The 72,089-nt window shown below is 43.2% G+C and overlaps 1 long non-coding RNA gene across 12 annotated transcripts; it reads right to left on the bottom strand.

The window, feature by feature from the left end:
• Positions 1–16,545: 16,545 nt before the first annotated feature.
• LOC127323401 (uncharacterized) lies at positions 16,546–23,291 on the bottom strand. 12 transcript variants are annotated; one of them, XR_007865675.1, is made up of 6 exons: positions 22,975–23,291; positions 22,180–22,873; positions 21,967–22,043; positions 20,099–21,819; positions 18,943–19,588; positions 16,546–18,506 (listed from the first exon to the last, which is right to left on the bottom strand). It is a non-coding gene; the product is annotated as an uncharacterized lncRNA (long non-coding RNA). The 12 variants fall into 12 exon arrangements; XR_007865677.1 differs by having other exon boundaries at positions 16,546–17,929; positions 18,334–18,506; positions 22,180–23,290; XR_007865682.1 differs by having other exon boundaries at positions 18,943–19,363; positions 19,434–19,588; positions 22,180–23,290.
• Positions 23,292–72,089: the final 48,798 nt, after the last annotated feature.

Below are 72,089 nucleotides of genomic sequence, written 5' to 3'. Positions count from 1 at the left end.
ATTGAGTGGGACATGCACCTGCCGTAAAATTTAAAGGGAGTCAGTAAAGGCCATTGGAAGCTAGGTTGATAGGACCGATGAGATGAAATGTTTCATCTTGTATGTGATAAAAAATAAGGAATCAGGAGATGTATTTGACGAGGTATAAACTCATCAATGCCTACAGATTGTAGACTTGGGATTTCATGGAAATAGAGGGAAAGTAGAACTCGAAGGTGGTCAGACAAACAAAGGAGTCTAACTAGAAATACTACGGTGGCTAGGGTTTACAATGATCGATCCTCTTTTCGCCCTCGGCTTTGGCCTTATAAAGGAGGCGAAACCGAGGCTTTCCGTGTCATACAAGTATACAAACATCGGGCCGTGTTGGGCCTTGCCATATATTATTACAAGTTTCCATATATCGACTCTACTCTCCTGGGCCCCGTATCACCGACTTCGCGGGCCTCCAAATCTTTGGGTCCGTAGTCCTTCGACTCTTCAGATGCTTGAAAACATAAGCAGGGGTATACTTGTTGTATGCCCATTAGGCATACCCATGTCAGTAGCCCCCGAGATTTTATATGAGTCCTAGGATTAAGTAAATTCTCCATCCTTCATCTCCATCGCTAATACTTTGAGTCCTTTAAGACGCTATTTTTATTTGACATCTATATTGTGCAGGAATATTGGTAAATGAGGTTGGTTCATCTGATGGATCAGGTATCAGTTAATTGCTCTTGTGGCAAATCCGCATAAACCTACTTCAAATTCGAGTTCCCGAACTCGAACTTGGGATACTGGCGTAATTCAGGACGTGTCGCTTTAGGACTTATCGAAAACTGAATTCCAGCTAAGTTATCGGGTAACCAACACATCCGCTGGGATTTTCTTCACATCTGTTGACGTGGATAAAGTGGGAGAGCGCATTCGGGTTCCTTGCCACGCCACATAGGACGGATCCTGGGTTCTTACCTTCGTGACCTTTTTACAAGTCACAACATTCAGAGTTTTTATCGCGATGGACTCGCTCTGAGAATATATTGTTGACTGCCTTTGTTCGGCTGATAGAATGCTCCATTTATTCGGGCTGATATATTTTATTGAATAATATCTTGACACTCCCGTTGGGAGTAAATGACGAGTTTATAAAACTCGAATATGTCTACCCACAGCCGAAATTTTCGAGTTCATCTAAATTGACTTGTTGTATTTCTCTTTCTTTATTAATAAATTTCATCGGCTGCGCGACCAGCGCTCCCGATGGGAGTACCCCGAGGCTACATCCGAGTGTTTGCACTTGGGTGTAGGCTCAACTTGCCTTTTCATCAACTCTATACCTTTTCAATATTTTGCATCTTATCGGGAGCATGAACAATGCTGCCGATAAGAGTAGCCCCCGAGCCTATGATCAGGTGCTTGCAGCTGGACATAGGCTCCAAAATTTAATGTTGCGCATCTCATGTTGTCTCGTTCACTCAAAGATTTTCTTGCCCTTGACGTCAATGCTAACGTAAGTAATGCGATGTTCACTCGTTAGACTGTAACTGTTGGTCGACCACTATTTTGTGGGTCCAGTATAACTGCCCTTCCACCATGTTGCACTTAGTGGGGCTCGGACGTTCTCCGAAGCGCCCGACACGCCCGCGGTAACTCCATTACTTTCATGTGAAACTTAAAAAGTTTTTACTTCTCTGCCACGTGTAGGGTTAAGATTATTTTGTTTCCATTGAACGGCTGATCTGCTTTGCCTTCCAGGTTAAACGGTAAATCCTGGTCCTCACTTTTCCCCTTCTCACTCTGCCGCACAACTCCATCACTTTGCCATTGCCCATGCTCTCTGCTCCTTGCTCTCGCCTCGCACCCTAGCCCTTTCTCTTCACCACCATGGCTCGGTCCAAGTGCGCGAAGAACACCTCTGCCGGTGCCGCCACCGCTGACCGATCGAAATAAGAAAGTGTCCAGTTGGTTAAAATCAAATTTAACCCAACAGAGCACCGGAAGCTGGAGAAGTTCGGGCATCTCACTAATGAGGGGAAGATGAAGATTCCCAGGGATGAAATGACCCCCAATACGCCCGCAGGATATCGGGTAATTTTATCAGATTTCCTCCTTTGCGGCCTTTCCGTGCATGTTCATGAGTTCCTTCGGGGAATCCTCTTCATTTACGGGATTCGGCTGTACCAGCTGACTTCCAACTCCATCCTCCACATTTATATTTTCATCACTCTCTGCGAGTGTTTCCTTAGCATCCACCACCATTGGGGCTTGTCGAAATGCATCTTCTACCTCCTCCGCAACAACTCGAGGGATGCCATCTATGACGTAGGTGGTGTCCGCATCTGCGTACGACCTGAAGCTAGATATTTTGACCTAAAATTCGTCAACTCGGTTCAAGGCTAGCGCAAGAAGTGGCTTTATGTGAAGGATGAGACCACTGGAAATTATCAATACGGCCTCGCTCCTTTCGACATGTCGCAAGAAATCTTGAGGCGTCAGTCTTGGGATAACGAAGCTACTCCAGAAGAGGTTGCTGCTATAGAGCATCTGCTGGAGCAGATCAAGAAATCGCAGACTACCCGAGGAAAAGAACTTTCGGGTGTTCAAATAATGGCACATTTCCCGGGAATTCACGTACAACCTATCCAAGCTCGCTCGGGTCCTCTCTGGCTTTACTCTGGAGCTGGTGATGCTGCGAAGATATCTGAAGATCTTCCTGTCAAGGACTTGGAAATATTGGTCCGCCGCTTCACCTCGCTTAGTAAGAAAGTTGAAGTTCCTGCATTTTTCCGCGTGAAGCCATTCAGTGGCACACACGCCCTTCCAGTTGTAAGTTTCCTTCTCGAATTTTTACTTATTTTTCCTGCCTATCTTACCTTTCACAATTTAACACGCAACTTATTTGTGTCGGGACACCACTCAATATCATCCCTTGCCCCTGTTCCCGAAAATGGGGAAGCGCCCAAATGGATGATTGTTTCTGATGATTCCCAGAAAGCTTCGGTTCACAATTGTGAACCCGTGGAATCTGAAAAAAGCGCGGGCTCATCTGAAAAGAGTGCAGGTTTGATGCACATCTCTGACTCATCCCACATGCATTCTATTCCTCCTGCGACTTCCCCATAAGGCCAAAAAGGGAAAAGGAAAACTGAGGAAGAAGATTCGGGTACTTCAAAGCTAGGTGAACCTACAACAGAAGAGTCTTACCACGAACAGCCTCTAGCCTTTGATCCATTCGAGAAAGTTGTTGACTTAAGCTCGTAAGTTTGCTTCTCCTTCGCCGCACCATTTATACTTGACTTCATCCTTATACCAAAACCCTGCTTGTTCCTAAGTCAGGGATGATGAGGTGCACTCCGAACATGATGTTTCTGGGCCAGCAAACAAAAGTGCAACGCAAACGCTGGTCGTCTGCGAGGACCCAAACCCCCCTGAAACCACAGACCCGCCGAAGAACCCCCGGGCGTTAAAGAAAAAACCAATGACGGGTGCTGTTGGCAAAGGGGTTATAACCGCCGGAAATCCGTCGACTCCCCATCTTGATGATGTAAGCTTGCTTCTCTCTTTCATTTGTTTCCTTCTTGTTCAACAACTACCATCTTCTTATACTTTTTTCCTCTTATGCATTTCGACTGTTTTGTAGCCTGCTTGACATGGCCACTCATTTTATTAGATTCCGTGATGAAGCTGACACATTGCGAAGTGAGTTTCGTGCATTTGTTTTAATATCCTATAATCGATTGCTGTGATGTAACTCTTTATTTTTCCAGGAGCTTTACGTGTCGCACAAGAGCATGCCAAGGAGTTCGAAAGAAGCTTGAGGCTAGCGAAAAAGCCCGCGGAGATGCCGAAGCAAAAGCTGCAAGTGCTAAGGATCTTCAAACTAGGCTTGACGCCGCAGAACTGGCCTTGAATGACAAGGATGAGCAGATTGCCTAGCTAGAAGCCAACATAACTGCGCGACTCGACAAACAATCTGATAGATTCTCGAGTACTGTTTTCTTATCCCTTCGTTCAATTTTTGCTTATGTCGCTGCCATGCTTGTACTGAAAATTACCCTCTTTCCAGCAGAGTGTATTGGTGAGATTTAAAAAACACCAAGAACAAGGAGCAAGAGGAAGACGAACTCCTGGATTCCCTCACCACGCTAGAGATGAACTGCACCCTTGCACGTGACTGCTTGAATGAAGGTCGAGCTGCTTTCGAACGTTTGTTCCCGCACTTCTTCCCAAAGGATCTTGTGCCAGACAAGTCCGAACATCTCGCCAAGTGCTTCACGGGCAAAGATGGCCCTTTTCTAGCGCATCGCCAGACTGCTTTGAAGATTGGCGTTGAAGGTATCATTGCGCTATCAATAGCCGGTAGTGAAAATGTTGATTGGGCAAACGTGGCGACTGTTCAAGGCGTGACCAAAGAAAAGTGGACTGGTCACTTGAAGAACGTGAAAGCCTTCTCGAAGAAACTGATTGCCATAATCGACCCTTCGGCTTCCTCCTCCGCTAGTGCCACTCAGACTGAGGTCAAGTAGATAACTTTGTGCCTTTGCTTTTGTAGAAGTTTATCCTTTTGCTCTTTTTAGCTACTTTGTAAGTAACTTATCGGCTGCGACCTTTTGGACTATCCCTTGTAATATATTTTGATGATGAATGAAAAATCAGCTTGCCAAGAAATTGATGTTGAACATTTTACACTTTTTCTAGTTATTTTTTGATCACTATACTGAGACTGGGTGTCTCGATACTTCTCACGATGCACGAAAGTCCACAGAGACTCTTGAGGTTGCTGGCTCAAGTGTACGTGTGGTACCGGACTCGATAAAAGGGGAGATGGAAGATCTGAGGCAACAACTATAGCTACTGAGGAAACAAGATATGACTACCCTCGATCAAGCAAGGAAATATTCTGAACGCGAACGGCACTTCTTCAAGCACAAATATCCGCCAAACTGGAAGAAACTGCTATTTCGAAGGCCACTCATGTTGCTGAATGATACGTTCCCCACCTTACTTCCCCTTGCGACACGTGGCAAGCAGGGAGACCACTTCCCAGGAATTTTCTGGCACCACAGCGCGCCACTTGTCGCGTGCGGAGCGAGTTGCCTTCCCTTCGCGAAGGTCAGCCTTTTTTTAATGATTTCGGGCGAAGTCAGTTTTGTCTTTCCGTAAGCCAATCAACTTTAGTGAATTTCATAGCTTGTCGTTTTTGTAATCACTCCCAGGCTCCCATCCAACGCACAGAACTCCACCTAGGCGACGCCGCTTAGCTCATCCCCTGCTCCTGCCTCCAGCGAATCCAGAGCGCGCCTTATGTGCACTAGATTTAGATGTGCGCCTTGGCGCACGATCCCGTGAAACTCGTGCCAATGCAAACTCTATATAATAACGCTAAAATTAGGTGATATAATGATAATATATTTTTAGGTTTTGCAAAACAAAACTGATAGTACAAACTTTGGATAAAGCACACTGAAATTACAAACATTACGAATAGAGCGTCAAAAGTTCATATACAACCAGGAAACATGGTATATCAAGAGAAACAAAAGAAGAAATACTAAACTATAAAAACACTAGCAAAAATGCCCGTGCGTTGCAACGGGATAAAAAGTTATGTCACACGAAAGTACAAGGGAACAAATTAAGTCTTCAATATTATTGATTGTATCTTAATCTTTTTACCACACTGTTTTAGATAGTTGTATCCAATACCATTTATATATGTAGTCTGACCCAATGTTTCAGGCAACTTGTACCATTAGCAATATCATTTTTTTAATGAGGCAAGACTTGCCATTTCATTAATAGAGAAGAATAGGTGGTCGGTTTGTTAACGAAACCCAGCCAAAAAGCAGTACAAACACACATGCTGACCGTGTTCAAAACACGACCGTCGCATGGGCACACACAACCACCCTGGCAACCCAGCAAAGCTGCACAAACACCACCGAGGCGAAGATCGTTGTCGAGGTTGCTCACCGACGTCATCGTCATCACTCTGCACCCGCAGCGACTCCGACTTCCCCGAAGAAGCAATCACCAAAGAATACCTTGCCAAAGCGGCACCGCGAGGCTCAAGCCGGCCTCCGCCAAACAGGTGGCTCCTCGTGAAGGGGAAAGTAGCTCTGACTCGGATGACGGGCTCCAGAGAGGGGATGCGCAAGACCCGCGCCAAAGGAGAACTTCACCTTGACCGCCCCTTGCAGGTCATTGTAAGCTGCCCAATAGATGACCACGAAGAACATGGTAGCTTTGACTCCGCAGCAACGGAATACCAATATGAAGGAATATCGGACACGCCGGCCAGCAAACTAACAAGGTCTTGCCGCAACCAAACCAACACTCTTTTGAACACCATCGTTGCCACACAAGCCACCACACGGAACACACGCATCGCCGACCAACTGTGAACCGCGATGTTGTGCAAGTCCAGCCTCGGGGAAGCACAAAGAGAATCACGAACTCCAAAAATGACGCCCTCGGGAGGGGAAGCGGCGCGGAACAACGCCGTCGTCCAACCCTGCACCGCAGGGTCAAGGCTTTCACCTGGAGAGATGACCTAAGGTTGAGGGGAAAGGGGAGCTCCACGACGACCCCCCAAAGATGCCCAGACCCTTCAACCCCATGCAATCAGACTGAGGCGAGGAAGACCCGCAATGCCACCGACCTGCAATCCCATTGATCCAAACACCTCCGAACGCGGTGGCGTCGCCACCAACGCGTAGGAGCCACCAACCTCACCACCGACAGAAGCCGGCGGACCAGATCAAGGCGTCGACCAGGTCCGGCGCGCCAAGCCGCAGCAACACGACGGACCACACAACCCACATCGTAGAAGAAGAAGAAGAAGGGGGCTGGCACCCCATCCCGAAGTACCGAGCAAGATTGCAGACGTCGCCGCACCGTCCACTCGCCGGAGAAGACTGCCAGCTGGGCGCCGCAGAGGCCGAGGGCGTCGGACAAGCGCCGCCCGTGGAGCTTGGGGCCGAGCATCCCCCAGCGAGATCCCGCGCCGCCAGGGACGCTGCGCGAGCGAGACGACACCTCCGAACGCGGCGGCAGCGCCAACACGCATGAGCCACCAACCTTACCACCGACGGAAGCCGGCAGACCAGACCAAGGCGTCGACCAGGTCCAGCACGCCAAGCCGCAGCAACACGACGGACCACACAACCCACGACGTAGAAGTAGAAGGGGGCTGCAACCCCACCCTGAAGCGCTAATCAAGATTGTAGGCGCCGCCGCGCCAGCCACTCGCCAGAGAAGACCGCAGCAGGGCACTGCAGAGGCCCAGGGCGTCGGAGAAGCGTCGCCCGCGGAGCTTTGGGCCGAGCCTCCCCAACCGAGATCCTGCGCCACCGGGGACGCTGCGCGCGAGACGAAATCCCCACCGTCCACCGTGAGGGCTTCGCCCGGTGGTTTCCTCCGGTGGAGGCGGAGCGGCGGGCGTGCGCGGAGTGGGGTGGTGGCGCAGCGGGCTAGGGTTCCCCCGATCCACCCCTAAGAGACGACGCTGGGTCGGGGGTATGCTAGTATCATGCCTTTTTTGGGCAACTTCTTCCTCTGAAACATAGGAGTTGCATTGTAAACGGGCAACAGTCTCTAAAATCATGAATCAAGTAGGCTCCCAATTAACCATCCCTTTTTCTAAATAATCATGCGTAATACAAAAATTGCAGCCTGCTAGCATAGGTGAAGTTAGCACTCAATAAAAATAAAACATAAAAGAGGTGAGGGTGGCTTCAAACAGAAGGCTCAGCTAGCTAGTGAACTTGGAACAGCCAGGCTCTAGATCGATTCGGTCGTACTCCTAATAGTTTTGAGCTCATGTGATTAAACAACACAGTAGAACCACGGAACCAGACTGGAATTAGTCTCCCTTGCAAGCTCTGTTTGTTTTTGCCACAAAGCATTAGAGACTGGAGAGAGACAGCACAACTGAATTTGCAATAGATGTAAATATGCTGTTCAAGTTGGCCGCCGCATCACGTGTTGGAGCTCCCGGATGCGATCCTTTTTTTTTTTTTTTGAGAATCGGATGCGATCCTAGTACCTGGCCGTCTCGCTTGGTGCTGCACGCGCTAGGTGGACTATCCGGCAGAGTTGCGAATATGGGCCAGGCCGCTGAATTGATCGATTGTTTTTTTTTCTGTTGTTATATGGGCCACAGGCGCTGCAACACGGCCGCTGGAATCGATCGATTGATCGTGCGAACCCAGCGACGTACCACGGTCGTTTTGGCATTTAATAGTAAAGATTATCACTGTATGGTCTTTATAGGCTACGAAGGAGGAAACGTAAACCTGCTACAAATGAAAAGTTAAAATTAGCTAACGGCTAAATGCAAGGCACATTAAAAAAACCCAAGAGTAGAGAATTAACTCATGGTTGATACTTAGTCGTCCGCTGCAAGGCAAATAAAAAATAATACTTAGTCGTTCCAAAGGATTTGGAACCACATACTTTGGGGCGTAGTTTGCCCTCACGGCTCCGACCTTTCACATGGTAAATGATTGTTAACACACTATGTTAAGCAATCATATAAATAAGTGTTAATTAGCCAAGATTAGCATAGAGAATGTAGTGTAAGATATTACACCTATCAGTAATAGTTTAGGTTTAGATCAAAACACACTACTCTTTCAATTCATAGTTTCATACATAAGGATGCATGCGAACCTTCAAGTTCCGTCACTATGATATATCCAAACCAAACCATCAGAAAGCTCAGTTGCTAGTAATGTCTCCTGCGCGCAGCAATTTGCCCAGCCTTCTCATTCAGCTATCCTAGGAGACATTCAAGCATGTAATAGTTGTCCCTCGGTACCTTCCTCTGAAATGATTGCATTGGTTTGTCCTGTGCTTGTGAAACACATGTCCAGAAAAAACTTGGTTGCACTCTGCACGTATATAAGTGAAGATTCAAATGAAAAAAAGGCTATAGAACACACCTTGTATCAATAAATGCATGTGCACACACCATGGGCGCCATGGAACATGAGGTCTTTGTCGTCTTGACCTTGCATAACCAACCAAAGTTGTTAACATAACATCTTTGTAGCGTGCCACAAGCTCGTTTTTGCTGCGCAGGTTAGCAGATAAATTCGTCCGAGTCTTACTCTTGGTGTTATGAGAAGCCACTGGCTCTCCCAAGTGCCCAGCAAAGGTGACCTTCTCCGCCATGGCCACAGATTTTGGAGGCTCAACCAGGTCAACCTGAATTTCAAAAGGCAGTTTTCACAAATCAGAGTGAGTGCTATTACAAAAATCTGAACTCATCAGAACATGAAAGAAGGCATCGAGGGTGGGGATTGAACAGAAAATACCAGAGCAACCGTGGCGGGATGTTCGAGGCACAAATGTGGCGAGCTACAACACCATGTGATGGTGCTCCACCTCTACTGCTTACTTATCCTATTCATCTCCTCAGTAGCCACGACACAGGAGGTGCTGCACGATCCCAAGTTCCAAAAAATCTGAAATTGAACCTACATGTAGGCAACCGTTGTATTCTACAAATGTATAAAATTTCAACTCTAAATACCTTATATTCGGGGCTGCACAAAAATGAAAAAATCTTCAAATTTTGTACGTTTGTAGAATACAACATTGTCTACCTCTACTCTTGACGCTCTCACATAAAACCGGCTATAAGAGTTTTGGCAGGTAAACACCTACCGTGTCGAGCATTTGGCAATGGCTTTTGTTTACCGTCATAACATAGCACATGCGTATGGCGACGCGGTAGTATAAAAGGCGAGCTACAACACCATGTGATGGTGCTCCACCTCTTCTGCTGACTCATCCTATTCATCTCCTCAGCAGCCACGACACAGAAGGTGCTGCACGATCTCAAATTCCAAAACATCTGAAATTGAACCTACATGTAGGCAACGTTGTATTCTACCAATGTATAAAATTTCAACTCTAAATATCTTATATTCGGGGCTGCACAAAAATAACAAAATCTACAAATTGTGTACGTTTGTAGAATACAACATTGTCTACCTCTACTCTTGACACTGCCACATAAAACCGGCTATAAGAGTTTTGGCAGGTAAACACCTACCGTGTCGAGCATTTGGCAATGGCTTTTGCTTACCGTCAAGCACATGCGTATGGCGATGCGGTAGTACGAAAGGCTAGCTTGTCGACGAAATAATACATACATAAATGAGTTTTCAAGCATGATAAATGAACCAAAAAGAAACTTTTTGCTCTGATGAAAAATGTGTGTCTGGCAACAATGTTACTTGTCTCATCATTTGTGCAAGAAAGCGATGTTCTTGTGGTTAATTTCAAAAACAAAACAGTTAACAAACAATTATAGTAGAAATTTAAGCAAGCGATGGAAAATTAGAGAATTGAAGGGACAAGTAAACACAAAAATTGAACTGGATGTCTGACTATCATTTTCCGACATCAGCATTTCATGTCATTTCGTCCCACTCCCAAATTGTCCAAAGTTGCAAACTAAGCCAGTGAAAAATAGAAATTGAGTGAGTTGAAACCAGAGAACCATGTAGCTTGAGTTCAAAAGGCTGCATTTTAGAGTAAACCAGTATTCTTAAGATACATATAGATCATATTCGTCAATCTATTGCTTGTCTAAAGTGCTTGGAAACACACATTGGTATTTCAATTTTCATGTAGGCTTGTGTTTTTTTATTTGACTGGTGTAGTTTGCTGGAAAAATGCTTAGCTCAGGATTACACAAAGGAACAACATAATTTGAAAGGAATATTCATTAAGCTTGATGTAGAGTATGATAAGAAACCAAATGGTAGTAAAATTAGTTTCTAACTGATAAGGACAACATTCTCTCCTTAGATAAATTAGAATTGACCTAAAAAGCTTCAGAAAAAGATCACACCAACAGTATGTCTATATGCAATATACAAACAAAATGATTTTTTCTGTTTTAGATGTAGAGAAAGTAAATTAGAAAATAATTAGGAACTTTGAATCATGAAAAACATATCCCTCTTATGCTACAAATACAATAGAGCACACAGTTACAGATTGTTATTAGCCATAAACGAAGAATCTTACGGGTGAATCTTTAAATTAGGATCAAGCATGCAAAAACATATTTGTGGCTTCTTCTACGGGAAAGAAACTACAATATTGTAAGGATAAGGACAACCTGAAGGTGTCACCCAAAATTGTAAGGATGCCCAATAGAAGAGGTCAAGATCATAAGACAACCTGAGGTGAAACGCAAACTGACTCAAGGCCTAAGCCATAAAACCTTGAACGGAAAGAAAATTTTCTAGTGTTATAGAGATGTTTAAGCACTTGTCTAGTCTGGCCGAGTACTCAGATTCCCGAAACAAAGGGTTGCACACACCTGAAGTCAACACAACTGGTAAATATTATAGGCACCATTTCATGGGAAATAAATGAGAATGCAAACTAAGGAATGGCAAGGATGAACTGCAATCAAATAAGGCTCAGAACTCATCGATACAACAAATATGAGCAGCAAGGAAATATATAGAGGTCTGAAATGCAAAATAGAAAAACCTATGACTAAAAGCAATACATATATTTGTTACTGCTCCAAACGTTCAAAAAATATTTTTTTATAAGCACCACCATTTTCATAACACATCTAACATTCCCTTCAGTCATGTTGTATTTCATCCTAGTAGGTTCTAGAAATTCATAGGAAACGATACAATGGAACTTGCCAGTCTCCTATATTGACCAGATAAGAAAAGAGTCTGAAATCCAAATCATTAGATATATCAGAAGCAACTTCTAACGCAAGCATTAGGTGAGCCTCTCCCTCCCCGTATTATTTTGCATGTTCCTCTCTCACTGAGCTCTCCTGCTGCAACAAAAAGAGAGCGCTAGGTGCCTGGGAGGGAGAGGCTCACCTAATCCAAAGCGTTAGAAGCTCCCCTGAATAAGTTTAGAACTTAAGTATATTTATTAGGTTAGGAAAGACACTAATTCTTGCGTTGGAAGTTCTTAAAAATGAACACTGGTATGCTACATATCAATCAAATTTACTAATACAAATATATACTACAGAACTGTAACACAGGTATCAGAAAATTATTAGGCATCCAAAACAATGTGTTCTTGAGTGCAGGCACGGTACAGAGCCATTTACTGATTTATATCAGACCAAGATATAGCTGCCTGGGAAATACTGAATGCCAAATAATGCCATCTTTGTTCAATATACCCTATTCTCGCACACATTTCGTAAGCACTGCCACGAGAAGAAAACATAAAGCCTTTAAATTTATAACATATGTTCATTTCTTCAGCTAACAAACAATATGTTTATTTGTCCGGCTCATTACAGAACCAGACTTCTAAGCTTGTATATTTAAGATGTGTGAACTGATTTGGTTTGTTTGGATGCAAAATGGCACATCCTAAATCCATGCCCAGATGAGAATCACCCATTTCTAAAAAAATATCCTAAATCCTAAGCCACAAATGCATCATATACACAGAGAAAACCTATGTTACAAAGTGGAGTCCAAGAAATCTCACCAGGTGACATCAATAAAAGAAGAGGGACTACAGGATCTCACGCGCACCTTGGAACTGCTCGCCACCAGCCAGCAGCAACTAAAAAAATCTAACATGCATGTGCGCTACAAACACACATATGCATACAAAGAACTACCGTAGATGCTGCAAGATTATTTCAGCGTTTCTTATGAAATATGCATTTGGACATCTCTGGTAACCCCAGCAACAAAGTAGTAGATATCTGCTTGAAGATGAAGGTTAGAGGATTAGATAAGAAAGAATCTTGTATGCCAGCTCCAAACATCCACAAATAATACTAACTTAATTCTCAACCCAGCTAAGCATTTTAAAAGAGAATGATGTAGTTAATGCCCTCCAAATATTAGTATGTGTTAGAACCATAGAACACTACAAAAGAACTATTCAACGGAAAAGTATCCGAATGTATTTGGAAATTCATTGGAAAAGTATTCAGAAATCTATGGGTATTAACCTGTAATGATGGAATTCATAGCTCAACCTGTGAAGCAGCAGATGACTATCGATTCCAAGCTATAATAGGATAGATGTGCATCAGAAACCTGAAAGCATAGACTGCATAAAGAATAAATATGAGATCTCTAACATGTACGGTAATAATCATCAACACAACATAATTGCATTAGTTTGATGACATCAGTGAAATCTCAAGCACATACTAAACTACATGAGAAATTTAAATGGACCTTTAACATATTTCTAGCAGAGCATTTGCAACACTACCTACAAGCCACACATCTAGCAGATCATTTCTTCTTTACTATTCCCAGCAATCATTATATGAGGAAAGAAAGAATTGTACATGAACTAATAGAAACTGAAAAAAATCCAGCCAACCAGCATGGAAGAAAAACCTCACCCCTTGCAGTAACAAAACACACTTTCAGCTTCTCCAATTCAATTAGAAGCTTGCAAGGCACATGTTCAGCATAGCACTATTCTCTTGTACTCCCATGTCATACCTGGACAGACATAGCAACATTGAAAACTCAAAATTCGCCTAGCCACCAACCAAAAATAAAAGTTTGTACATCACAGTTGTAGAAAACACCAAAACAAGATGAATGAAATTGCGCCGACCATCGGTATCACTTCACCAGGAGGTAACAACACTGCCCTAGCATGAGAATATCGTCAATCGAAATATAATTGCTTTTAGTTTACTTATTAATGATGCACCATACTCTGTAGTAAAACACGGTAAGATATGCTTTTCAAAACTGCATAATAACGGTATCTTGTTGTGCATCTAAAATCTGAAACTTTTCACTGTACTTTCTCGTTCAAGCTAAATGATAGAGAACTGAATTTGCTCTTACTAAAACACTTATCTCTTCTCATGTACTCCTATCAGTTAAGACCAGATGATTTAGTTCGTTTTAGATAGTTAAAGTGGATTATAAAGGATTATAAAGGCTTATACATCCACAGTGAAACTTAAGCAAATGAAAGAAGAGTTACAAAACAGAATCACAAAGCCAAAAGAGAAAATTAGGACGAAGTGATCCTGCAATCCTCACCTCTCACTTGACCATGCTCCTATGTCGTCGACTCTTATAATTATCATCCAAGATTCCTAATCCTATATATATTATAAATGAATGTAGAAGAGCCATAAGCAATGATAGGTATCAACCAAGAGCAAGATAACTGAACAATTTAATAGAAGAAATCTAAACAAATGTGGAAATTACCTAATCTGTTATTTAGCACTAAGATCTGGGGTAATTTATGTGAGTTAAAGAAAAGTTTGCCTTCTGAAATATATTAATCCCCAAATTAATTTGAACAATCATCCAAATCTCACACAAGAAATGAAGTACAGATGAGAGGAGGAAGGAGTGGCCTGGAACTAAGCAAGGAACAAAGCATGCCTATGAGCATGGGCACATTCCTAGTACGTGTAAGTGTCCTCGAACATGCCTTTCTCTGTTTCTTCCCTGCAAATAATAGGGGCACATGAACTGAGACCTTCATAGCATAAAATAGAGAGGAAAAAAAGATGTGAATCTTGATCAGCGTGAGATGGCTCCTTACCTAAAGATGCACCTGGGCTTCACTTGCTACAAGAGCCTTCGTTGTGAGAGGGACCCTAGGCTAGCATCACGAGTTCTTGCCCAACGCATCTCCATCACCCGCACCTGGCATCACCACCTCTGCTTCCACACACATCCATCTCCTATTGAGCACGGACTTGGATCAGGGGGAGGAGGGCAGCAACGGCCCCCAAACCTTGTATTTACCTCTGGGGAGGAGGGAGAGGCGGAGGACTGGCGCGAGCCGGAGCACACGACTGGTGGCAGCTCGCCGGAGATGGAGCGGAGGGCAGTGATTGGGGAGGAGCAAGGGAGGGGATTGAGGGAGAAATATGTGAGTAGGCCAATCCAGATATTTTGGGGAGGACAAGCTGATGCAGGGATTGGGGAGAAGGTCGTCTAGGCGCGCCTTCGCTGCCGTCGTTGCCGCACCACCCATGCGCGCGCCGTCTCCAGTCGCGCACTTGCCGTCGCCGCCGCAGTCGCTGTCGTCGCGCAGGCACACGCTTGCCGCCGTCGTTTCCAGCTGCGCGCTCGCCGCCGCCGTTGCCGTCTCCAAGCGCGCGCTCGCGGCCGCAGTCGCCGCCGTCGCCCAGGCGCGTGCTCGCGCTTGCCGCCGTCGCCAGGCTCGCCTTCGCCGTCTTCAAGCACGCGCTCGGCTCCGTCGCCCGGGCGCGAGCGATTGGGCGAGGAGATCGTGAGGGGATTGGAGAGGAGAGGCTCGGGAGGGGATTGGGGAAGATGAGCACGCGAGGCAATTGGCGGGCCGGCGGCTAGGGTTTCCCTCCGTGGGATGCTGCCTTTTATACCCATACCGCTCAAATACCGAAAATACCCCTGCGGGGTGGAGATCCACTGGCCAACGCCAATGCGCACCGACGGAGGTCCCAGCCACGGTCGCTGACGTGCGGGGCCGGCAAAAGTGGGGCCCACATGGCAGCCGGAGGCGGGTAACAATTGGCTGTTGCATGGGGTTAGCTAGCAGAATTGAGCCAGAAATCAACGGCCGAGATTAGCCTGCCAGGAAGATCGGACGGTCCAGAAGCTGAAATCTCTGTGAAGCCCCCATGGGGGGGCAGCTATTATACCTTCAGACTAGATTAAGATGTGCGCCTTGGCGCACGACCCCGTGGAGCTCACGCCAATGTTTTACTAAATTTGTAACCAAATCAATTTATCATGAGACAAGTCTTACTAAAAGGTAATACATAGTTCACATAACGGGGATAACACGTGGTTCTGAGATAGTGGCAGATCACACAAGGTTCTCACTTAGGCTGACAGCAACATATATATCCAAGACGAAGCAACCAACAAAAATGGCACGATGATAAATGAGATCCCTGGCCAGGGATTGCTAGACCCTAAATTTTTAGTTGTTTTTTACTGTATGTAACTAATACTTGTAGATTAGCCTTGAGAAGATGTGTGTAGCTTGGGAGTTTACAATCTGAATGTAATGAGTGTAAGTTGTTGTGAATTGAAATTTAGAAGGAAAAAAAAACACAATTGCTTATGCTTTGCTGTTGTAGTTGCAATCTGCTGTGTTCTTACTATAACAATCAGACAATAGTATCAGGCTAAACAATAACTGATCTATGCGCCAATGTGCCTTATCAAACAGGGAAGTGAATGGACAAAATTCTGCATCTACTTAGAAAATGATGAACTAAAGTATCATCATGCTGGCACATGCCAAAACAAAGTCCTACAGTTTAAAGTGAAAGAAAACAGTACTCCAACACCTTGATTCTTGAGAGGGTGTGAAAGCAATATCCAGTCAATTTCTTCTCACATATCATCTCATGTCTAAAGTTCACCTACACAAACCTTTATCATGATACAGATTATGTACATGAACCTTTTCCTTTGGAGGGTGATCTCAACATTTGTTTCCTTGGAGTACTGAAACAGGTAGTAAGATAGTACTAAGATTATTCACAAACATTTTGCAGCCCCTGCACTCGAGTAAGAACTGAAACTAAGATACAATCATAGATTCATGTCAATACAGTAATACTTGCTGAAGAATATTGTTACTGCAGGAACCAAAACCTATTTCGGCCGTGTGGCTTTAAAGCGGGGCGAAAGCCTATTTCGAGGAACCAAAACCTGATAGAAAAACTGCAATTCAGTGAATGTGCTCACTACTTACATAACCAATTAGACAAAATAAAATTCTGATCCATTACAATAATACATTTCTAAGACCAAATAAAATAGTACCACTATTAGTAAGCCATGATTTTTCCTTCAAGCTTTCATGGTGCACCATCTCTATCCTGTCTCGCACATTCATGGCTTCTTTTCCTTCAACATTTTTGCTTGACCGCTTGCGACTACCATGACATCATACTTGGTTGCACATCTTGAACAAGCGTGTGACCTTGTCCTTGGCTTCTTTATTCTTCACTTTCTGGTCTTCTCCCTTCATCTCCTTTCCTCTGCTTATTCTTTTACTCCGGTGGGTGTATGTTAACTTCAGTAGGAACTTTGCAAGCCATATTAAGTGTTTAAAACAAGAAGCACACATCTACAATACACATACATACTAATTTCGATGTTGTTTTATCCTAAAAATAATGTTGAAGCAATTCGACCTGCTTATGCCTACCAGGCTATCACAGTATCATTATGGTCACTTCCTTTAGAAGGAAATCAAGTCAGCTACTCAGCTTCACGTGCAAACATCACTGTAAAGTACACGGCAACCTGCGTGTGCAGATCTGTCTGAAGCCAACTGCAGTCGATCGGATCCCATGTCCGAGTCAAAGTGCAGGGCATAGGCCGTAGGAGAGTTCTCCATCTCTAAATACGGATCACCTTCATGGCAATCGGAAACCTGCAACTAAAATCGGCCATGGCAGATTCCGCATCTGGTGTGTGCAGCGGTCGAACTGGTAGGGTGCCTATGATTTTGATATACCAGTTGTGAATACTATGGATGCAGGGATACACCGACCAGTCAGATTCATAAGATAAGACGCCATAAAAGAATGTTGCAATTAGAGCAATATTAAGGACATCACATAATAAGAAATGTTGGAGAGTAAAATAAATGATGTGCTAATACTGTAATTAGAGGAAAGTATTTGTAAACCAGGAGCATTATTTGCACTTCGTATAGAATACAAACAAACCTAAGTCTGAGAGTTGCCTCCATTGGTTAATAAATTAAAATGTAGGCAGTTTTTGATAGGGATTTATCATTACAAAAAATAAGCCTAGCTCTGTACCAATTTAACAAATGAAAAAAGATTTGGTGTGTTCTGAAACAACCTTGACAACGATACTCAGCAGGGGGAGTGTACTTTATTTGTTCAAATCCAACATGACAGTACTGTATATTGCACAATTTGGCATAATCAAGCCACTTCCACATTCTGCATTTAAATAGGATATCCATAAATATATTATGTAGGTCCTGAAATCCAACAGAGTGAAAAATGAATGTGTTCTACTCGTCAAGAAGCAACAAAAAAATGGGAGAGCAGACAGATTTGTCTACAAGAAAACTAACATCAGACTGGAGTTGTTTTAGAAATCTCTGGTTGCAGGAAGCAAAAAGGCAAAGAGAAAACTTTTTGAAGAAAGGATATGGAGAGGTATAACCCGCACACTGAAAACACCAATTGTATATACATGTTCTTTATGAGATGGTTGGTCAGCACAACCAGTCTCAAAACCTAAGCCCCAGAATTTTGCACAAAACCCTATAAACATTTGTATTTCATTAAATGTCTTTGGCACTGCAGCAAGGGTGCAATGAGTTTGAGTAAGAGTTTACCGTGCGGTCCTCTCTATTTCAGGCAGCAAAAAATAAATAGCTCAGATCGGCTGGCAAGCTCAATCAGATAGCTGCCATTCCCTAACCGAAGAAGTGGCTGCAGTCATATTCACCCAATAATCGACCTTTGTGCTATATTAAAGCAAGCAAAGGCTAATGCAGTTTGGCTTTTCCTGTAGTATAAAAATAATTCATTAAGGTTCCTAAACTGTACGGCATAGAATTTTCAGTAGAAATATACCTATAAAGTGACACAGTAAATTTCCATCTTGTACATATCAATAAAAATGCTAGAACTTCAGGCTATATATAGATATACCACCTCATGTTCATATGAGACACGAAAGAACTCAAGCGTGCATATGCCAATTTTATACCCCCATAAAAATCATGCATCATTTGAGTCATATATTCTCTTCAAATATATCTTAATTTAGAGTCAATTAATTTTAAACCAAATAATTAGTGAAATAACTTGTTTCAGTGAAAAAATCATACGTATAAACAAAACAGCAGAAGCTCTACCAAATAGGCTTGAGGTACAACATAGCTTTAGATACTCAAAATACAAATAACTGCCAATTACATATGGGTATAAGCACTAAGTACCTTCGAAAAGAACCACAGCTTTGCATCGTGCAGTAATTTGAGGAAGCAGTACCAGCTGTCTACTAAACTATCCATTAGACACATAATGTTAGGTGCAGCTAGTGTAATCTGCCAAAGTAACTAAGAGAAATAGAAACCAGATGTGCAAGAACGGAAACCAATTATATCTCGAGAACTTCATATTAGTGTAACATGGCAATGCAAGTAAACTCAGTACCTAAAGCCGAAAGGGCTCAACCTTTAGTTGATCTATCCATATTAGATTTGTACTAATAGCGGCAAGATACTGAGCGGAAAAGTTGGTACCCAATAGGTCTTTCATAAAAAATATTGAGTATAATAAGCAAGAGCTAACTATCTGGGCAAATCTTTTTCTAAGCTTCCACTCACGCTGAATACGCTTCGCCCAGTCTTTTGATGGCTGTGGACAGGACAAACTTAGTACTGCTATAAGATGGCAAAGAATAAACAGGGCAGGACGAAACAATTACCTTCTTCACTATGTGAACCAGCCTTAACTCCGGTTTCGGATAATAATGATCACTATGACCATTAATAGTATCAAATGGCTTAAATGTGTTGTATTTTTCATCGACTTTATCATCCAAGATTTGACATCTCAGCGGCGGTCTTCAGAGTCTTCGGCCTACAATGGGAAATGGTAAGGCTGACATACAGCTTAAACATCAATATAATGAAATGTTTCAATTTTTATTTGGCACAAAAACACAAATACTGTAAACTCATAACCAATTATTGATTTGTAGGACATGAAAAGAGCATGGATATCCTTAATCCAAGTGCAACAACTTCTTCAGTACATAACTAAGATAGTAAGCTAGTCGATAATGCCTAAAAAGGAGGAGGTTGGCCGGTGCTACGCGAGGGATGAGGGTGGCGACGGGGAGGAGCGTGGGGGAGAATAAAATGCAGTCAATGAATGTATGACTGGGCATTACTTATAACAACATACGAGAAAAAAATTAGTTTCGATGACAGAACAAATTACTAAAGTGCAGTCAATGAATGAATGACTATACCTTAGTGTGAAAGATGATAAAACATAATATCTGGTATCTCCACACAAATGGTAAACCAAAATCAACTAAGTAACAGTCCATTTCACGTAAGTGAGAAATAAAAGGAGCATTCTCACCTGGTGCTTCGACCAGCGATTTAGTCGATGCGCCACCGCCAGCATTTTCGCAAGGTAGCGTCTGCACGTGCTCCTACTTTTCCCAGAGGCCGCTAATTAACACCATGGTAGCTTACTGAATTTGGTGTCTTTACCTAGCCATTAGGAAACTGTAAAGCAAGTTCAGATCCAGTGAAGACCGATCTTACAACACTTAATACAAACGCTGGGTGAAACCGGGCCTGCATTCAGACATGAAGAGATAGGTGACACAAATCCAAGGCCATGTCAGTAAGCTCTGGGGAGGGTAAATTTTCAGAAAAGAACAATTGACACGCATAACCTAAATAGGTTCGAGAAACTGCAACACACCAATATTCATATCTTCCATCATATGAGCTAGTATTTTAAAAAATACCAGTAAATGACTAAAAAAATATCATTGCCTTAAATAGTTGAGAAAACAACTCACTTTTTGTTTTCCTATATGCTCAACCAAAATTTAAGAGTATGGAAAAAAAATATGAGAATAAGCTGTAGATTCCTCGTAGGCAAAGATATAAGGAATCTGTACAAACATAAATGATTCCTGCAAATTAAATAGAGAGAGAGCCATGAGGAAGGGATGAGTTTGGGTACTAATTACATGCTTTCCAGTTTCCATTCGAGCTCAGCTATGGGTGAGTGTGTTGTTCGCTTCATTGTTCATCCTTTGGCACGGGTCTGGCCAATCTTGAACCTTGCTGCAAAACCTACCAGCATCAATAAAAATAGAGGGAAATGCTACAAAAGTCTACCAACGTGTGTGAGAGACTGAGAGAGGAATTATATAGGTCAAGCAATTTTTCTCGAGGTCCAGCGCCGATGCATCGAGGCGTAACCAACACAGATAGATGAAGAGGATAACAAATGGTGCCCTCATTGGATGTGGCAGTCCAGTCCCCTGCCGCTGTAGACCTTCATGGGAGCCTGATGAGAGGAGAAGGTCGCTAAATTCACCAAAGGAAAGCACACCTCAGTAGCATTCTCATGGTATTCATGTTCAATACTGATAAAAAATAGGGGACTATAAAAGAGGAAAACAAATAATATCAAGATTTTTTCATTGAAAAGGCTTGCTGGAAATATCACAAGCATATTCAAATGTTTAAATTAAGTAACCGCGACAAAGAAACTTACAACAGTAGTTTAGAATTTCTTTGAGATGTGTTGGAGAGGTGCAAGCTCATGGAACTAAAGATAGATGTATTCCTTCACAGGGTTAATAGACTCATATGACACCCATTTTTTAGGGCATTTAACCAGTTTTTAAGAATTACTACCATGAGTAAGAGTGTCGTAGAGATGCAAAAGAATTCATATTCAACAAAAGAGGATATAACTTAGATAACTATTCAAAATGCCGAAACATTCAAATATGCAATCCTGACTTAGCTCAGTGTAGATTTTCAGTAAAGAATAGTATGAGTAAACCGATACACTGCAAGAGTTAACAATACAAAATTGTCAAGGGCAGGGACTGTGAGATTACTTGCTATATTTCACAATCATGTATTATTCTGCAAGGTGTCTTGGACTTGCTGGGATTTGACTACCTTTTCCCGATAATGGCAACGGGGTCACGAACAAGAGTGTTCACAATATTGCTCCGATTATCATTACCAGGAAATAAATAAGAATGGTTGCCAACTTGCCATCCCATAAGATCTTCACAATAGAGGCCTCGATGATTGCCTACACCACTGGGAAATATGATATAATTAGGTACACATAATGTAAAACTTGATTGACACATACTTTTTGGCAGGTCTGTAACAGGACAAGCAACACGACTATAATAGCATATCAAAAGAAACCGTAATTCAGCCAGAGGAGGGGATCGAGTTTACCTTGTTGAGACCTTCGTTGAGTATACTCTGCTCAATGTCACCCCATTCTACCAAATGTAGTGGCAGGTCAAGAGTCTCTAAATCAGCGTTCCGACAGAAGATTAAATGGATTAGTGATACTTGATAACCTGAGGTTTGTTGGCTGTAAACCAAATATATTGTAAAAGACCAAATTACATTAGAGATATGGAGTACAAAATAATGAAGCCATACCTACTGCATTATCTCGGTGTTCTTCCGCCAACCCTCCCACCTACTCCGTTTGAACCTATTTCTTGAAGAACCCAATCATTTAAAAGTCCTCCTATCAGTTGACCTGCAGCCCTGCACCAAAGTTAGCATAAAAATCATTGGTTTCTTAAGCATCTAAATTCCAGGATTGCGTATTTCTTTTATAACAACATAGAGGCACTACTTAAACTGTAGCACTGATTATGATATCAGTAGTATAACATTAGATGCAGAAGGCATATAGATTCAGAGGGTAATTCGTAATGTGTGAAATATCACAAGAACAAGGAAGGCGACCTTTATTATGTCATCCTCAAGTCTCAAGTCTGCTCTTCCAAATCTATATCACATACATACAACAGCCCTTTTACACATCCACTATCATATTAAAATTCAATGCCAAACAATTTGCTAAATTAGTATATCCAGACCAGACCTAGTTATAAGCTAATACAAGCTTAGTAAACCCAACATCCAAATCCATAGTCAAGTGCTCCCATTGAGGCAAACATCACTGAAATCGCAACATTTTCTAGGCAATAACAAGCCAATCAAACAAAACTGCAGGATTAAGGGCATGGAGAGTGAACTGAGAGAGAGACCTGAGATCAACTATAGGATCTGCCTCCTAAATGCGAGGACGAGGCAGTGCGAGATCAAAGGGGAGAGACTCCTCCTATTGATCACCATCGATGGTCTCATCAGCGACGGTGAAACGCCATGGAGGGTTCCAGGATAAAGGGGATCTATGTGAGGGGAGAGGAGAAAGAGAGGAACCTGATGCTGATGGTGTGACCAGCCCACCTCCGGCGGCTGGAGCACGTGCTCCTCCTCATGGCAGTCCCTGCTCCCTCCCTGGCTCACCCTCTTCCTCTTGGTGGTGGCCATGGTTCTCTTTTCCTCAACAGCCATGAAGAAGACATGGAGGAGAAGGGGGCGAAGAGGAGCTGGAGGGGATTGAGAGAGAGATGGAAGAGGGGATTGAGGGAGAGGTGGGAGCGGGGATTGAGGAGAAATGAGGGCAGCGGATTGGGGGCGAACTGGGGGCGAACGCGAGCGTGAGGGGGCTGGAGAGGATGGCGGCTAGGGTTTTCTACTGGGACTCTTTTTATATGGTGCGATGAAAAAAAATAACAGCCAAAGATTTACCATCCGGTAAGATCCAACGGACACGAGACTCAGATCGCTGTGAAGCCCCCTATGGGGGGCATCGTTTATACCTTTAGATGCACTTGGCGAGCAACCAGCGCAGGCGCGCTTGGCGTGGAGAGTGGTACACGCTGCTATTAGCACGACTGTGATTGAAAATTCGTCGAACCCAATTGCTCAAATCCAGATTAAAATCGGCAGCGCGGATGGCTCACCTGCAAGTCGGGGAGTCTTGGATCCAGGCCGAGCAACCGACGCCTCGAGCATCTGCGGGGATGGGGCCTAGCAGATGCGGGTGAGCAGGCAACAAAGGGGATCGCTGAGGCTGCAAGGCCGGTTGAGTAGCTCAGGAAGGCAGTGACGCCGCCGCGGCCCAACTTCTGCTGGCTGTCACGCTATCAACGCCATCATTCAAGGCCGCCCAGGCCGCTGCAGGTCCACTGCGTCCACTGCATCTCAGGGTGCAAGCGGGAACGGGCCATCCGCGGCGCCGCAGTTTTTAGCCCACCTAACGATCTCTGCGGGAGCCCACGGTTAGTCAGGAAAAAAGAACGGCACATGCAGGCTGGCCCGCGGTTGCCGCGTGACGCCGCGTAGCGCACCGAGTCAGCAAACTCGATGAGGCCCTCCTGTGGCTGCGCGCCAGATCAGCGAACTCCCTGCCGTGGTACAACTTCCGCTCATCACCGTCCTGATGAGGCTACGACAGCGACGTGACCAATCAACGCGGCGCGTGTGGCGCCGCAAAATTACTTAGACTAAGCGCGGCGGCTCGCGGTAAACCGCAAAAACGTTGCGGCTTGTGCGGCGCAAACGCGGTCTTCCGCGGTGCGTCCCGCCTGCACCTTGAACTGCATCTGCTCCGCTCGTCGTTGCCCTAATCGTCGCGGCCAATTGTTGGCGCTCCTTGCGCTGCCGCCGCCCACTGGTAACTGCTTCTCCACACTGACTGAGATCGAGGGGCAGCGACGGCTGCGAGTGAGATTGTTTTTTTTGGCAGCCAGTGAGATTGTTGGGGAGCGGCCGGCGTGTAGATCGCTGAGCTCACATCGCTCGCTGGAGGGAGCAGGCGTTGACGAGGTCTGAGTCCACGGTCGCCGGACGGCCGAAGGCTGGCGGGTAAGATTGGGACGCACGGATCCGGGTTTTCTTTTCGGACGAGCTTCGGGTTTTTTTTCCGACCATTCACGATCTTTTTTTACGTACGACGGTTTTATTACGTATGGACACCTCCGATCGCAAACTAAGACTAGTCATAGTGGAAAGTAACATAGAGTAGTAACATGCATATGTTACTAACTCTATGTTACTACCTTCATAGTGGTTAGTAACATCAAAGTAGTATCATATATGTCTTCATTAATTAGCTTATAGACTCATTGTATCTTGAGAAGTGTGATGTTACAGTAACTAGTTATGTTACTCCATCCTCCTCTCTCCTCATTAACTCACTGCCACATAAGAAAATTTGCTGAGTTGAACACTTAGTTACTAGTGAAGTTACTCCCACTATGAGTAGTCTAATAGTAAAGATATGGTGCTTACCACCTTGTCATCCTTGTCGCCATTTTTCAAACAAGAGTTAGACAATGGATTGGGAGCACTGGAAAAATAGTTGTGAAAAGGTTTTCAAGAAAATAAGTTTTTCGAAAACCATGGAATGGGGTAGCCCTGCCCAAGTGTGAGTTTATGAAAGGAATAAAGGTTTTGGAAAGAAATTTGTTGGAGGCAAGTGGAGGAAAGAAAATGTTTTCAAAAACTTTAGCGCCTAAGTACTCACCTGGACTAAAAGATAGTGCAACCACATTACCCCAAAGTGGGCACGGGGCGTAGCGTAGTAGTTTGTCTCGCCTTAGTTTGAGTCCTGCAAGTGTAGTGGCAGTCCGACCATGGACGCTTCAACCGGGGTTCATCCCATGAGAAGGGACACAACCCATTTGCATGTTTAGGTACGCGGAGTACAACTTATGAGCTCCCATTGAAAGATGCCTAAGTGGTTGGATGGCATTTCGGAGGGTTGGGTCTGTCGGGGACTTTGCAACTCATGGGTAAACGACATCCCGGACTCTGGTGTTGGGAAGTACAACTCATTCGGCATGTCTTAGGCTAAGGGGAGCAAGCGAAAAACTACGACCGGTTATCCAAGCCTCGCGTTGTGACGCATGGCAAACCAGGGGTGATCTCGGCGGATTTACCGGATGTTGTGGGGAAAGTTTACAACCTCTACAGAGTGAAAACTATTCGAATAGCCGTGTCCGCGGTTATGGAAGGTTGGCATGGATGTTGCTTAGCCTGAAGAGTTTGGTTTATAAAAGTGTTTTCTCACAAAAAAATGTTCGGGAAAATGATGCCAGCGGGACTGGTGGAAATGTACCTGAGAGGTATGGTAGAAAGTTGGAAAAGTTGTTTTGGCCATATGAGATGGCCGGAAAGAAAAATGGGTCACCCTTACCTATTAGTCTTTAAAAGAAACTTGTTTTCAAAATGTTTTTCAACAAAGATATAGAGATGTCATACTCTCGAGAGAAACTATCTCTCACTCCTTGTAACCCTAGAATAGTGCATTTTCCTTACTACTGCCAAATTGCATATCCATTACTGCTCTCTAACGTGGTTTGCAAGTACAATTCATAATGTACTCATGGCTTTGTCCCTGGCTATTTACTTGGCCAGACTTGGTGGAACCAGAAAAATGAAGGAGTCGACGACGTCTATGCGATCTAGGAATGTCCTCCCAGTCAGTTGCATGTAGGGTTATGGCATGACTTGTGCCATGCAAATGTTTTCGTCTGAAGTATTTCCGATGTGTGGTTGTTGATCACTTGCCACTGAGGCTCTTATGTAAGTACTTGGTCATGTGACCATTGTAATCTTTTTATTCGGTACTGTAATGGATGATGTATTTGATACCAGTTCGGTTATGCCTTCACGACACACTGATCATGGGATCGTGAATGTGTATGCATAACGGGTGTTTCAGACAGCTAGTCTGAGGCCCCAGTTTTGTTCGCATTGCTTTATTCATATAACGGTATGACAATGTGGTATCCTCCTCTGAATGCTTCATTTGAATCAACTTGGCACATGCTCAAGCATGCATACGACTAAAAAAATCATTTAAGGCTTGATGATTTATCTTGCCTCGGAGTTCTTGTATTACTTTTATGCTTCCTTTAATTTTGTCCGTCACAATCATGATTATGATAGCTACTGCTTTCTTGATTATCGCTTCCCAGTCTATTGATAGCCTTCACTTCTACTGACAATGATCTCTACTCGTGCATACAAACCACCAAAAACCAAAGTTCCAATTGTGTCCACCATACATACCTTGTGTGCTATTTCACCGCCACATCAAAGTGAATTTCTTGTGTGCTACCTTTAAACCTTCAAAATAACCACCTATTTTTTGTTTTGTTTTAGGTCATGAGGAAGTATTGAGTGCTTTATTGTCCTTTCATGACTTCATACCGCGACTAGCATGCATAATGTCCTGGTCCATAATATTGCAAAAAGAGCAAGGCAACTGGGTGCCCATCCCAAATAAAATATAAAATGAACAAAGAAACAAACAGTGCTCCGCACATTATATACTGGAGAGATCCTAAATAACGGTGTGCATTGGGGAAATACATGGGAGCCGCTCTTGAGGTCACTATATGAAAGGATGATAAATCACTCAATGCCAGTCGTTAACATAGACATGCATACCTCTCAAAAAAATAGTTTCAACACTCCTATTGCATTCAAAATGAAAAGCTCTACCACATGAGTAATCTTGCTTCCCTCTGCGTAGGGCCAATCTTTTACTTTTTATGTTGAGTCACCATCTATCGTTGCCTATTCGACGGTACTCCAGAGGAGGGATCCTCATGGAAGGAAGAAGAAGTAGGGATCGTTGGGCGGAGAGTCCTCGGGACGGTGGTACGCGATTTACCCAGCTTCGGAACACCTACTTGATGACAGGGCCTACTGCTGCTTGTCTGGAATTATCTGGGCACTTTCACGTTGTTACAATAAGTTGTGGTTGTGCCTCTACGGCCCCTAGGATCCGGCTTATAAACACGTCCGGATCTATGGTTTACACGGAGAGTCCTAGCCGGAATACAAGATGCCTAACTACGGAATATTACATTGCTGTGCACGTCAAGGATCCACCTTTTCTTATGTGTCGTATGGGATCTGGATACTTCTTGGGCCGTCATGGATCCGACTCCCTGCAAGGTCGGTTTAGATCCGGCTCCTGTTCCTGGGCTGGACTTCATCCATCTTCTATCTACAGCAACTGGGCCGCCCGATGGGCCATATGCCACCATCACCATCTGTGGGCCACCCGGGCTTGCCCGATCTAGACCATGTCGTTGATATACACATAAAGTATACCCACAACATTAGCCCCCGAAGTTCTTCAAGATTCATCATTCCTTCGCCTAAGTTTATCCGGATCCGAAGAGAATCTCGAAGAGCTTCCAAATCTCCATCGTTTCCGACTACATTAAACCGGAAATCTTTCGTTCTTCTGTAACGGTAACTTAGCAGATTTCTCACCCACGTCGCGCACCACTTTCTCCATTCAGTTAGGTCACCACTGCATCCATATCACCGCTTTTGACCTAAGACACGTGGCGATCATCCAATGGTGTGACCGTTCGTTCCCACCATAGGATCCGACCCATGAATCTCAGCGCGAGGTCTATAAATACGCCCGCGCACACGATCACTTCCATTCTTTCACCGCCCTCACCACTTCGTCTTCCTCCTCGCGCCAGCGCCTCCTGGTAAATCTCACTTCCGGCGAGCTGCTCCCCGGAAAATTTCAAGTGCAGCCGCTCCAAGGCCTCCCTCGACCCGAGCTGCTCATGGTTGATCGGGAAATCGTCTCCGCCGCCGTTTCGTGGTATCACCGGAGGTCTACGCGTCACTTCCGCGACCTTCACCTTCGCTGGCATCATGGGGAACCGCCACACCATCGCCGGTAAGTCTGCCAGACTTGTAGAAGACAACTTAGCTAGTTCTGGTTACTTAAACGTTTCACCATATGCATGCAGCCGGAAATATGACCACTAGCTCATCTCGGTTTACCGATAGTTCTCCGAATAGCCCACAGCCAAACTACATAGAACCAAAGTTCATTAAGTTGTTTCATTAAGGTTATTCACTTTAAATTTTTGAAACAACACTTTAACCAACAAATGAAATAAGGCATTGGCATCATTTTTAAATCACTTCTGACAATCCTAGCAAGTTGTATTTAAGGCGCAACTATACACTACTAGGATCTAAGCATAGCATATATATTTTACTTTTGAAAACAAAAACCCTACCATGCATACTAATTAAAATCACTAATGCATAATATAAAATAGATAGGATTTGAATGTCACTTGCCTTTTTGGTAGTTGAAGCACGTTCACTTCTCTTAATCAAAATATGTGCCTCTCCGTACGAACTATAATATAAAATATAGCACAACATAAACACACCATTCAACAACAACAAAATCAAACAAGACGACTATCAGAAAACGCTCTATGGTACTAAGATATGGCATGAGGTTCGGTTTGCAAGACATGGCTGTGAGAGTTTGGTTGGCAATTCACATGATTAGAAAAAAAATGGATCATCCAAGATATAATTGAAGAATCCTTATGCTTTACAAAAGCATGAAAAGAGTTTGGAACAACTCATGTGAATTGAATCACATAAGTGACAATTAGTGCAACACAAATACTATTGAATAAGTGTGACAACAATTACTTAAAATTGTATATATTACACATAAGCTTGGTTATGGATTTGTGACATATTGAATTACTCAATTAACTCATTTGTAAATTGAATAGTTAAATATAAGCTAATAATGACCCTCAAAAAAATATAAGCCAATAAGATTAAGTGGACCTAAGATTGAATATGTATAAATGATATTTAGGATGATGGTGGATGTTTGGACTCAAGATATGTGTGATATGAGGTGGAGTGTATCGAACACAAGTATCCAAGGCATACCTAATAGAGATACATTAGCAATTAGTGAAATAACTCAAGTGAAAAGTGAATATATGTGAACTAGGCAAGGAGGTTTGATGTAGTAAGGATATAGGCTCAAGGTGTAATATTTAAATGGATTTGGTAGATGAGTATGATAAGATCATAAGGTTTACTTTTGTAGAAGGAGTCATATTGAAAGGAATCATATAATTAATTCTATAAGGAACATACTCAAATCCACATATTTGAATTTGAATATTTGCAAGGTGATTCAAATATTTTGGGACAGTGATGCTATCGGATGGAGTACTGTAAAACAAGGCTCATGCAATTGACATAGTGTGACAACACTTATCAGAGTAGCACGAGGTCACACCTAGCATTGGATATGAACTAATGATATATTGAACTACTCAAATCACTCATTTGAAAATTGAATAGTTCGAACTAACTGGAAGGATATCGGGATTTGGTTCGTGGAACCTAATGGATAACAAAGGTTCATCACATGTGATATGGGGTAGAGTATCTCCACCCTACTAAAGCAAGGTAAAAATGTAAACTATGACATGTCACACTTTACTCAAATAACTCAATTGTTATTTGAATAATATGAACTAGACAACCAGGGGTAAGCTATGCATTATCCGAGAACATGATAATGAGTTATAACTGGTCCTGGAAGATGGGTATGAGCATAAGGATCATTTTGGCTAAAGAAACTATGTCGAAGCCAGACATAGGAGTGCACTTTTCGCGAAAAGTCATTAGAACAAGTTTTCCGGATGGAAGACCTTTCTACACGGAAGTTGTAGAAAATTCCATTACAAACGTATCGCCAAAAAAATCTCTCGGAATTTTTTTGTAGGATTTATTTCATAGACGATGTTGCGGATCAAAGTGGTACCACAAAAATAAAGTGGGCGAAACTGCCACGCAAAATGTCTATCATGATCTACCTGATTTGCTGATTACAACAGTATAAAGTTTGCCGAAATCCAAGTTCTAATGGTGTACGAAAAGTTGTCCGAACAAGTTGCTCGGATGGAAAACATCCTACATATGAAAGTTGTAGAGGATCTATTTACAAACTTAACGGAAGAACCACTATTCTAAACGGAGGTGTAGATCTAAAGAAATAGAATTATTACCAGAGGAGGAATACGTTGAGTTGTGGCGCGAGTGTGCGTCACGAAACAGCTGGGCTGCGAAATAGAGAGAGATGCCCCGCTGCGCTGGTGTGTTTTAGGGCTCCTAGGGGGTCCCTTTTATAGGCTGTAGGCTGCAGGGAAAATAGCATGAGAAGGTGAGGTGGGACTAAAAGAAAAAGAACAGGTGGCGGCGCGCATGCGCGGGTCGAGCTGGGGCGCGCATGCGCGGGTCGAGCTGGGGCGTGCGTGCGTGCTGAGCGTGGGCTGGGCGGCCTGGGAAGCTGGGGTGCCCGGGTGGGCCAAATCGGCCAGGTGGACCGCAGCGTGGGCGAGGTTGCGCTGCGTGCCGCGCGCGGGCGGCGAGCGGGCTGGGGGCGGGGAGCTGGGCCGGCAGCCGCTGGCCGCTCGGCACAGCTGCGTTCTATTTTTTTGTTTTCCAAAAATTGAAAATACACTTTGAGGCTTAAAAAAAATCAGAAAAATGCAAATAAGGTATCGTTATGAAAAATCCTTTAATATGAGATCAAATTTGGAACAAAAATATAAACTTTATAAAACTAAAATTTGACATACATGTCTATGTGAGTATACTGCCTTTTTAGAGTTTAATGTTTTCTCAAATAAAATATTTTATAAGTTTCAAAACCTTCGAACAAAATAGAGTATTGTTAGAAAATATTTTGAAACTAAGGTTTATGAAAACTATTATATTTTTTCAAAAATATTTTTAATATCCATTTGGGAAAATAAAATAATCATTATATAAATTTGGCCTATATTGCTACTTAGTTATTATTTTGCAAATAGAGTTTTCTAGGGTTTTCTTTTCTCAAATACAAATTCATTAAGGATTTGAAAACTTTTAAAGCAAGGATAGGTTTGATTTTGAAAATACTTTAAAACCACAAGTCTTTGAAAACACTATTTTGGAATTAATTTGTAAATAACTTTAAAAAGTTTTAATTCTTTGTGAATTTTCAATCAAGTTCAAACAATCAAGCATTAATTTTACTTTTATTTCACATTCCAAAATTTAGAAAATTTCGGGATGTGACACCAGACCAGCTCCAAATAAGCTGAAAAGAACAAGCCCAAGGGCAATGATACAAGCGTCTCTTCTCCGACGAAGCAAGCTGAAGATAGCGACGATGAAGTAGTTTCTTCTCCGGCTAAGGAAGCGGAGAAAGAAAAATCACAAGCTAACGGTGAAGCTCGCTCTTCTGTGACCAAGGAGAAGTAAAAGACTTGTTCCTGTGGAAAAAACAGCGCATCATTTTGGCCCCATCGAGAGTTTGTAGTATAACCTAAAAAAATTATGTAGATAGGACGAAACAAGCGCATGGGCGGAAAAAACTTATGCTGCTATCCATTTAATATTATATGCGTGTTTCGTTATTTGAAAGCAAGTACTAGCTTCTAAGTTTTCGGGCATGCTCATTTGACCTTCCACGAGCCGGAAGACCTTTAGCCGGAAATGCTCGCCGTCGGCGAGGAAGCCCAATGGCAATCTGTCAATAACCGCGGAAACGAGCCCCCAGCCAAGATGCCAGAAGTCGCTACCAGGAATCCATGACTTTGCAACGAAAAACTCACCCGCCAGAAAACTTAAGCTTACATCCTACAGGATGATTTTGAAAATCACAACTTTTATACACGCCTAGGAAGAAACATCCAGCTCTGCGGTTTTAGTCGGAAAACATACATGATTGAATGGATCGTAGCGGACAAGAGGGGGGATGAATGGACTCTACACAAATTTTAAGTATTTTTTAGTTTTTAGCAAAGCGGAAGGTTAAGGTGATAGCTGATACGTCTCCGACGTATCGATAATTTCTTATGTTCCATGCCACATTATTGATGATATCTACATGTTTTATGCATACTTTATGTCATATTTATGCATTTTCCGGCACTAACCTATTAACGAGATGCCGAAGAGCCAGTTGCTGTTTTCTGCTGTTTTTGGTTTCAGAAATCCTAGTAAGGAAATATTCTCGGAATTGGACGAAATCAACGCCCAGGGGCCTATTTTCACACGAAGCTTCCAGAAGTCCGAGGGAGAGACAAAGTGGGGCCATGGGGCGCCGCCACACTAGGGCGGCGCGGCCCAGGGGGCCCCGCGCGGCCCTAGCGTGTGGGGCCCCCGTGACGCCTCCTGACCTGCCCTTCCGCCTACTTAAGGTCTTCCTCGTGAAACCCCCAGTACCGAGAGCCACGATACGGAAAACCTTCCAGAGACGCCGCCGCCGCCAATCCAATCTCGGGGGATTCAGGAGATCGCCTCCGGCACCCTGCCGGAGAGGGGAATCATCTCCCGGAGGACTCTTCACCGCCATGGTCGCCTCCGGAGTGATGAGTGAGTAGTTCACCCCTGGACTATGGGTCCATAGCAGTAGCTAGACGGTCGTCTTCTCCCAATTGTGCTTCATTGTCGGGTCTTGTGAGCTGCCTAACATGATCAAGATCATCTATCTGTAATGCTATATGTTGTGTTTGTTGGGATCCGATGAATAGAGAATACTATGCTATGTTTATTATCAATCTATTACCTATGTGTTGTTTATGATCTTGCATGCTCTCCGTTATTAGTAGAGGCTCTGGCCAAGTTTTTACTCTTAACTCCAAGAGGGAGTATTTATGCTCGATAGTGGGTTCATGCCTCCATTAAATCTGGGACAGTGACAGAAAGTTCTAAGGTTGTGGATGTGCTGTTGCCACTAGGGATAAAACATCGATGCTATGTCTAAGGATGTAGTTGTTGATTACATTACGCACCATACTTAATGCAATTGTATGTTGTTTGCAACTTAATACTGGAAGGGGTTCGGATGATAACCTGAAGGTGGACTTTTTAGGCATAGATGCATGATGGATAGCGGTCTATGTACTTTGTCATAATGCCCAATTAAATCTCACAATACTCATCATATCAAGTATGTGCATGGTCATGCCCTCTTTATTTGTCAATTGCCCAACTGTAATTTGTTCACCCAACATGCTTATTCTTATCGGAGAGACGCCTCTAGTGAACTGTGGACCCCGGTCCATTCTTAACATCGAATACAATCTACTGCAATACTTGTTCTACTGTTTTCTGCAAACAATCATCATCCACACTATACATCTAATCCTTTGTTACAGCAAGCCGGTGAGATTGAAAACCTCACTGTTACGTTGGGACAAAGTACTTTGGTTGTGTTGTGCAGGTTCCACGTTGGCGCCGGAATCCCTGGTGTTGCACCGCACTACACTTCGCCGCCATCAACCTTCAACGTGCTTCTTGGCTCCTACTGGTTTGATAAACTTTGGTTTCTTACTGAGGGAAAACTTGCCGCTGTACGCATCACACCTTCCTCTTGGGGTTCCCTACGGTCGCGTGCTGTAAGCGTATCAAGACTGTTTTCTGGCGCCGTTGCCGGGGAGATCAAGACACGCTGCAAGGGGAGTCTCCACCTCCAATCTCTTTACTTTGTTTTGGTCTTGTTTTACTTTTATTTAGTACTTTGTTTGCTGCACTAAATCAAAATACAAAAAAATTAGTTGCTAGTTTTACTTTATTTGCTATCTTGTTTGCTATATTAAAAACACAAAAAATTAGTTACTTGCATTTACTTTATCTAGTTTTCTTTATTTACTATTGCTAAAATGGGTACTCCTGAAAATACTAAGTTGTGTGACTTCACAACCACAAATAATAATGATTTCTTATGCTCCACCTGCTACTACAGCAGAATTCTTTGAAATTAAACCTGCTTTACTGAATCTTGTTGTGCGAGAGCAATTTTCTGGTGTTAGTTCTGATGATGCTGCTGCCCATCTTAATAATTTTGTTGAATTATGTGAAATGAAAAAGTATAAGGATGTAGATGGTGACATTATAAAATTAAAATTGTTTCATTTCTCATTAAGAGGAAGAGCTAAAGATTGGTTGCTATCTCTTCCTAAGAATAGTATTGATTCATGGACTAAATGCAAGGATGCTTTTATTGGTAGATATTATCCCCCTGCTAAAATTATATCTTTGAGAAGTAGCATAATGAATTTTAAACAATTGGATAATGAGCATGTTGCCCAAGCATGGGAAAGAATGAAATCTTTGGTTAAAAATTGCCCAACCCATGGACTGACTACTTGGATGATCATCCAAACCTTTTATGCAGGACTGAATTTTTCTTCGCGAAACCTATTGGATTCAGCTGCTGGAGGTACCTTTATGTCCATCACTCTAGGCGACGCAACAAAGCTTCTTGATAATATGACGATTAATTACTGTGAATGGCACACGGAAAGAGCTCCACAAGGTAAGAAGGTAAATTCTGTCGAAGAAACCTCTTCCTTGAGTGATAAGATTGATGCTATTATGTCTATGCTTGTGAATGGTAGGACTAATGTTGATCCTAATAATGTTCCGTTAGCTTCATTGGTTGCTCAAGAAGAACATGTTGATGTGAACTTCATTAAAAATAACAATTTCAACAACAACGCTTACCGGAACAATCCTAGTAACAACTATAGGCCATATCCTTATTATAATGGCAACGGCTGTGGTAATTCTTATGGGAATTCTTACAAAAATAATAGGAACACACCCCCTAGACTTGAAGCCATGCTTAAAGAATTTATTAGTACACAAACTGCTTTTAACAAATCTGTTGAAGAAAAGCTTAGGAAAATTGATATACTTGCTTCTAAAGTCGATAGTCTTGCTGCTGATGTTGATCTCTTGAAATCGAAAGTTATGCCTAATGAAAATAATAATAATAAAATTGTTACTACATCAAATGCCATCCAAGTTAGAATTAATGAGAATATAAGATTGATGGCCGAATTGCGTGCTAGGTGGGGAAAAGAAGAAAATGCTAAAGAAGATAATATAGCTAAAGTTTGGACTATTACCACCACTAGTAATGCTAATGCTCCACATGTTGCTGCACCTCCTACTATTAATGGTAAAAGAATTGGTGTTAGCAATGTTTCCACTTCTAATGCAAAGCGTGAGAAACTGCCTGGAACTGCTAAAACTGCTGAAACTGCCTGTGATAAAACTGCTGAAATTTTTTCCAACATTGGGGACAATGATCCCATTGCTTTAGATTATAATGGTTTGGATTTTGATGATTGTCACATCTCTGAAGTTATAAAGTTCTTACAAAAACTTGCTAAGAGTCCTAATGCTAGTGCTATAAATTTGGCTTTCACAAAACATATTACAAATGCTCTCATAAAAGCTAGAGAAGAGAAATTAGAACGCGAAGCTTCTATTCCTAGGAAGCTAGAGGATGGTTGGGAGCCCATCATTAAGATGAAGGTCAATGACTTTGATTGTAATGCTTTATGTGATCTTGGTGCAAGTATTTCCGTTATGCCTAAGAAAATCTATAATATGCTTGACTTGCCACCATTGCAAAATTGTTATTTGGATGTTAGTCTTGCTGATAATTCTACAAAGAAACCTTTGAGGAGAGTTGATAATGTTCACATTACCGTTAACAATAACCTTGTCCCCGTTGATTTTGTTGTCTTGGATATTGAATGCAATGCATCTTGTCCCATTATATTGGGAAGACCTTTTCTTCGAACTGTTGGTGCTATTATTGATATGAAGGAAGGTAATATTAAATATCAATTTCCTCTCTAGAAAGGTATGGAACACTTCCCTAGAAATAGAATGAAGTTACCTTTTGATTCTATCATTAGAACAAATTATGATGTTGATGCTTCATCTCTTGATAATACTTGATACACACTTTCTGCGCCTAGCTGAAAGGCGTTAAAGAAAAGCGCTTATGAGAGACAACCCATGATTTTACTACTGCACTTTTATTTTATATTTGAGTCTTGGAAGTTGTTAATACTGTAGCAACCTCTCCTTATCTTAGTTTTGTTGCATTGTTGTGCCAAGTAAAGTCGTTGATAGTAAGGTTCATACTAGATTTGGATTACTGCGCAGAAACAGATTTCTTTGTTGTCACGAATCTGGGCCTACTTCTCTGTAGGTAACTCAGAAAATTATGACAATTTACGTGAGTGATCCTCAGATATGTACGCAACTTTAATTCAATTTGATCATTTTCATTTGAGCAAGTCTGGTGCCTCAATTAAATTCGTCTTGACGAACTGTTCTGTTTTGACAGATTCTGCCTTTTATTTCGCATTGCCTGTTTTGCTATGCTTGATGGATTTTTTGATTCCATTAACTTTCAGTAGCTTTGTGCAATGTCCAGAAGTGTTAAGAATGATTATGTCACCTCTGAACATGTGAATTTTGATTGTGCACTAACCCTCTAATGAGTTGTTTTGAGTTTGGTGTGGAGGAAGTTTTAAAGGATCAAGAGAGGGAGATGATACAATATGATCAAGGAGAGTGAAAGCTCTAAGCTTGGGGATGCCCCGGTGGTTCACCCCTGCATATTTCAAGAAGACTCAAGCGTTAAGCTTGGGGATGCCCAAGGCATCCCCTTCTTCATCGACAACATTATCAGGTTCCTCTAGTGAAACTATATTTTTATTCCATCACATCTTATGTACTTTGCTTGGAGCGTTGGTTTGTTTTTGTTTTTGTTTTGTTTGAATAAAATGGATCCTAGCATTCATTGTGTGGGATAGAGACATGCTCCGCTGTTGCATATGGACAAATATGTCCTTAGGCTTTACTCATAATATTCATGGCGAAGGTTGAATCTTCTTCGTTAATTTGTTATATGGTTGGAAACGGGAAATGCTACATGTAGTAATTGGTAAAATGTCTTGGATAATTTGATACTTGGCAATTGTTGTGCTCATGTTTAAGCTCTTGCATCATATACTTTGCACCTATTAATGAAGAAATACATAGAGCTTGCTAAAATTTGGTTTGCATAATTGGTCTCTCTAAGGTCTAGATAATTTCTAGTAAGGGTCGAACAACAAGGAAGACGGTATAGAGTCTTATAATTCTTACAATATGTCTTTTATGTGAGTTTTGCTGTACCAGTTCATACTTGTGTTTGTTCCAAATAACCTTGCTAGCCTAAACCTTGTATCGAGAGGGAATACTTCTCATGCATCCAAAATCCTTGAGCCAACCACTATGCCATTTGTGTCCACCATGCCTACCTACTACATGCTATTTCTCCGCCATCCCAAAGTAAATTGCTTGAGTGCTACCTTTAAACAATTCAAAATTTATTACCTCTGATTTGTGTCAATGTTTTATAGCTCATGAGGAAGTATGTGGTGTTTATCTTTCATTCTTGTTGGGCAACTTTCACCAATGGACTAGTGGCTTCATCCGCTTATCCAATAATTTTGCAAAAAGAGATGGCAATGGTGTAACACCCCAACTTTCTCAACCTTGATTAATTGTCCTTAATGCAAAAATCAGGGGGAACAAAAACTTTTTCTTTAAGCTAATTAGATGAATTGCCTTGATCTGTTTGTTATGATGAATTGCCTTGATCTGTTGGTAGATAAATTGTATTGATTTGCTTGTCGAGTTTTGTCTTGAGCTACCTTAAAGAACAACACCTCTAGTGGTCAGACAAACAACTCACCTAATAAAACACATGTGTGGCTCAGGGGAATTGTTCTCCTTCTTACTACATCAAACTCTTCTTCTGATAGCAACATGAGTGTGCCATCTTGATTTTTCCTCTGTGCAATCTAGCTCAAATCATCCTTAATTCAAAACTTGGGATCGTCTACCCCTAGCTACATCCCTCTCTTATACCCACTCATCCTTGTTGGTTTTGAGGCCATGTCGACCATCTGTGTTGACAGGCTTAAAATGTCCAGACTTTGGCAGCTAATTTCTAAGCAACCACAAATGTTATTGGTAGCCTCAATACATGGATCTCATCTATGCAACACCCTCTTCAACCTCCACGTCTTGCATGTCTCAGTCTATCCTTGCAACTCCTTTATTCAACTTGATCGTATACCCTATCCAGTGTTTCAGCACTAGATCACTTCCTTCAATTTTACCTCTTGTTTTTATTCAAGTTTAATCTTCACAAAACCAAGAGTGAGAATGATGGGTACATTTTGTAGCCATCATCTACCCTTGAGAGAACTTCTCCCTAAATTAGTTTTCTCTCTCAAAAATCCTATTGATTTTCCTTCTCTAGGTTGGATCACAAAACTACTTCTAGTTTTATTAAATCTTTTCAAGATATTTCTTCAAAGAAAACAAGGAACTGAAATGGGTTTTGCTTTTCATCCCATTTCTACCAAGTACTGATTTCTAAAACATTACTCTCTATTTTGCTTTCTTTTTTTTAATAGAAAGCTTATTTATGGTACCTACACCATTTCTTGTTTTCCTCTTGCTTATTTTACATTTGAGAAAAAACTCTACTTTACTTGAGAAAGTAAGTAGAATATTTTGAACTCCTATGTTCCAACTAATTTCCTCTCAACATTTTCAAATTCCATACCACTTGAGTTCATTCCCAATTGTCCCTAGACAATTGAGGTGTTCCATATACCTTTCAAATAAATCCTTCTCAAATGACAACTCTTGCACATCTTGTGTACATCTATGATCTACCCTATAATGTTCCTTCATACTCCAATTCTTGATCAAATGGATGATCATTTGATACTTTCAAATCACTCCCCAATTGACCTCTCATTTGTAGAGCAATTTATATTCTTTTCCATCATTGCCTTGACCTCATGAATTCATGATTTTAGTCACCATATTCTTCATTGTGGGTATATGGTTAATTCTCTCACCATCTCTCTTAACCTTGCTCTACCATTTGCCAAATCCACTATCACCACCCCATCTACCTTGGAATGCTCATGCATTGTTGCATGTGGTCAATCCCAATCTTTTCAATTTTGAATTCAAATGAAAACTTCTATTCATCAGCTCTACCTCGGGAATTATCTTCTTCATAAGTTGGTCTCAACCAAAGTGGTGGAGATTATTCTCATGGCACAGGGCATATGCCACCCTCATACTCCTTTCTATCTTTATGTATTTACTCCTAATCTTATCATCATCTAAATCACTCATTGACATTACCTCCTGAACATCATACCTTGATCTATTCACAAGGATGTTGTGCATCTCACTCTCTTTGTTTGGCAAGAATGGAGCCGGCTAATTTGTGTTGGCATGACAATTTCGGCCAGCCATTGTGCTCCTCACTTTCTTCTCTTGCAAGCCTTGTCTCCCAACTACCCCAACAATTAAATGGGCAGCCACCTTCCTTGGCCAATGAAAAAAGGAGGCAGCCACCCCTCTCCCTCTATAAAGTTCTGTAAACATGCAGAATCACTGTTTGGTAGATTTCTTCTGTTTTACAAAACCTTTTTGAGCAAACTCAACTGTGGGTGGAAGCTCTCTCATGTACCTTCATTTTGGCGTTGGTTTCACTTCAAATGACCTCCTGAAATTGAAATGGTTCACAGATCAAGATCTGGTCAGATCTGACTTTGTCGAATTAAACCAGGAGCTTGGGAACGAATTTTTGAATGAAACCAATTGGGTAAGAAACACCTATTCAATACCTTTCAGATGCAGCTGACCTCATATTTTTATGATTTATGTACGATTTGTGGTGAATTAAACTTGTTCTGTGTGTTCTGCAGACATGGCTGTTAGCTTTTAATTCATCAAAAATCCATTTTTGAACCTAATTGAGTGATTCCAATTCTGTAGGATTACTGAATGTTTTCTTAAGCATCTCAAACAAGTTTCAAACATTTATCTATTGTGTAAATTCAGAGAGAAAGCAAATGGTACAGACATGCAGTAAACTTGTAAATCCATTTGTGAGAGTTTCAGAAACAATTTGAACCCAACTTCAATTGTGTGTGAACCTCTGTTTAAATATCTTTCAAATGCCAGTGGCCTCATATTTTTAGAATTTTTCTACGATTTATGGCTTACAGATCTTGTTTTCTGTACAGTCAGATTCAAAGAAATTCCTAAAATTGTAGGTTTAATATTTTTGGGTGTTTCCAATTGGGTTAGTCTTGTATTAGTACTGGCTATCTAGCAAAAATATTATTAGTCTCTGTTAATACATATTGGTTGCTGTTAGTAATGTTTATGTGTGACATGCATTGTTGAAGCAAAACTTTTCGGTTTATTTAGAACCCTTGACCAACTCTTTTTAGTAGAGATGGGCAACCTTTGTTTTATGCTTGCAAAACAAAACCTCTGCAACTTAACATTAGCTCTTTTGTTTTTCTTAAGTTTCCGAATGATGTGGAATATGGTTTGCTTCCTATTTTGAATGTAGTGTTATGTGAACAAATTAAGTTAGGAAAACTGTTTTATACTTTTCCAAAAATGTTTGAAAATGTATTATGAATGTTTTTGATGCCAAACTAATGCACTTGTCATCTTTATGATGTTATCTACCAGGGGATATTTGGTTTATACCATGGTGATAACCGAGAGAGGCAATTGCTAAGTTGTGATGCACTCATACCTTTACTAAGTAAATAAATGGGGATTTCTAAATTAAAACTCTTAAAGTTGTTTTGTGGTATCTATAGGTCCTTAGTATGTTATACCTTGGATGCATGGTTAGTTGTTGATTGATGAATGTTGTCTTGTTGATGCAATGTGATTGATTGTGTTCCTTTTTATATTTTCTGGCGATAGATGCGAACAATTCCGGAGAAGAAGAAGAAGAAGTGGAATCGGACGAGGATATTATTTATATTATTGGAATTCTTATATTGATGGAGTTGAAGAAGTCCAGGGACAAATAAGCCAAGGCAAGCCATCTTTTGATCTCTGATTCGGTGTCTAGTTGGATGTCATTTGTTGATGTCCAAAGCACCTTAATTCTATGTGTGTTATTCTCTCTATTTATGTCATCTATGTGTGATTTCAAATGGGGTACTCCCTAGTGGTGATACTCCATTATTGTCCTTGTGTTATGGGATGCATGGTATTATGGCCGTGCTATTCCACTTGGTCATCTTGTATGCTCAACTTGAGCATCTTCCCTCTCAAGATAGTAACTTACACCACACCCACCACTTTTGTAATTTAGAGTTGTCAATGTCATGATCTTGGTATATTCTCAACTTGAGAGGAGTATGCCGTGTACCCATTGGAGAGTATGTTGGATAGTGATACTCCACTATCTAAGTTGTATATTTTTAGCACCACAAATCTGAAAGTATAATCCTCTTTGTGTTGTCATCATACATGATTATCTTAAGCGAGTATGATCCACCCATTACTCATTTATACCTTCTATGGCAAGATGACTCTCATCTCGGCCATAGTGCAATTCTAGTTCAACTCATGAAACTATAGGTTGGGAACCCCTCAAGGCTTACCTTGTTGTAAATGTTTTATGAAAACCTTGGGTGAGTTAACCCAAGTGTATGGTTTAAGAAAGCAAAGGATCTTGGTAAAGATGTTCGAAAAAGTGGAGTATGGTTGTTTGTTGAACAACCAAGGTGTTGTGGGAAAAAATGGTTTTAAAAAAGGAGCACTGCGTATAAGTGTACACCAGCCCAACTTTTATTGCGCAACCACTCTACCCTGGTGTGGGACGGGGCTTAGCCCGTAGTTTGTTGAAGCTGGCATGGGACACCTCACAACTTTCTATAGGGGTGGATATGGCCCCTGAAGCCGGGTTGCGCTCTGGAGGAGGCAATACACTGTAGTTGTCTATAGCCGGACGATTACTGAGGGTCTTCTGTCATGGCGCCGGAGATACGCTCAAAAGGAGGTATGCTGCCGGGATGCCGGGAAGGGGTAAGCCCGCAGGGAAGGACTCGTGCCAGTGGAGATGGGCGAAAGGTTATGTCCGGGTATTCGTCGTGGCATATGTTGTTATGCAGGGATGATGCCCACACGATAGGTATCCGGATAGTTGTGGGGAAAGTGTGCAAACTCTGCAGAGTCAAATCTATTCGAATAGCCGCGTCCGCGGTCATGGACGGGTTGCAAAGGTCTACCTTTACCGGGGCTTGAGTTTTGTTTTGATAAATGCTTTGCAAAGAAAGTGTTGTGTTGGATGTACCGGAAGGGTATGGAAAAAGGGCATGTGTTGACCATATGGAGATGGTCGTGGAAAAATGGAGGCTAAGTGGGGAACTCTTTCCTAAATGTTTCTTGAAGAGGAACTCTTCTTTAACAAAGATATAGAGATGTCATAAGTATCTTTTGAAGTATCTTCTTCAATGAAGATATAGGTATGTCATAGGAATCCTCTAGCATTTCCATCAACTGAGATGGACTTATGCTACCTCATCTCCAATAAAGATATAGATATGTCATAGTACCACTTTAGTGTCTCCATCAATTGCGATGTCGGGATGCTATATCCACAAGAGAAACTATTTCTCTTTCACATGCTATATCCACAAGAGAAACTATTCTTCTTCTCTTGTCTCTTTTAGTTAGCATTGTTAGCACCCCTCTTGATGGTTTGCGAGTACAATTCCAATGTACTCACGGCTTTGTCCCTGGCTATTTACTTGGCCAGACTTGGAGGAACACGACGGATGAAGAAGGAGTTGGCGACGTCTATGCGAGCTAGGAACGTCTTCCCAGTCAGTTGCCTGTAGGGTTATGCCAGATGACTTGGGTACTGCGCTGCTGAAGTGATGCTGCTACTCTGATGCTTAGTTAGGCCCTTCGAGGCTATTATGTAAAAACTGGTCATGTGACCTCATTGTAATTTTCTTATTCCGCTTTGTAATGGATGGTGTAATTTGATATCAGTTCGGTTATGTGTTCACGGCGCACTGATCATGGGATCGTGAACTATTTACATAACAGGGAATTTCGGACAGCTAGTCCGGGGTCCCCACAGAGCTGGTATCAGAGCTATCCTGACTGTAGGAGACCTTAGTTAGCATGGACGTTAGTTAGGAAACAATTACTTGGGGAAAACTATTTATGAAACAAATTGTTTCTTTAGTCGGAAGTATAGCTTCTACTCCTCTTATTTATTCAAAGCTTCTAAATTCTTATCTCCCCGTATTATAAAAAGGTTTGAACATTCTTGCTCTATTGTCTCATCCACATCAAAACGACATATTGGACGATGCCCCCAACTCAGACCCGGAGACTCGAAGTCGAAGATGGATCAACTTTTTATGAAGTTTCACGTATCTCTAACGACAACTATTGAAGATTGGAGGCCGACTTAGTGTGCAGATAAAAGAATAATAAGAACATGTCTTTGGTTATCACCAAAGTCTGTCAAAAATCTGACCTTGTTCCTCCGTGGACTTGCACATTTTTGCAGTCGTCTGGGATCAAGTCCTCAGTTTCTTGACTAGTAATTTTTAGGCCAGCCACGAGAAGATATCGACTTCGGGAGCACCTCAACAGCTACCTCTACGAAGACCTCATGTTTCCGGGATGTCGAGACAAGAAGTTCTACACAGTTTTCTCTTCCGCCTCAACATCAATGACTCAACACCCGGCCCCTTCACCACCAAATGCTACAAGGATCCAAGTTGAATTCGATGCCAGCAAGATGAAGACATCGACATGTGTGACCAGCCTTAAACCTATAGGATGGATAAGACAAACTCAATCGCTTTGATTGAGCCACCCCTGCGCATTAGGAATTTCTGGGTACTTAGAGTACCATGTCTGGTTTGATGATTGCTTGTAGTTCCCTAATGTGCTGCCGTGAGTGTTTGTATCTGTTTGCTGTGTGCATGTATGTCTTGCTATTTAGACGTTCCCGCCCTTTTAATTGTTTGAAATTTGTAAAACAGAAATTAAAAATGGAAATCTGCTAGTGTATTGTTTTGCTAATAAAAATAGTTTGGTAGCTCCGATTGATGTGATTACAATTTCACTAGAACCGGTACAAAATTATCTTTCAGATGCCACTGACATTGTATTTTTAGGATTTTTGTGAGATTTTTAATAAATAAAACTTGATCACTGTTTCTGGTTAGTATTTTGAGTCTCAAAAATTGAAAAATAAATATTTTGGAATGATTCCAATTGTGTTGATCTTGTTTTGTTAATGTGCATCCAGGAAAAATACCAGTAGCCTCTGTTAGTGGTATTTTGTCTCTGGTTATGGTTGTATGGGTGTCACATGAAATGATAGGATTAAAGTTTGCCTCGCCGATGTTTTGCTAACTGCTAGTTAGTTGGGTAGATTAACGAAAGACTCTAACTCTAAACCCGTTAGCAGTCGTTTTTCAACCATCGGAAAAACCAACCCAAACCCCTATTTGCACTGACTACCTTCAAAATCAGCTGGAGCATCTCTACTACGCCAACAAAGCAAAGGCCAATACCTTCAAGATCCGCTGAAGCATCTCCACTTCATCAAGAAAGTAGAAGCCCCTACCTTCAAGAGTGACTACACCTCTGCGAGAAGACCTACTAACTTGGTCTAACCTTGGTATATAATCGCGCTAACCTCGAGGTTATCTTTTTGAAAACCACCCCCCCAACACACCGTCTAACTAGATGAGAGAACATTAGCGTCGAAGACAAGCTACATCACATGGTTCATCTGGTCCTCCTCAAGTGAAGCTCCTGAAGATACCTCAAGAACTCAAGACTAGGTGCAACTTACCCGCTCACCAACTAGTATAAGTCAGCACCGACCCGCCAGCTGATGATTGTCATCGACGACCTCTGTTGCTGTTTCATATGGGTACCAACTAGGTGTTTCATCAACTTACTAACTCACCGCGCATCCCATATGGTTTAGTTAACATGTGAGTGCCTCTTAAAGTGGTGGTCTGCACGTCGCCCCCGAAGATTCTTCAACTGAACAAGGAAGATCGACGACTTCTTCATAAGCCCCCGACAGGACCGCAAGGCAGACGCTCTGAGTTTTTCTGAAAGCCCGATGAAAAATCTTAAGGGTGTCTTCCACTAAAAGATTGGAGCTAACCCTAAAATTTTCCACCTTTCTAAAACACCGTTGGGAACTTGGGATGCACTAACTCCCCTCGAAGCCGTGGACTACACAACGTCCCCTAAAGGTGTTTCAACTCAAGGCGGGAGATCAATGACTTCTTCAAAAAGCGCCCGATAAGACCCATGGCCGAAGTTTACAGTTTTTAACGCCCCTCCCCGATGAACAATTTTAAGGGTGGAAGACTTCGTCTTCCACTAAATTTAAGCTAACTCTAAAAAGTTTTCAACCCCGCTAAGGCACCATTGGAGTGCACTAAATTTTCGGAGTCGTGAGCTCCACTAGGGTCGTTAAGAAGCTACAGGTCTAACATCTGCAGGGAGTAGTCAACCTCTTCATGAAGCTCGCCATCGGCAGGAATCCATCATGTCTACTAAAAGATGAAGCAACGACATTCTCTACAATGGTGCATCTACAGAAGGATGGAGTCTAACTTTCATTAAGTTTTACAACCCCTCTAGTTTTGCGCTCAGTAATCTCGGGACGAGATTATTTTAAGGATGGAAGATCTGTAACACCCCAACTTTCTCAACCTTGATTAATTGTCCTTAATGCAAAAATCAGGGGGAACAAAAACTTTTTCTTTAAGCTAATTAGATGAATTGCCTTGATCTATTTGTTATGATGAATTGCGTTGATCTGTTGGTAGATAAATTGTATTGATTTGCTTGTCGAGTTTTGTCTTGAGCTACCTTAAAGAACAACACCTCTAGTGGTCAGACAAACAACTCACCTAATAAAACACATGTGTGGCTCAGGGGAATTGTTCTCCTTCTTACTACATCAAACTCTTCTTCTGGTAGCAACATGAGTGTGCCATCTTGATTTTTCCTCTGTGCAATCTAGCTCAAATCATCCTTAATTCAAAACTTGGGATCGTCTACCCCTAGCTACATCCCTCTCTTATACCCACTCATCCTTGTTGGTTTTGAGGCCATGTCGACCATCTGTGTTGACAGGCTTAAAATGTCCAGACTTTGGCAGCTAATTTCTAAGCAACCACAACTGTTATTGGTAGCCTCAATACATGGATCTCATCTATGCAACACCTTCTTCAACCTCCACGTCTTGCATGTCTCAGTCTATCCTTGCAACTCCTTTATTCAACTTGATCGTATACCCTATCCAGTGTTTCAGCACTAGATCACTTCCTTCAATTTTACCTCTTGTTTTTATTCAAGTTTAATCTTCACAAAACCAAGAGTGAGAATGATGGGTACATTTTGTAGCCATCATCTACCCTTGAGAGAACTTCTCCCTAAATTAGTTTTCTCTCTCAAAAATCCTATTGATTTTCCTTCTCTAGGTTGGATCACAAAACTACTTCTAGTTTTATTAAATCTTTTCAAGATATTTCTTCAAAGAAAACAAGGAACTGAAATGGGTTTTCCTTTTCATCCCATTTCTACCAAGTACTGATTTCTAAACCATTACTCTCTATTTTTCTTTCTTTTTTTTAATAGAAAGCTTATTTATGGTACCTACACCATTTCTTGTTTTCCTCTTGCTTATTTTACATTTGAGAAAAAACTCTACTTTACTTGAGAAAGTAAGTAGAATATTTTGAACTCCTATGTTCCAACTAATTTCCTCTCAACATTTTCAAATTCCATACCACTTGAGTTCATTCCCAATTGTCCCTAGACAATTGAGGTGTTCCATATACCTTTCAAATAAATCCTTCTCAAATGACAACTCTTGCACATCTTGTGTACATCTATGATCTACCCTATAATGTTCCTTCATACTCCAATTCTTGATCAAATGGATGATCATTTGATACTTTCAAATCACTCCCAATTGACCTCTCATTTGTAGAGCAATTTATATTCTTTTCCATCATTGCCTTGACCTCATGAATTCATGATTTTAGTCACCATATTCTTCATTGTGGGTATATGGTTAATTCTCTCACCATCTCTCTTAACCTTGCTCTACCATTTGCCAAATCCACTATCACCACCCCATCTACCTTGGAATGCTCATGCATTGTTGCATGTGGTGAATCCCAATCTTTTCAATTTTTAATTCAAATGAAAACTTCTATTCATCAGCTCTACCTCGGGAATTATCTTCTTCATAAGTTGGTCTCAACCAAAGTGGTGGAGATTATTCTCATGGCACAGGGCATATGCCACCCTCATACTCCTTTCTATCGAGTGATTCAAAGTTCCACAGATAGGTATTGAAAAGATCTACAACTTGGAGTTGGTCTCATCCTCAAATTCGTTACGAATTGTCCTCGGTAAATAAAGTTCTGTAAACATGCAGAATCACTGTTTGGTAGATTTATTCCGTTTTACAAAACTTTTTTGAGCAAACTCAACTGTGGGTGGAAGCTCTCTCATGTACCTTCATTTTGGCGTTGGTTTCACTTCAAATGACCTCCTGAAATTGAAATGGTTCACAGATCAAGATCTGGCCAGATCTGACTTTGTCGAATTAAACCAGGAGCTTGGGAACGAATTTTTGAATGAAACCAATTGGGTAAGAAACACCTATTCAATACCTTTCAGATGCAGCTAACCTCATATTTTTATGATTTATGTACGATTTGTGGTGAATTAAACTTGTTCTGTGTGTTCTGCAGACATGGCTGTTAGCTTTTAATTCATCAAAAATCCATTTTTGAACCTAATTGAGTGATTCCAATTCTGTAGGATTACTGAATGTTTTCTTAAGCATCTCAAACAAGTTTCAAACATTTATCTATTGTGTAAATCCAGACAGAAAGCAAATGGTACAGACATGCATTAAACTTGTAAATCCATTTGTGAGAGTTTTAGAAACAATTTGAACCCAACTTCAATTGTGTGTGAACCTCTGTTTAAATATCTTTCAAATGCCAGTGGCCTCATATTTTTAGGATTTTTCTACAATTTATGGCTTACAGATCTTGTTTTCTGTACAGTCAGATTCAAAGAAATTCCTAAAATTGTAGGTTTAATATTTTTGTGTGATTCCAATTGGGTTAGTCTTGTATTAGTACTGGCTATCTAGGAAAAATATTATTAGTCTCTGTTAATACATATTGGTTGCTGTTAGTAATGTTTATGTGTGACATGCATTGTTGAAGCAAAACTTTTCGGTTTATTTAGAACCCTTGACCAACTCTTTTTAGTAGATATGGGCAACCTTTGTTTGATGCTTGCAAAACAAAACCTCTGCAACTTAACATTAGCTCTTTTGTTTTTCTTAAGTTTCCGAATGATGTGGAATATGGTTTGCTTCCTATTTTGAATGTAGTGTTATGTGAACAAATTAAGTTAGGAAAACTGTTTTATACTTTTCCAAAAAATGTTTGAAAATGTATTATGAATGTTTTTGATGCCAAACTAATGCACTTGTCATCTTTATGATGTTATCTACCAGGGGATATTTGGTTTATACCATGGTGATAACCGAGAGAGGCAATTGCTAAGTTGTGATGCACTCATACCTTTACTAAGTAAATAAATGGGGATTTCTAAATTGAAACTCTTAAAGTTGTTTTGTGGTATCTATAGGTCCTTAGTATGTTATACCTTGGCTGCATGGTTAGTTGTTGATTGATGAATGTTGTCTTGTTGATGGAATGTGATTGATTGTGTTCCTTTTATATTTTCCGGCGATAGATGCGAACAATTCCGGAGAAGAAGAAGAAGTGGAATCGGACGAGGATATTATTTATATTATTGGAATTCTTATATTGATGGAGTTGAAGAAGTCCAGGGACAAATAAGCCAAGGCAAGCCATCTTTTGATCTCTGATTCGGTGTCTAGTTGGATGTCATTTGTTGATGTCCAAAGCACCTTAATTCTATGTGTGTTATTCTCTCTATTTATGTCATCTATGTGTGATTTCAAATGGGGTACTCCCTAGTGGTGATACTCCACTATTGTCCTTGTGTTATGGGATGCATGGTATTATGGCCGTGCTATTCCACTTGGTCATCTTGTATGCTCAACTTGAGCATCTTCCCTCTCAAGATAGTAACTTACACCACACCCACCACTTTTGTAATTTAGAGTTGTCAATGTCATGATCTTGGTATATTCTCAACTTGAGAGGAGTATGCCGTGTACCCATTGGAGAGTATGTTGGATAGTGATACTCCACTATCTAAGTTGTATATTTTTAGCACCACAAATCTGAAAGTATAATCCTCTTTGTGTTGTCATCATACATGATTATCTTAAGCGAGTATGATCCACCCATTACTCCTTTATACCTTCTATGGCAAGATGACTCTCATCTCGGCCATAGTGCAATTCTAGTTCAACTCATGAAACTATAGGTTGGGAACCCCTCAAGGCTTACCTTGTTGTAAATGTTTTATGAAAACCTTGGGTGAGTTAACCCAAGTGTATGGTTTAAGAAAGCAAAGGATCTTGGTAAAGATGTTCGGAAAAGTGGAGTATGGTTGTTTGTTGAACAACCAAGGTGTTGTGGGAAAAAATGGTTTTAAAAAAGGAGCACTGCGTATAAGTATACACCAGCCCAACTTTTATCGCGCAACCACTCTACCCTGGTGTGGGACGGGGCTTAGCCCGTAGTTTGTTGAAGCTGGCATGGGACACCTCACAACTTTCTATAGGGGTGGATATGGCCCCTGAAGCCGGGTTGCGCTCTGGAGGAGGCAATACACTGTAGTTGTCTATAGCCGGACGATAACTGAGGGTCTTCTGTCATGGCGCCGGAGATACGCTCAAAAGGAGGTATGCTGCCGGGGTGCCGGGAAGGGGTAAGCCCGCAGGGAAGGACTCGTGCCAGTGGAGATGGGCGAAAGGTTATGTCCGGGTATCCGTCGTGGCATATGTTGTTATGCAGGGATGATGCCCACACGATAGGTATCCGGATAGTTGTGGGGAAAGTGTGCAAACTCTGCAGAGTCAAATCTATTCGAATAGCCGCGTCCGCGGTCATGGACGGGTTGCAAAGGTCTACCTTTACCGGGGCTTGAGTTTTGTTTTGATAAATGCTTTGCAAAGAAAGTGTTGTGTTGGATGTACCGGAAGGGTACGGAAAAAGGGCGTGTGTTGACCATATGGAGATGGTCGTGGAAAAATGGAGGCTAAGTGGGGAACTCTTTCCTAAATGTTTCTTGAAGAGGAACTCTTCTTTAACAAAGATATAGAGATGTCATAAGTATCTTTTGAAGTATCTTCTTCAATGAAGATATAGGTATGTCATAGGAATCCTCTAGCATTTCCATCAACTGAGATGGACTTATGCTACCTCATCTCCAATAAAGATATAGATATGTCATAGTACCACTTTAGTGTCTCCATCAATTGCGATGTCGGGATGCTATATCCACAAGAGAAACTATTTCTCTTCCACATGCTATATCCACAAGAGAAACTATTCTTCCTCTCTTGTCTCTTTTAGTTAGCATTGTTAGCACCCCTCTTGATGGTTTGCGAGTACAATTCCAATGTACTCACGGCTTTGTCCCTGGCTATTTACTTGGCCAGACTTGGAGGAACACGACGGATGAAGAAGGAGTTGGCGACGTCTATGTGAGCTAGGAACGTTTTCCCGCCCGCTGCTCCGTAGGGTTATGGCAGATGACTTGGGTACTGCGCTGCTGAAGTGATGCTGCTACTCTGATGCTTAGTTAGGCCCTTCGAGGCTATTATGTAAAAATGGTCATGTGACCTCATTGTAATTTTCTTATTCCGCTTTGTAATGGATGGTGTAATTTGATATCAGTTCGGTTATGTGTTCACGGCGCACTGATCATGGGATCGTGAACTGTTTACATAACAGGGAATTTCGGACAACTAGTCCGGGGTCCCCACAAATGGGATTCCCAGTCCCAAATTAATTAACAAAAATAGACACTCCTCCATGGTATGTGATTGTTGGACGGCACCCGAAGGATTCGGTTAGCCATGGCTTGAGAAAGCAAAGGTGGGGAGGAGTGTCATCATAATAAAACTAAAATAAAAAGGCACTCCTTCATGGTATGAGATTGTTGGCAGGCACCCGAGGATTCGTTTAGCCATGGTTTGTGAATGAAAGGTTGGAAGGAGTGCCACCCAAAAATAAAAATAAAATGGGAGCCGCTCTTTGAAGGTTTGTCTGGCAAGGGGGTTAGAGTGCCCACTACCATTCGTTGACAACAACAAACACCTCTCAAAATTTTACTTTTATGCTCTCTATATGTTTTCAAAATCAAAGCTCTAGCACAAATATAGCAATCAATGCTTCCCTCTACGAAGGGCCCTTTCTTTTACTTTTATGTTGAGTCAGTTCACCTATTTCTCTCCATCTCAAGAAGCAAACACTTGTGTGAACTGTGCATTGATTCCTACATACTTGCATATTGCACTTGTTATATTACTTTACATTGACAATATCCATGAGATATACATGTTACAAGTTGAAAGCAACCGCTGAAACTTAATCTTCCTTTGTGTTGCTTCGATACCTATACTTTGAATTATTGCTTTATGAGTTAACTCTTATGCAAGACTTATTGATGCTTGTCTTGAAAGTACTATTCATGAAAAGTCTTTGCTATTTGATTCATTTGTTTACTCATTGCATTACCATTGTTTTGATCGCTGCATTCATTACATGTGCTTACAATAGTATGATCAAGGTTATGATGGCATGTCACTCCAGAAATTATCTTTGTTATCGTTTACCTGCTCGGGACGAGCAGGAACTAAGCTTGGGGATGCTGATACGTCTCCGACGTATCGATAATTTCTTATGTTCCATGCCACATTATTGATGATATCTACATGTTTTATGCATACTTTATGTCATACTAGGAAAATTGCCCGTGCGTTGCAACGGGAGTTTTACTAACAAGTTGCGAGATACATTATTAAAAAATTGCAACGAAAAAAATTGACCTGCGTTGCAACGGGAGATATATCATTAAAATGTTTCGACTAGAAAACTCCCATGTATATGTCTTCCTGCATATGCAGAAATTCAAACAATAACTCATCTTCATTTTTAGCGGAAGTTTTCTTGTATTCTCATCTTCATTAATTAATATTTTTGTGTTTGCAAGTATGATAAATACAGAAGTATTGCACACTTGGATGTAATGCAGAACATATATATTTGAATGTAATTCTGAACTTTAAAGGATTGCAATTCGTAAGAGATTCCTGCTTATATTGTGAGAAGCTATCATGACCGAAATAATAACACGATTCTGGTAGTGTTGCTATTGACTTGAGCTTCAGAAATCGGACACAACGGAAGCATGCAGTTCAGACTATAAAGGACGAGTGAGCAGACACATGTTCAATATGATGTGCTCCACGCTGCTTTACTGCTCGATGCTGCTGCTAGCTGCAGTGCTTAATGTGATCGTTGCTTGGCGCACTTGATTTCCTGCTTTGCCGCACTTGATTCTCTGTTGGACGCCCTTGACGTGCTACATAAGCACATCGTGCGGTCGTGGGCATCCACGTCCCCTTGCAGAACCACCTTAGCACCTCCATCTTTCCTTTCGGACACAGATGCTGCTTCAGGAGTCAGGACGATGACCTGCACCTCTGTCAGGGCGAATCCTCCATGTCGCGTCTCCGGGCAGCTCCCGCCACTGCCGAATCCAAGCTACTCCCACGGCCCCATGACTGCAGGCTCCCCTACTACCCTGTTTGCTGCATCATGGCACCATGAGCGCCTCGGCCGCATCTGAATAAGGTGAATAATAAACGGGTTGTGGCGGCCGCTAGGATCTTACTTTGCTCTTGAGTAATTTATCTTCATTAATCTGTAGAATTGAGTAGCACGTCCCGCTAGTCGTCTCCAACATCGCGCACCAGGAGAGAATCACATAGTAGAATTGCTCCAGGCGGAACTTCTCGCCGTCGACCAGCTCCACAATGTATTCCATGAAGCCCATCGCGTCGGCTGTCGACAAGGGTCGGAAGGCTTCTCTTCCGTATCGTCGATGGTGTCATTGCTCTCCGACATCCAGCGTGATGATATAAACGTTGAAGGTCTTAACGAAGACCGCTGCGAGGTGTGACTTGATTCGAGGACGACGGACAATTTGAAGGGCGAAATAACGGAGGTGATCGGGCGACCCGCCACTTCTCCCCGGTTCCACGTATCGACTCAGATCAAGCCCTAGATCCCTGCGGAAGCGGAACACCCAGGTTTTGGCTCATAATTAACCCGGCGGACCTAACCGCACGGGAACGCCAACCTCTGTCCAATGTCGCCGTGATGAGAATTGTCCAAGCTGGAGAGCTAATTTATCTTTGGCAATCCGAGCAGATATATAAAGAGAGATGTAGGGTTGCAGGCCAAGACCTGGCTAGCTATGGCGTTTTTGTTCCGAGCAGAATCCTGTTTGAGATTGAGATGGGATCGTACGTGGATCGGGCTCTGTTTGAGACGTGTTTTTGCACGTCATGGGATCGTACGTGGAAAGGGCAACGGAGGAAGGAAATCTTTCCTGCAGATCCATATAAGATAGGTCGGACGAAACAAAACCATACATGTATAGATTATGTTGGACCTAAAAATAACACGTTTTGGCCCGTTTGTGACACCAGGCGGTCACCTATTGCAATTTAATAGTAAAGATTTATGCATTTTCTGGCACTAACCTATTAACGAGATGCCGAAGAGCCAGTTGATGTTTTCTGCTGTTTTTGGTTTCAGAAATCCTAGTAAGGAAATATTCTCGGAATTGGACGAAATCAACGCCCAGGGGCCTATTTTCACACGAAGCTTCCAGAAGTCCGAGGGAGAGACAAAGTGGGGCCACCGAGAGCCACGATACGGAAAACCTTCCAGAGACGCCACCACCGCCAATCCCATCTCGGGGGATTCAGGAGATCGCCTCCGGCACCCTGCCGGAAAGGGGAATCATCTCCCGGAGGACTCTTCACCGCCATGGTCGCCTCCGGAGTGATGAGTGAGTAGTTCACCCCTGGACTATGGGTCCATAGCAGTAGCTAGATGGTCGTCTTTTCCTAATTGTGCTTCATTGTCGGGTCTTGTGAGCTGCCTAACATGATCAAGATCATCTATCTGTAATGCTATATGTTGTGTTTGTTGGGATCCGATGAATAGAGAATACTATGCTATGTTGATTATCAATCTATTACCTATGTGTTGTTTATGATCTTGCATGCTCTCCGTTATTAGTAGAGGCTCTGGCCAAGGTTTTACTCTTAACTCCAAGAGGGAGTATTTATGCTCGATAGTGGGTTCATGCCTCCATTAAATCTGGGATAGTGACAGAAAGTTCTAAGGTTGTGGATGTGCTGTTGCCACTAGGGATAAAACATCGATGCTATGTCTAAGGATGTAGTTGTTGATTACATTACGCACCATACTTAATGCAATTGTCTGTTGTTTGCAACTTAATACTGGAAGGGGTTCGGATGATAACCTGAAGGTGGACTTTTTAGGCATAGATGCATGCTGGATAGCAGTCTATGTACTTTGTCGTAATGCCCAATTAAATCTCACAATACTCATCATATCATGTATGTGCATGGTCATGCCCTCTTTATTTGTCAATTGCCCAACTGTAATTTGTTCACCCAACATGCTTATTCTTATCGGAGAGACGCCTCTAGTGAACTGTGGACCCCGGTCCATTCTTAACATCGAATACAATCATCGTAATACTTGTTCTATTGTTTTCTGCAAACAATAATCATCCACACTATACATCTAATCCTTTGTTACAGCAAGTTGGTGAGATTGACAACCCCACTGTTACGTTGGGACAAAGTACTTTGGTTGTGTTGTGCAGGTTCCACGTTGGCGCCGGAATCCCCGGTGTTGCGCCGCACTACACTTTGCCGCCATCAACCTTCAACGTGCTTCTTGGCTCCTACTGGTTCGATAAACCTTGGTTTCTTACTGAGGGAAAACATGCCGCTGTACGCATCACACCTTCCTCTTAGGGTTCCCAACGGTCGCGTGCTGTACGCGTATCAATAGCTTTAGTGGTGGAGATGTTCCTAGTATGATCCTAGGCAAGTGCCACAAGTAAAGGAAACAAGCATGATAGTAAGATTAAGGAGCGGGACAACCGGATGACGCGGAGACGAGGCGAGGTTTGTTTCCCGCAGTTCCCCTCACAAAAGAGAGTACGTCTGCGTTGAGGAGGTGCTAGCCTCACACAAGAGGCTAGGCGGCCACACCACGAAGGAAGGCCTCACCTTCTTCCTCGAGAGAGCTCCACGAAGGGGGCCCCTTCTCCACTAAGACACCGGTCGAGGCGGTGGTTCCTTCACAAGGTTGGGGCGAGCTCCACAACACTAGGAGGCTCCCAACAACCTATGGAGCTAGCACAACACCAAGCTAGCCTCCATAGGTGCACTTTTTCCAAGATCCCACCATAGGAACCCTAACTCCAAGATCCACAAAGGACTAGCACGAATTGGTGAAATCTCTCTTGGTAGAACTAGAGATCGGGGCCTCCTCCACCACTCCTCAAAATTTGGGCAAGATTGGTTGAATGGTTGGGGAGATCCTCAAAGATTAAGCTCAGCAACAATGGAGGAGAGAGAGAGAAGAGATAAAATCGAGTTGGGGAAGAAGGGCCCTTTAAATAGGCCCCCCAAAATCCAACCGTTATCTACAGTTTTTTCCTAAGCGATACTACCACTTTGGTAAGCGGTACTACCGCTCTGGATTCGAAATCCCCACAGAACTTATCCATGTGGACACATAGCGGTGCTACCACTCGCGGTACCGCTCGAGGTACCGCAATGGCCTCCAGAGCTTACTGGATCCCAAGCGGTACCGAAGCGGTACCAGAGCGGTACTACCGTAACTTATGTTACGGTACTTAAGCGGTACTGAGAGTGGTACTACCTCTCTAAAGCGGTACTACCGCTCAAGGTACCGCAAAGGTACAGTAACCTGTTCTGTGGGACTTTCTCAGTGCAAGTCTCCAGAGCGATACCGTTGGGCGGTACCAGTAGGGGTAGCGGTACTACCGCTACTGGTACCGGTAGTACCAGTCTGGCAAAAACTGCTTTCTCCTCTTTTCCTCTCCAACCATGTCACCTCGCCATACACACACAAAACCAGAAAACCTATAAGCTACGCTTCAGTCCTACGATCTTGACATGTCCAGCGAGGTCACCGTGCACTTGCAAATCTATCAAAGAAACTCTTTGCACACGGTGAGATTATTCAAGTGTTGTCATCAAACACACAAAACACGGGGTTTAGACTTTTCTCTTTCAATCTCCCCCTTTTTGGTTTTTGATGACAACACAAGAATTTGCAATGGCATAAGATATTATGATGAGATTTTAGATTTGCAAAAGCTCGACGGAGCTCCCCCTAGACATGTGCATATTTCAAATATGTGTTTGAATACAAATGCACACATCCTAGAGACATAACTCCCCCTAGATTTTACAAACTAAGAACATATGCAACATGGATACTTGACATGTTCATATAGAATAAGCACAATATGGAGGCAACACAAGATCATGCAAAGAGTTTTGGGTGAAGTTATCATACCTTTGCCATGAGAATACCCAAACTCACAACAAGTGCCTCCATAGGGTTGGTGTCGCCATAAGAAGAGATAAACAACGAGGAAAAACCCATCCTAATAGGCAACTTCTCCCCCTTTGGCATCAGAACACCAAAAAGGAGGACAAGCAAACTAAAAAGGATGGTAAGGAAATACATAACCAAGCTTGCAAAAACAACAAGAAAAACAAAGTTTGGATGAGACTCCCCAAAAACATGGAGAAAAAAAAGACAACAGAAGAAGAAGGACAAAAGAAAGTCACAAAGAAACAAGAAGAACCAAAAACTCCTCAAGGACGAGGTTTGTGGCCGAAGGCACCGTGTAAGAGTATAGTAGTGTGAGGGCACGTACATGTATCTAGGACTCACGCCTACAACTCAACATGAAGCTCATTAGTCGCTTACATGACAAATAGCATATTTTTTGGATTTCTTTATGCATTATGGGGGGAGGGATAGCTCAATAAGTTTAAACCGCACCCCCCCTATGTGCATGCGTGCTTTTCATCTAGACATATAGTTAAAGAGTGATATGTGCACACGACGGTCAAGCGAAGTTCGATGGATAATTGATATTTAGCTCATGCCTCATCTCAATGAAACGCTTCTCATCCAAGGGCTTCGTGAAGATGTCCGCCAATTGCTCCTTGGTACCAATGAAGGAAAGAACAATATCTCCGCGAGCAATGTGATCCCGGATGAAGTGGTTCCTTATCTCAATGTGCTTCGTCTTGCCATGAAGAACCGGATTGTAGGCGATTTTGATTGCGCTCTCATTGTCACACAAAAGAGGCACCTTGCTATACTCGAGTCCATAATCCCGCAAGGTTTTCCTCATCCATAAGATTTGAGCACAACTACTCGCCACGGCAACATACTCGGCTTCCGCGGTAGAGACGGAGACACAATTTTTCTTCCTTGAGGACCAACACACCAAGGATCTTCCAAGAAAGTGACAAGCTCCGGATGTAGACTTCCTATCAACCTTGTCGCCCGCCCAATCGGAGTCGGTGAAACCAACCAAAGAGAAGTCTGTGTCCCTTGGGTACCATAGTCCAAAGTGTGGGGTATCAACTAAATATCGAAAGATCCTCTTTACCGCCACAATGTGGCTTTCCTTCGGACTTTCTTGAAACCGTGCACACATACCAACGCTTAACATTATGTCCGGACGAGAAGCACAAAGGTAAAGAAGCGAACCTATCATCAAACGGTAGAGCTTGGGATCCACCGCCTTGCCGGTTTCATCAAGGGAGAGTTAACATTTGAGATGCATTGGGGTTCCAATGCCCTTAGCGTCCTTCATGTCGAAGCGCTTGAGCATGTCTTGGAGGTACTTTGCTTGATTGATGAAGGTGCCTTGTCGCATTAGCTTGATCTCGAACCCGAGGAAGTAGTTGAGTTCACCCATCATTGACATCTCAAACCTATTAGTCATAAACTTAGAAAACTCATCATTGAACTTTGTGTTAGTTGAGCCAAATATGATGTCGTCTACAAAAAATTGGCATATGAAGAGCTCCCCATTGACTTTCTTACTAAAAAGAGTGGGATCGATTTTCCCCACTTCGAAACCACGGTCCACAAGCAACTCCTTTAGATGCTCATACCAAGCTCTAGGAGCTTGTTTGAGACCATATAGGGCCTTTTTGAGCTTTAAGACATGGTCCGGGATATGGGGGTCCTCGAATCCCGGGGGTTGCTTCACATATACCTCCTCATGTAAAGGACCATTAAGAAAATCACTCTTAACATCCATTTGTTGTAACTTGAAGCCATGATGAGAGGCAAAGCCCAAAAGGATACGGATGGACTCAAGCCTTGCAACGGGTGCAAAGGTTTCGCCAAATTCGACGCCTTCAACTTGAGAATAGCCTGGTGCCACCAATCTTGCTTTGTTGCGGATGATGATGCCGTGTTCATCTTGCTTGTTCTTGAAGACCCATTTGGTGCCGATAACATTGCGACAATGATCGGGTCGCTTCATGAGAGTCCACACATCATTCCTCTTGAAGTCATTGAGTTCCTCTTGCATTGCTATCAACCAATCGGGATCTTCAAGCGCATCATTAACCTTGAGTGGTTCCACCATAGAGACAAAGGCGTGGTGCTCACAAAATTTTGCTAGTTGCCCCCGGGTGATCACTTTGCTCTTTAAATCACCAATGACATTACGCAATGAATGGGACTTGAGGCGCAAATGTCTTGTAGTAGGATCTTCACGGCGAGTATCGGCTATAGGAGTAGATTCTTGAGAGTCCTCTTGGCCTTCATCATGGTTTAGATCCTCGCCTTGACCTTCATTGTTGTTGAATGGGGAATCATCATCATCATGAGAGCCGGACGACTCGGGGGTATTGGGAATAGAATTATCCATAAAGATTGTCCCCGAGCCATTCGGTGAAGAACTTGAAGCTTGACCTTGGTCACTTGATGTCGGTTGTTGAGGTAGATGAGCTTGCGGTAGTTGTTGATGTTGTTCTTGAGTTTGTTGAGGTAGGCTTGCACTTGATTGTTGTTGTTGTTGTTGTTGTTGATGTTAAACTTGAGGTTGTTGTAGAGGTTGGCTTGCACTTGTATGATCAATGGAAGAAGCTTGGCCTTGTGGTGTAGATGGCTCCACTTGGGTGAAACTTGGTCCTTCCCCGGTACTCATAGAAGGTAGCTCTTGAGGTCGGCGAATGCCAACACCCATCCTTCCTATGGCATCAGGGGGAATTGCATCTCCTTTCTCACAAGAAGCACTTCGCTCCTCCAAAGATCTATCATCTTCATCGAATGTCACATCACAAGATTCTACAACTCGCCCATTTGACTTGTTGAAGACTCTATAGGCGTGAGAATCCGTAGCATAGCCAACAAAGATTCCTTGAGCTCTTGAATCAAACTTGGATAGACGTGTGTCCTTGACAAGCACATAGCATTTGAATCCGAAGACCTTGAAGTATGACACATTGGGCTTGTTGCCGGTGAGAATCTCATATGGTGTGTTCTCTAGATCCTTGCGAAAGTAGAGGTGATTAGTAGCATCGCATGCGGTAGAGATAGCTTCAGCCCAAAAGTTATAGTTGGACTTGTACTCCATCATCATTGTCCGAGCGGCTTCGATCAAGGTTCGATTCTTCCTTTCGGAGACCCCATTTTGTTGGGTAGTATATGGCGAGGAGTATTGATGTTGGATTCCTTCTTCGCCGAGGAATTCATCCAAGGTGTAGTTCTTGAACTCCGTTCCATTGTCGCTCTTATTGCGAGGGTCATGGCGTTGTACTTGCATTGAACTTGAGTGACAAACTCCATCATGGTCCGTTGAGTCTCACTCTTGTACTTGAAGAAGAATACCCAAAAATAGCGTGAATAGTCATCAACAATGATGAGGCAATACTTCTTCCCTCCAAGACTTTCATGAGACGGTGGAGCGAAGAGATCAACATGTAGGTGCTACAAGCATCTTGTGGTAGAGATGGTTGTCTTGGCCTTGTGAGGAGCTCCATGCATTTTTCCTTGTACGCAAGCCCTACAAACACGATCTTTGCAAAAGGAAACATCCTCTTTTAGTCTGAGAATGTGGCCACCCTTGTGGAGAATTTGCAAAGTCCTCATGTTGACATGGGCTAGTCGGCGATGCCATAACCAACCCTTGTCACCTTTAGCAAATAGGCAAAGAGCGGAATATGTTGTCTTTCCGGAGAAATCAACAACATACAACCCGTTCTCTATATATCCAACAAAGGCTACACGGAGTGTCTTGCTCCACAAGATGACCACCATATGTTCATCAAAAAATGTACATAGACGCATACGAGCAATTTGATGAACGGAAAGTAGATTGTAACCAAGGGTCTCGACAAGGAGGACATTCACAAGTGAAATGTCGGGTGTTACCACCAACTTGCCAAGACCAATACCTTAGAGCACGTGTTGTCGCCATTTGAAACGGTAGAGTGAGATGGCTCGAGGTCGACAACAATTTCCTTGCTTCCGGTCATATGACTTGTGGCTCCACTATCAACCACCCATTTAGCGCCACCGGAAGCATAGTCCTACAAGGAATCAAGTCTTGGATTTAGGTACCCATTTTTCAATGGGTCCTATCATGTTAGTAACAAGGGGTTTGGGAATCCAAATAGTACAATCAACATTGTCCTCTTGAGGACCAATAAAGCGAGCACGAATATGTCCATAGTAATCAACAAAAAGAACATGAGAAGGGTTGTTAGAGCCGGTGAAACCCTTCGTGGCAGAGTTGGGTACTCCATCCCTTCTTGAGTTAGCATCGCCTCCCTCATGGTTGCTCTCCATGTTCTCCTTGTTCTTCTTCTTCTTCTTGGTCCTCCTACTCCTCTTCCTCTTTGGCTTGGTAGCCACTCCACCTTCATTGCATGATCCCTCTTTGGCTCCATATTTGGCTTCAATGACTCCTTCCAAGTACTTGGCTTCGATTTGGAGTCTATCAATTTTGGCCTTCAAACGATTGACCTCATCTTCATGCTCTGGGTGAGTGATATCAAACACTTGGGCCTCGTTTGCCTTGTTCACCCGGAAATGTTCCATCAAAGATTCTTCTTGGAGAGAGTTCATCTTCATGAGTAGACGCTTGTCACTCTCCATCTTGGCAATATCACCTTCAAGGTTGCAACACGCGCGGTCCTTGCTCAAGAAAAAATATTCCTTCAAAGCTTCCTCTTGCATGGAATTGACCTCCATGAGCTTAGCTTCGCTCCTCTTCAAAGAGGCTATTTCTTCCTCATGATCACAACAAGTGACCTTCTATTTTCTCATGCGGAGGCACTCCATCAAGGACTCTTCTTGCATGCCCCTCGAACTCAATAGCTTGGCCTTGGTGCTCTCAAGAGCGGCAATTTATTCTTCATGATTGCAACATGAGGTCTTCTCCTTGCACAAGCGGTAATACTCATCCAAGGCTTCTTCTTGAAGAGCACTGACCTCCAAGAGTAGAGCATTTTGCCTCTTCAAAGAAGCAACTTGATCAACAAGCTCAGCATGACAAGAGTTGGTGCCTTCCTCATATTTATCCTTGTTGGCTTCCTCGAGAGAAAGCATCTTCTTCTTGAGCTCACCCACCAATCCAAGAGCATGATCTCAGTCCTTGGTCAGTTGGGAGATGATGGCATTGTTGGAGTCTTCGAGGGTGATGACACTAGCTTCAAGAGACATGCGCAAGTTTTGTTCCTCTTCAAGTGCTTGATTGAGAGAGGCAATCTCATTTTCCGCCTCCCTTTCAAGCCTCTCCTTCTCCTTTATAAGGTCTTGAGCCGCACCAAGTTGGGCCAAGAGAGCCCCAACATGAGTCTTGGTATCCCGTTGCATGTTAGTGAGAAAAGAATCCAAACCCACAATCTCACGCTTAATGGTGAGACTAGTGGCATCATCAATAGATAAAGTATTAGATGGAGATGTGAGTTTGGAAGGGGATTCTACCTCCGAGGATACCTTCTCCATGAGGCAACGGGCGTTGTTGGTGACGAGGTTCTCATTTGGAGAGTCGAAGAGGGAGATAGAGGGAGTGGTAATGGCGACGACGGCCACTCCCTCTCCTTCCTCATTGGAACTCTTGTCCTCATGCTCCTCATCCTCATCGGAGGAGTACTCTTCACGGATGATAAAGGCTCTTGGTTTCTTGGTGAAGGAGACCTTGTCGTCATCGGGCTTGGAGGAAAACTTGGAGAATCCTTTGGAAAGAGACTTGAACTTTTCCTTGCGGGAAAGCCTTCCACCATTATCTTCTCTTCTCTCATAGATACAATCCGCAACAAAATGACTTTTGTCGCCGCAATTGTAGCATGTTCTCCCCCTTTGCCCCTCCCTTGGACTCTTGGAGAAGTTTCTTGGAGAATCACGTGCTCTTCTTGGTATTGTGCTTTGGGACTTGTTTCCCTCCCAAAATCTCTTGGCGGCGAGGGCCATGTGCTCATGATAGTTGGTCTTGAGATCATCCGGACCCCACTCAATGGGATCCTCATCGCTTTCACTAGCTTCATGCACCTTCATCTTCAATGCGAGGTTGGGTTTGCGGGTGTTGTGGGCGTGAGCAACAAGATCCTCCGCATTCTTCTTGGAGATGTCCAAAGCGATGACTTCGCTAAGGACTTCATCGGATGTCATAGAACGGAAGGAGGCGTTTTGGCGGATGGTCGTCAACTTCACTTCCTCATAAGGGAGGAGAGCATTGTAGAACTTTCGCTTGATCCAATGGTAATCCACAAACGGTGCTCCAAGATCTTGCATTTGTACGGCAAGAGAGATGAGGCACCGATACATTTCTTCAGGGGACTCTCCTTCATTCATGACGAAGTTGTCGGCCATGATTCAAGTAAGCGGTGGCGAACCATGCGAAAAGATATGTGGCATAGGTATTGGAACGTTTATGGTCTAATCACTTGGTGGTGGCACCGCATGATTATCCCCTAGACGTTCCTCAACCAATGTCTCATCCTTCCCCTTTGTTTAAGTGTCGGCCTCCCCAAGCCCTTCCTTTTGCGGATCTTTTGTCGATTGCGCAACAAAATCAACAAGAGGAAATTGACTAGCTTTTGGTGTGGGATCCGCGGCACTTGCCTTAGGATCTTCGGTAGGGGTTGGCTTTTGAGCAACCAACTCCATCATCATTGCCTTCATTTGGCTAATGATGGATGACTCCAATTTCTTGAGGTCATCCAACATAGTCGTTGTGCCATCGATGGTAGATGATGGAGCGGGTGGCTCAAGGGAAAGGGACCCATTCACAACCTTAAAACAAGATGGAGAATGAGGTGCGGAAGCATGAGATGGAGGGACTCAAGTTGGATTTGAAGCTAGCAAAGATCAAGCACCGTCGCCAGCAGAAGTAGAAGCTCTGCGTCCGTGAGGCCAACTACATGCTGAAGGTTAAGGTGATGCACCTCAAGAACGCCCTCCGTGATGCCGAGGACAAGCTGGAGAGCTTCCAGGATGAGGGCGAGGATCTCTGCAAGGAGGACACCGCTGTCATCAGCGACGATGGGGACTACATGGAGGAGGAGGGACTCGACGGACTTGATGAAGAGGACGACGAGGATCGCGCCTTCATCAACGAAGAGGCCGAGGACCCCACGCCCCTCCACACCGTTGAGGCCACTGTGGATGAGGAGGAGGAAGACCCCGAGGAGCCCCCTTTTCAGGACCTTACCACCCCTCTTGACGACTTCTAGATTGTGCACCCGCGAGACTTATGTTATGATATCCCCCATGTAGCATTGTACGATGATGGTCCTTATGTGACCTTGTGATGGTTGTGAACTATGGTTCTTTTGGGTAGTATCTATGTTACGACTATGCTTGTTGCTTTATATGTTTGTTGCTTTTTCAAAGTTTTGCGACATGTTTCCTTTTTTGCATTACATTCCCTCCCCCTTGGAAAGGACTTGCCTACCAGAGTTCCACTTTGTCTTACACTCTTATCTCACCAGATGGTCGAAACTCACCATGGAGGTTCCAGTTCCGAAAACCCTCCACCACCACCACCCCCGGAGGGCAACATGGCCTAGATTTTTCGACTCTTGATGGAGGGCCGTCAGAATTCTCGTGCCGAGAGTGAATCCAACATCTCCACGCTTAGGCAGATCGCTCAGCTTGCTGCGGGAAACCGCAACAAAGAAGATGAAGAAGGATGACATGGTGAGGAAGCGCCCAGATCGCGCCTTAGGGACTTTCAGAACACCAACCCTCCCGTGTTCTCTAAGTGCACCGCACCCCTCGACACTGACGACTGGCTCCTCACCATCGAGAACAACCTGGAGGTAGCTGCTGTTGGAGAACAAGAGAAGGTAATTCTTGCCACCCACTTTCTCTCCGGACCAGCGAGAGCATGGTGGGAGAACATCAAGGCTATGCAAGCCGCTTACCACGTCATCAACTGGGAAGAGTTCACCGCCAAGTTCCGCAAGGCACATATCCCTACTGGACCAATCAAGATGAAGCACGATGAGTTCTTCAATCTGAAGCAGAACAATTCCAATGTGGTTGAGTATGTCGACAAGTTTAACACCTTGGCGAGGTATGCCCCTCAGGACACTGATACCGATGAGAAGAAGCACGACCGTTTCCTGAATGGACTGCACGAGGAGATCCAGAGCATCCTCGTGGCTGCACCTTACCCTGACTTGGAGAAGCTAGTGGATGCCGCGATCATGGTGGAATCCAAGCACAAGGCTGCATATGAAACCAGGAAGCGCAAGATGCAACAACAACAGTGTGGACCCAGCAACCCCAAGTACCGCAGCCCACCCCGTTCAACGCCATCGAACCAAACCCAGAGAACCCCAGCCTCAGCTCCAGCATATCGCCCCAACAACTACAATGCCAACCGTTCAGCTCCACGGCATCGTTCCGGAGGTGGAGGTTACAACAACAACCCCCGCCCCAATCCCCCAGCTCGTACACCCGAAGATGGTTCCTTCGCTTGTGGGAAGCCTGGGCACTTCTCTCGTGAGTGCCCCACGACGATGAATGCACCTCTGCGTTCCAATGCACCGAGGCCCAATCAAGCTCAAGCCAGAACTGCGTCCGGGAAGAAACCAGTTGTCAAAAAGCAAGCCAATGCTGCTCGAGGACACCTGAATCACGTAAATGCAAAAGAAGCTGAGAGGACTCTTGACATTGTGATGGGTACGTTCCTAGTCCACTCCACTCCCTCAAGAGTTTTATTTGATTCTGGAGCATCACACTCTTTCGTTACTGAACATTTTGTTAAGAAAAGTGGGATGAAACCTACCGTCATGAGACGCCCCATGCTAGTCCAAATCCCTGGATCCACCGCTAAAACTCGCCTATCTTGCAAGAATGTTCCTATAATCATCGAAGGAGTACCTTTCCAAACTGAACTCATAGTCCTAGGAGCCGAAGGATTAGAAGTGATACTTGGAATGGACTGGATGACCAAGTATCAAGGACACATAGATTGTGCCCAAAAATCCATTACCCTATCTAATGACCAAGGAATTCCAGTAAAATACACCACCACTATACACTCATCCAAAGCCTTCTGCAAGAAGAGTATCTCTGTACCAACCCTTGACCAAGTTCCTATCGTTTGTGAGTATCCTGATGTTTTCCCTGAAGAGTTGCCCGGTATGCCCCCTGACCGGGATATCGAGTTCATCATTGAGTTAATCCCGGGTACTGCACCAATAGCTCAGAGACCCTATCGCATGAACCCTCAAGAGCTGATCGAGTTGAAGAAACAATTGGATGACATGTTGAGCAAAGGTCTGATCCGACCTAGTGCTTCGCCATGAGGATCACCCATGATCTTCGTGGACAAGCGAGGCGGTACTATTCACCTGTGCGTGGATTATCAGAAGCTCAACGATGTTACAATAAAAAAACAAGTACCCCCTTCCTAAGATCGATGACTTGTTCGACCAAATGAATGGAGCCCAAGTTTTCTCCAAGATAGATCTTCGTACTGGATACCATCAGCTTAAGGTTAGAGAAACAGACATCCCCATGACGGCCTTCACCACTCGTTACAGACTGTTTGAGTACACCGTAATGTCCTTTGGTCTTACCAATGCTCCTGCCTACTTCATGAAGCTCATGAACAAAGTCTTCATGGATTACCTCGACAAATTTGTTGTAACATTCATCGATGATATCCTAGTTTACTCCAAAACCGAAGAAGAACATGAAGAGCATCTGAGACTTGTTCTGGGCACACTAAGAAGACATAAGATGCATGCCAAGTTCAGTAAATGTCAATTCTGGCTCAAAGAAGTTGGATTTCTTGGCCATGTCTTATCAGCCGGAGGACTTTCCGTTGATCCCTCTCTAATCAAATCCATCATGGACCACCAACCCCCTAAGAACCCAACCGAGGCAAGATCCTTCCTCGGTTTGGCAGGATATTACCGCAAGTTTGTAGAAGGATTCTCGAGAATCGCCAAGCCAATGACCTTACTGCTCAAGAAAGATAAAAAGTTTGAATGGACTGATAAGTGCGAACAAAAGCTTTCAAGAGCTCAAAAAGCGACTTGTCTGAGCTCCCATCCTAACCATGCCTGACGTCACCAAAGACTTTGTAATCTACTGCGACGCGTCCAAGCTTGGACTTGGAAGTGTCTTGATGCAGGAAGGCAAAGGGACCTCTTATCTCTCTCGACAACTCAAACCCCATGAGGTGAACTACCCAACTCATGATCTTGACTTAGCCGCCGTAGTTCATGCTCTCAAGACTTGGCGTCATTATCTCGTTGGTAACCGATGTGATATTTACACGGACCACAAGAGACTCAAGTATATCTTCACTTAGATGGAGTTGAACATGTGACAGAGAAGATGGATTGAACTGATAATGGATTATGATCTTAGTATCCATTACCATCCTGGAAAGGCGAACATAGTCGCCAATGCACTCAGTAGGGAACCTTGCTCTCTCAATGCCTGTCTTAAAATCGAACAACCTATGTTGTACCAAGAGTTTGAAGATTTCGGTCTAGAGCTGGTTAGCCATGGATTCTTAGCCGCAATGGAGGCTAGACCTACCATACCAGATCAGATTAAGGAAGCACAGAAAGGCCACGAAAGTATCGAAGGTATCAAACGTCGTATGGGCAAGGAAGAAGTGGTGGATTTTCCATTGACTCGGAAGGAGTTATGTGGTACAACGAACGTCTCTGTGTTCCGAATATCCCCGACCTGGAGAATTTGATTATGGAGGAAGCATAAAATACCCCCTACTCTATTCACCCAGGCGGAACCAAAATGTACCAAGATCTGAAGGACACCTTTTGTTGGAACGGGATGAAGCGCGACATCGCTTTCTTTATCACCAGATGTGATTTCTGTCAAAAGGTTAAGGCAGAACACCAACGCCCCACTGGACTTCTCCATCCTCTGCAAATTCTAGTATGGAAGTGGGACGAAGTGGGAATGTACTTTATCACTGGTCTACCCAGATCTAGTCATGGACATGATTCAATATGGGTAATAGTAGACTGTCTCACAAAATTTGCTCACTTCTAGCCAGTCAAAACCACTGATCATGGAAGAACGTTAACAGATCTCTACATATCTCGAATAGTTAGCCTTCATGGAGTTCCCACGATCATAGTATCAGATCGAGGCCACTTCCCATTTCTGGCAGAAGCTTCATGAAGCTATGGGCACCAAGTTATCCTTCAGTAATGTGTATCATCCTTAGACCGGAGGACAAACAGAACTTGTAAATCAGATCCTTGAATATATGCTCCGCACTTGTGTCCTTTCTTACGGAACCAAGTGGGAAGATTGTTTACCCTTCGTTGAGTTCTCTTACAACAATAGCTACCAGGCTAGCCTCCTGATGTCACCTTTCGAAGACCTTTACGGAAGAAAGTGCCGAACCCCTCTCAACTGGTCCGAGACAGGAGAAATCCAAGTGTTTGGACCTGACGTACTCTGAGAAGCAGAAGAACAAGTTCAACTCATCAGTGACCGACTGAAAGATGCACAGTCTCGTCAGAAGAACTATGCAAACACCAAACGCCGAGAGTTAACTTTCAACATCGGAGATTTTGCCTACCTTCAAGTCACACCACTCAAGGGAATGAAGCGTTTCCACGTCAAGGGCAAGCTCGCGCCAAGGTACATTGGACCCTTCAAAGTACTAGGCTGCCGAGGTAAGGTGTCCTATCAACTAGAATTGCCCCCGGAATTGTTAGAGTTCCATTACATCTTCCATGTCTCCCAACTTCGAAAATGTCTCCAAGTGCCTAATAAACAAGAAGCCTTCAAGGAGATTGATTACCGTGCTATCGATCAGAATCACGACTTGACCTACCGGGAGAATCCCCTTCTCATTCTGGAAGAAGCTGTAAGAGTCACCCGCCGGAGGAAGATTAAGTTCTTCAAAGTTCAGTGGAGTAACCACTCACAGGATGAGGCCATCTGGGAAAGAGAAGATTATCTCAGGAAGGAGTTCCCCTACATATTCACGCTCTTAACTTCGAAATCTCGAGACGAGATTCTTTTAAGGGGGGAAGGTCTGTCACAACCCATTTTTCACAACTTGCATATTTTCAAATAACTTGAAAATTAGAGCCAAAAAAAACTTTTATTCTTGTGATAATGTGTGTGCTTAAGTTAGATCATTGCATGAGATAGTATGAAGATTCTTTTGGTGGGTTAATTTATGTGAGAACCCTAACAACAGATTTGAACACCACTTGAAACCATTAGGGTTTAACCCACTTATTTAAATAACACCACCCCTAATGATGATCTCTGGTTCTAAAACCCTAACCCTAGTTTCTCACCACTTCAAGATAAGAGGGAACACTCCCCTCTCTTATTTTTCTTAGTGACACATCATCACCTAGGGTTGCACCCTTAACACCATCACCACCTCTTTTTCTTTGTATTTTTTTTCAAACACTTGTGCAAATGCACTTTTGCCACAATTTGGCACATGCACTTGGCATGGCCCTCTCTCTGTCACCTCTACTCCTTTTTCTTTTCTCTCTCTTTTCTCTCTTGATTTTTGGCCGAGAGACAAAGAGGGGGGAACTGCCCCTCTCCTTTTTCTTCTTCTCTCCCTCTCTCTTTTCTTCTCAGATTGGGCTGTGGACAACACCAAAACCCCTCTGCCCTACTCTGGCCCAACCCTAGCCCACACCACCCCCTCTATTTTGGCCCAAATGCCACCAGTACCCCCTCCCCCGCCAAACCCTAGCACCAGCCCACGCGCACGCCTGGCAGGGACATGATGGCGTCGCCTCGCTTCGCCCGCCATCAACCTCGACTGCCAGCCCGTCGCCTCGTACCCCTCCCTTGATGACGCCACCAGGGAGACGTCACACTGGCCCCACCAGGTGACGCCAGCCCTCACCGCGCCATTGGAAGAAGCCACCATCCGCTCCACTCCCGTCTCCCTCTCTGCCTATAAAAACCGCCCCAAACGCCACCATCGCCCCTTTAGCTCCCTATCCCACTCACTCCACTCCACCCTGCGTCTCTCTGTCGTGCTGCTCAAGCAGCAGCACGAGCAGATGCTGCTACCGCTCGACACCATCGACGCTGTGGTCACCGTGAAGGTGACGAGGAGGAGCCGCTCGACACTATCGCTCCCCTACCTCTCCCCTCTCTCTTTTCCTCACTGGCACCACCTACTGCCGCGCTTAACCCTCTCCCCTTACCTCTGTCGCCCAGATCTGCAGTGAGGCGACGACGACGGAGACGTACCGACGACGCCCGTGACGCAGACATCACCAAGCGAGGCGACGATGTGTCCGAGCACCGCCAGGACGTCCACGAGCCGCACGCCTACACCAGCGACCCGCCTACGCCGATCCATGCCACCGCTAGACGCCGGTAAGCCCCTAGCCGCCCCTTCTTCTTCCGCGCCGACGAGCACCGCGCAGACGTCGTGGACGCGACGGATCTGCACCGTCGGATCCAGATCGGGCGGACGCATGGCGCATGCATGGCCACGTCGGCCTGCATGGCCACGTCTACCGGCCTGGCCCGCCATGGGCCCCCGGCCTTTTTTCTCTTTTTCTTTTTTCCACTACCACTGGAGAGCCCCACTAGGCCGGCCCATCCCCGCTGCACTGGAACGGCCCAGAACTTCCCGCCCAAACAAAATTCGTTTAAAAATTCGCAACAGAAATTGAAATTAGAAACAATACTTGTGTTGTTTTCAAATAACTCGAGTTTGGTAGATCCGATTGAGGTGATTCAAATTGCTACAGAACCAATATGAAAATATCTACCAGATGCCACTGACCTTGTATTTTTAGGATTTTTGTTCGATATTTAATGTATTAAACTTGATCACTGTATTCTGGTTAGTATTTCTAATGCCTAAAATTGCAGGATTAATATTTTTGAATGAATCCAATTGTGTTAATCTTGTTTTGTTACTGTTCATCTAGGAAAAATATCATTAGTCTATGTTCATTAAATTTTATCTCTGTTTGTGAATGTATGTGTGACACATGCAATGATACGGTTAAAATCTCTTTGGTTTATTCAAATCCTTGTCATCACTTTGTTTTAAAAATAGCCAAACCATGATTTATTTTACTTGACCCTAGGTTCTTGAGCTATGTGTTGATTTTTTTCTTTATTTACTTTTGCGATGCTAGACACGAACGAGGGAGAAATTGAAGGGGAGGATTTTGGAGAAGGTTTTGAAGAGGACCAGGGACAAGCCAACCAAGGAAAGCCATATATTGATCTCTGATATGATGTCCTTGTGGATGTCATCTTGTTGCTACTTGTATATCCTCAATGCTTAGCTTGAACATGTTCCACCTCAGGACAAAATTCACATTACACCCCTTTCCAGTGTAGAGGTAGTAATACCATGACCTTGGTGTATTCTCAAATTGTGATGAATATGCCTACTCTCCTAAGTAGAGTTGGTATTGGTCAATTCCCACCTTTAATCAATTGATTTGGTTAGTTAGCACCACAAATCTGAAAGTATATTCCCTCTTATGTTGTCATGATACATGCTTACCTTAAGAAAGTATGACTCACTACAATACCACTTACACATACCCTCAATGGCAATGATGACCATCATCTCGGCCATAGTGGAGTAATAGTTCATCTCATGAAACTTTAGGTTGGGAACCCCTCAATGTTTACCTTGATGTAAATGTTTATGAAAACCTGGGGTGAGCTAACCCTACCCAAGTGTATGGTCTAGAAAAGCAAATGATTTGGACAAAGATGTTTGGAAAAGTGTTATATAGTTGGTTGTTGGCAAACAAAGGAAGTATGGGTGAAATGTTTTCAGAAAAGAGCACTGCGTATAAGTGTTCGCCGTCCCAACTTTACTTAGCGCAACCACACTATCCAAAGTGGGCACGGGCTTAGTCCGTAGTTTGTCGAAGTTGGCATGAGACACCTTCACAACTCTCTAGGAGGGTCTCGATGACCTCTGACGCCGGGTTGCGCTCTCGAGGAGGCAATACACTGTAGTTGCCTAGCCGTACAGTTACTAAGGGTCTTCCGCCGTGGCTTTGGAGATACGCTCAAAGAGAAGGTATGCTGCCGGGGTGCCGGGAAGGGTTAAGCCCACAGGGAAGGACTCGTGTCAAGGGAGACAGGCGAAAGACTATGACTGATTATCCAAGACTCGCATACTTTCGTATGACGAACCGGGGATGATACCGGTGGATTTATCAGTTCTTGTGGAGAAAGTGCGCAAACTCTGCAGAGTCAAATCTATTCGAATAGCCGCGTCATGATCATGGACAAGTTGAAATGGCCATACTTAACCTGGGCTTGAGT

This window comes from Lolium perenne, unplaced genomic scaffold, assembly GCF_019359855.2.
Source record: "Lolium perenne isolate Kyuss_39 unplaced genomic scaffold, Kyuss_2.0 unplaced13, whole genome shotgun sequence".
Taxonomy (NCBI): Eukaryota; Viridiplantae; Streptophyta; class Magnoliopsida; order Poales; family Poaceae; genus Lolium; species Lolium perenne.
The sequence above is the reverse complement of the archived record's forward strand: the minus strand, read 5'-3'. Positions and strand labels throughout refer to the sequence as shown.